At 32.5% G+C, this 72,089-nt stretch overlaps 3 protein-coding genes, 1 long non-coding RNA gene and 1 pseudogene across 6 annotated transcripts; all 5 read right to left on the bottom strand.

Moving 5' to 3' along the window:
• Positions 1–6,961: 6,961 nt before the first annotated feature.
• BHLH92 (basic helix-loop-helix (bHLH) DNA-binding superfamily protein) lies at positions 6,962–9,615 on the bottom strand. Its single transcript, XM_022041442.2, has 3 exons — positions 9,267–9,615; positions 8,720–9,013; positions 6,962–8,407 (listed from the first exon to the last, which is right to left on the bottom strand). Exons 1-3 carry the CDS (start codon positions 9,579–9,581, stop codon positions 8,249–8,251), a joined length of 768 nt encoding a protein of 255 aa, XP_021897134.1. The 5' UTR covers positions 9,582–9,615; the 3' UTR covers positions 6,962–8,248.
• Positions 9,616–11,699: 2,084 nt separating this feature from the next.
• On the bottom strand, positions 11,700–20,005 carry LOC110814037 (CRM-domain containing factor CFM3A, chloroplastic/mitochondrial). Of its 2 annotated transcripts, XM_022041353.2 has the most exons (10): positions 18,849–20,005; positions 16,910–17,378; positions 16,704–16,834; positions 15,280–15,339; positions 13,925–14,278; positions 13,548–13,704; positions 13,087–13,379; positions 12,582–12,641; positions 12,385–12,480; positions 11,700–12,294 (listed from the first exon to the last, which is right to left on the bottom strand). In XM_022041353.2, exons 1-10 carry the CDS (start codon positions 19,821–19,823, stop codon positions 12,148–12,150), a joined length of 2,742 nt encoding a protein of 913 aa, XP_021897045.2. In that variant the 5' UTR covers positions 19,824–20,005; the 3' UTR covers positions 11,700–12,147. The 2 variants fall into 2 exon arrangements, with proteins under 2 accessions (XP_021897045.2, XP_021897046.2); XM_022041354.2 differs by lacking the exon at positions 15,280–15,339 and having other exon boundaries at positions 18,849–20,004.
• Positions 20,006–22,129: 2,124 nt separating this feature from the next.
• On the bottom strand, positions 22,130–23,506 carry LOC110814043 (uncharacterized). Its single transcript, XM_088214684.1, has 3 exons — positions 23,129–23,506; positions 22,938–22,976; positions 22,130–22,851 (listed from the first exon to the last, which is right to left on the bottom strand). Exons 1-3 carry the CDS (start codon positions 23,322–23,324, stop codon positions 22,523–22,525), a joined length of 564 nt encoding a protein of 187 aa, XP_088070810.1. The 5' UTR covers positions 23,325–23,506; the 3' UTR covers positions 22,130–22,522.
• A 1,879-nt stretch (positions 23,507–25,385) lies between these two features.
• Positions 25,386–32,996, bottom strand: LOC148266617 (CRM-domain containing factor CFM3A, chloroplastic/mitochondrial-like; annotated as a pseudogene). Its single transcript, XR_015817600.1, has 5 exons — positions 31,836–32,996; positions 29,894–30,363; positions 29,688–29,818; positions 26,508–26,579; positions 25,386–26,446 (listed from the first exon to the last, which is right to left on the bottom strand). The product of XR_015817600.1 is annotated as a CRM-domain containing factor CFM3A, chloroplastic/mitochondrial-like (transcript).
• Positions 32,997–35,116: 2,120 nt separating this feature from the next.
• On the bottom strand, positions 35,117–36,625 carry LOC148266618 (uncharacterized). Its single transcript, XR_015817601.1, has 2 exons — positions 36,171–36,625; positions 35,117–35,963 (listed from the first exon to the last, which is right to left on the bottom strand). It is a non-coding gene; the product is annotated as an uncharacterized LOC148266618 (long non-coding RNA).
• Positions 36,626–72,089: the final 35,464 nt, after the last annotated feature.

Below are 72,089 nucleotides of genomic sequence, written 5' to 3' on the forward strand. Positions count from 1 at the left end.
ATGCATTTTAGGTCTATGTGATTATGATGTCATTACACTATATCTAGTATTTTTTTTTTGCGGATCCATTGGATCTATCTACTTAGTTAAAGTTCCATCTAGGAACCCTAACTTATTATGTATACTCAATGCACGTTGTATGAACCTTGCCCATTTATAGTAGTTACTGGGGTATTAAACTCTGCACTTGAGTTTAGGGTTTTCTCGATAAAGTATGAATTATCTAGGTTCAAAGGATCCAAATTTGTCTCGATTGATATAATAGATTCTTGGTTTATGGTTTAAGTTTAAGCTTTCCATTCCTAGAGTTGCTCAAATACTATGCAAGAAATCATACTTATTTTAACAAATCTTGACAATAACATTGTATATTGCTCTACAAATATATTCAACATCAAAGATCTTTCATAACTCCGCTACTATCGGTGAGGCATAACTCTAATCTAGAGGCAAGAGTTGCTAATCCTTTTAAGGTTTCTAATCCTTCAGAGAAAAAAAAATATGAAGAGTTAGGCTTTTCTGAGACGAAGCGATATACTTATGTCCTAATTCTCTGGCATACATACTCAATAGCTCTATACAATAATCTTCGCTCATATAAGTGAAATAGTGTGTTCCACATATCGGTTGTTGTTGTGTTTTTTGTTTTGAGTTTGTTTGGAAAACCAAATATGATAAAGAGTAAAGAAGCTGAAGTTTATAAGGCTAAAAAGAAAATGTAGAAATTTGATATTTTTCTATTGATAGAAGCACCCTTTTATATAAGAATTTGAGCAAATAACAGTCTAACAATCTGTAAAAAACAAAGACAAGTTTATAAAAAAAAAAGAGCTATTCTACTGCAGTTTTATTTGCAATAAAATCCTGATTTTGTGGAACTAAATTTTCCTTGAAATAAACAACTTCAGAGACCAAGTCTTCTGCAGTAAATGAGATAGCTTTCATCACTCCTCCTTGTATCTTTTTTTGCATATAACTATTCTGCTTCTCAAGATGTCAAACTTCATTTTAGAGAAAGGCTTGGTTAGTGTATCAGTAAGTTGATTTTCTATTTTGCAGTAGACAAGATGCACTTCTTCATTTTTCTGAACTTCCATTAGAAAATAATATTTGGTCTTGAAATTCTTGGTTCTCTCATAAAAAATTGTATTGTTGGATATGGCTATTACAACTTGATTATCAACATAAATCTCAATAGCTTTCCTTTTCTCCATGTGTAGGTCTACCAAGATCTTTCTAAGCCATAAAGCTTGATTTATAGTTGTAGTTGCTAATACGTACTTAGCTTCTATAGTTGATTGTGCAATAACCTCTTGTTTTTTAGAACGCCAAGAGAAAATTCTTGAACTAAAATTAAACAGTAGCTTGAAGTATTCTTCATGTCGTCAAAACAACCATCCCAATCACTATCCCATAACCTTGTAGCTCAAAATTTTAAGAATGAGTTAATTGAATACCATAATCAATTGTACCTTTGAGATATACCTTATCACTTCTTTAACAACTTTGAGGTGAATTTCACTTGCACAATGTGTAAATCTAGATAGCAAACTCAAATAATGCATAATATCTAGTCTTGTTACTGTGAGATACATTAAACAGTCAATGAGACTTTTATAGACTCCCTCATCTACTTTTTTAGCTCCATCTTCAATACAAAACTTCTCTTTTTGATTCATTGGTATATCCATTTATTTGCACTCTTCCATATTGAATTTCTTTAGAATCTCCTTAGCATATTTTTATTGAGTAATGAAGATTCCATATTGATTTTAGTGAACTTCTACACCAAGAAAGTAGGACATTTCTGCAAGGTCTATCATTTCAAAGACCTTCATCATTTCTACTTTGAATTGATTCACCGTTGTTGCATTACTTCTTGTTATAACCAAATCATCAACACACACTGAAACTTCAATCAAATAAGTGTTAGTGCTTCTGACATATAAAGTTGATTCACTTAGACTTTTCTTGAAGTCAAGACTGAATAAATGTTCATCAATCCAGCTATACCAAGCTCTTGGAGCTTATTTTAGGTTGTACAAGGCCTTTTTTAATAAATACACCTTGTCTTCTTCTCCATTGACAATAAATCCTTCAAGCTGTTCTACGAAAATCTCCTCCTACAAGTAGCCATTTAGAAAGGCTGATTTCACATCAAGTTAAAATATTTTCTAGCCCTTTTGTGCTACAATGGCAAATAACATTCTGATGGTTTGAAGTCTTTCTACTGGTGCAAAGGTTTATGAAAAGTCTACATTAAATACTTGAGCAAAACCTTTGACCACTAGTCTGGCTTTATGTTTGTTGATAGTACCATTTGCATTAAGTTTCGTCCTGTACACCCATTTTACATCAATGGGTTTTTTGTGGCTTGGTTTGTCAACTAGTTTCTATGTTTGATTCGTTTCGATCATCATAAGCTGCTTCTTTATTGAATCCATTCATCTTTGATCTTTTTTTGCTTCTTTAAATTCTCCTGGTTCTAAAATGGCCACATTGCATCTTTAGTAAATGTTAGTAAGTGATCTCGTTCCTCTTACTAGTGCTTCATCAATAAGATCACCAGAATTTTGTAGAATCAACTCACTCTGACTTTTTTTATAACTTTGAAATTCAACTTTTCAGCTTCAAGAAATTTGATGTCTCTACTAATTATTAGCTTTTCTGTTTAGGGCTAATAAACTCTATAAGCTTTTGTAACATTGTTGTAGCCTATAAAAATGTCAATCTCTATGTTCCTATCAAGTTTGTCTCTTTTTACCTAAGGAATATAAATGAAACATAAGCATCTAAAAATTTTTAAATTGTGCAATGAGGGTTTGTAACCATGTCAAACTTCATATGGAGTCTTGTTATCGAGTGCTTTTCTTGGTAGCCTATCTAATAGAAAGACTGCAGTATTCACAACTTCTGCCTAAAACTTTTTTGGTAAATTTTTGTCAAATAATAAACACATCAACATCTTCATGATTGTTCGATTTTTCCTTTCACTCACACCATTTTGTTGTGGAGTGTAACGTATAGTTTACTGATGTTCAATCCTTGCATTTTCACAAAACTCAACAAACTTATTAGAGGTATATTTAGAGTCATTATCTGATCTTAGCACCTGAATTTTCTGACCACTCTGATTCTCAATCTAGTTTTTGAACTTCTAAAAGACATTTACAACTTCATAGTTAAATTTTAAAAAATAAACCCAACACATTCTTGAGAAATCATCAACGAAAGCAATATAATACTTATTTCCATTTAAGGTTCTACTTTCATGGCCCAGCAACATCAGTATGAATAAGTTAGAGCTTTTGCTTTGTTCTCCAAGCTCTATCATGAGGAAAATAAAGCTTATTTTGCTTGTCACATTGACAAGAAGCACAGATTGAGATTTATTTTTCCAAATTTGGCATTCCCTGCACCATCTCCTTTTTTTACATATACACTAAAGCTGCTTAGTGAAAATGCCCAAGCCTTTTATGCCATAATTCTGTTTCATTTGTTGTGCAAAGAAATACAGTTGACTCTTCTTTTATCCAGTCTAATGAGAAGCTTTTTCCTTTCATTTTTATAGTGAACATTTCCACACCAATGTGATAAAAAATTAAGCAACATTTGTCTTTAAAAATTACAAAATATCCTTGCTCAAGAAGTTGTCCAACTCTCAGCAAATTTTGATCAATTTTAGGCACAAATAGAACATCTGAGATTAATTTTGTACCTGAATTTCCTTCAATGGCAACCGTACCCTTGCCTTCAACTGGAATATATTCTCCATCGTCAATTCTGATTTTTAATATGCTTGATTTTTCATATTGTTTGAACAAGCTTCTGTCATTAGTCATGTGGTTTGTACAACCACCATCAATGAGCTAGCAACCATTAGCATGTTTACTGGAATAGCAAGTAGCAACAAACAATTACTCCTCATGTTTTTGATCAGCAACTCGTATTTCTCCTTCTTGTTGGTGAGCCCCTTTCTTACAAATCTTTTCCACATGTCCCAACTAATTGCACCTCTTACATCTCACATCAGGTCTCCACTAGCAATTCTTTTTGTAAGTGATTTGTCTTCTTACAGTGTTGGCAAGGAGGAAAATCTCTAGTTTTCTTGTTGTTGTTGTTGCCATCACCTTTTTTTATTTTTCTAGTTCTTCTTCTGACCTTTGTCACCTTTCTAAATTTACATTTTGTCTTGGAAAGCTCCTTCTACTGAACCTTCTTTGTAACACCCACCAAAAATATATATATATATAAAATAAATAAAAAATTTGTGTAATTAAATAATTAATAAATATAATTTTTTATTAATTTATTTTATTTTATTTGGTGTAAAAATAAAGTAAAAATTGAATGAGGATGAAATTAGAAACAATTTTAGGGAAAAATGATAAAAATTTGGATTCTGGTAGTATTTTTGAAAGAAAAATCAGAAACTAAGGGTCAAAGTACAATTTGGAGAAGTTCTGCCACATGGGACACCTGGTCAACAACCCCGATGAATCAAGACGCGTCACGTGGCAACGGGCGTTGACGCAGTGCCATGCGGGCGATCTGCCCGCGATCGAACGGCCCAAGTTCGTTCCTGCGAGCACGGATGGCCTGGATGCACTCCTTCCCAAAAGCGATTGAACGACTAGATTTAAACGCGATCGGACAGCCCAGAGTGGATCGCGATGGACGGTCCAGATTGGATCGTTATGAACGGTACAAATTCACTCCCTATTTGATCGCGATTGGACGATCTAGATCAAACACGATGGACGGCCCAGATTAAAAGCGGACGGGTATAAATAATCCCTCATATATACCAAACCCTAACCCTAACCGCAAGACCCCTTCACCGAAGAAGACGACCCAGCTACCGGGGAGCAAACCCCCGCCAACTGCCGCCGCATCGAAACCCTTTCCGAATGCTAAAAAAGGTAAAAACTTCTTCTTTTGCACAGAATTCAATTTTAAGCCCATCCATGATCAAATCGAAGCAAAAAGACCAGCTAATTGGCTAGAAAATGCCAGCAAAGCCTGGCGGCACTGCCGCAGGAATTTTCACAAAATGCCTCCAATGAGGTCCTTTCCGATTTCTATTTTGTGTAATTTTTCCACCGTTGTGAGCACCGTGTCATTCTCTACAGGTTGACCGGAACAAAACACCTAACCGCAACATGAGCCAGAGGAGTCGCCGCACTAGAGAGCCCCGCCACCGGTGAGTTTCAATTTTTTATGTTTTTTTGGCCAACGAGGCCCTTTAACGAGTTTTCTCACATGAATCGATGCAAAATCGGTCGAATTCAGCCGAAAACATCCAAAACAGTCGACCTGAGGCAGACCGTCGCCGCCTGTGGCGGCACCGTCGCCAGAGCACGGTGAAGCCACTATGTCGAAATTTTGAAATTGGTTGAGTGGGCCCTGGGACTAATTTTGGATTTGTTTAGAATATTTGTAGGTACTATTACCACGTTTCGATTCCCGAAGAAAAATTTAGGAAACCTAGGGACCGCCCGTAAGCGCAGTAAACAACTTAGTTTTATGGACATCATATCAGTAAGAATCCTTCATCCTATTCCCTATCATAAAATTAAAGTGTAAATAAATAATAATATGGTATTGCAAATTAAATAAATGTGCATAATTAATTACGGATTGCTAATGGAGCCCGTACCAAAAATTGTTCTCTGTTAATTTCTGTTGATTTATTTTACAGTCTAAAAGCATGATGGTATCTGGTTTATCAATTTTATGATTTGAATACATGAATTGCTGTCTTATGTGACTATTGTTTGATTGAAAATTTGAGATATGATTGCATTCCCTTATGTATATTTGTTTGCTTATGTGATCTTAGTTGATTTGGAAAATGGAGACTAAAGGAAAACAGAAAAGTTGTGTAATTAAATAAACAGATGAAATGGCAGACTTACTGGATATTCTAAGAGATGGTGGACGGACCGGGTACATAGGGAACCCTACTGTGAACGTTGTCTTGTACCGAACGGGGTATGGAGACTTGATAATTTGGTGCTCATACCGGACGGGGTATGGGAATGGCCCGCTTCACCCTCATACCAGACGGAGTATTGAGATTTAATAATTTGGCGCTCATACTGGACGGGGTATGAGGACGGCCCGCAATTGAGATTGTTAAAGGAAATGAGTCACGTGTAGCAGGGACATGCCTATGAATCCCCATGAATACTAGTAGGCTGGTGAAAAGGTAACAATTATTGTTTGATTATTTGACGATGTGTATAAATTTATGATATGTGTTATGTTGCTGATCTTACATGAAATCATGATTTGTATGATATTATTGTCTGCATAGGTTATTTTCATAAATTTTACTGTAGTAAGTGAACGATAAATGATTTAATGATTGATAAATGGATTTGCTAAATTTAGTGCTACATTAGTTGTTTTTATTTTTATACCCACTTTTATTTCTTTGTTAGTAATATACTGTGATATCCTTATTGAGCTAGACCTCATTTCTTATTTAACCATTTCAGATAAAGAGGACTAGGTTTCAGAGTCTGGTCCGCAAGAAGATTGCGAGTAGATGCTAGATATTTTCTCTTTTCCGTTTATTTCCTTATTTCTTGTATTTCTTTTAAAAGGGTGAATTACGTAATGTTATATAGTAATTTTAAGTTATTGTGTAAGGAATGTAAACCTTAATCCTTTTATTTCGCTTCCGCACTTAAGTTATTATCTATTTTCTTTGGGTATTTCTGGGGTCGTTACATTCTTACCTCATTTGCCTTCTTTGTTCTTGAGCCTGTAGAGCATTTAACAATTCTACCAAGATAATTTTGACAGATCTCTTGAGTTTTCCAGATAGGTAATTGTAGCTTCAAATTTCTCAGAGATTGTAATAAGAATTTTTTGAATAATTCTAGAATTAGAAAAATCAATGCCAAATAGTCTTAATTTATTTGTGATACAGAGGAGTTTGTTTACATAATCTTTGAAAGTTTTTGACTCTTTCATCCTTTGCATTTCGAATTTTCGAATCAAATTTAGGAGTTGCATTCATTTGATCCTTTCACTTCCTTCATATTCTTTCTTTAAGAAATCTCAGATCTCTTTAGCAGTCTTCATTGTCATTATTCTATTGAAAATAACAGAAGAGACAGCTATAAATAAAGTTGATCTGGCTTTTGATTTTCCGAGCCTCTTTTCTTTTTGAATTTTGATTTACCCAAGAGTTGGATTGTTTGGTAACTTAGAAATTTCATATTCTTGCTCCGCAGCTTCCCAAAGATCATGAGCTTCGAGATAAGCTTCCATTTTAACAGCCCACATTTGATAATTTGTTCCATCAAACACTGGAGGTGCAATTGTAGTGAATGAAGCTTCTGAATCCATTTTCTGTTTGAAGTGAGGTAAGGGTTGGTGTTTGGGAAAAGTTTTTAAACTCTCTCAATCTCACATATCCCTCAAGAATATGGCTCTGATACCAATTTGTTTTTGTATTTTTGTTTTGTGTTTGTTTGGCAAACCAAATATGATAAAGAGCAAAGAAGATAGAGTTTATAAAGCTGAAAGGGGGAACTGCAGAAATCTTATATTCTTCTATTGACTGACCTTTTACACAAGAATTTGAGCAATTAACAATCTAAAAATCTGTAGCAAATAAAGACATATTTATCAAGAAAAAAGAGCTATTATACTGCAGTTTTATTTGCAACAAAATCCTTATTTTGTGGAACTGAATTTGCCTTGATGTAAACAACTCCAGAGACCAAGTCTTCTGCAGTAAATGAGACAACTTTCATCATGGGTCCTCCTTTATTCTCAGGCTCCCAGTCCATACTCTTCCGGCCCATGTTCAATTAACAATACTTGGCTAGGATTTCATGGACAAACTTTGATACTACTACATATCTACAATTACTTCAACGTGAAAACAGTCAACAAACTGTCCTATCATCGGCTCTGCTGTAATATTTACAGATTCAACAGTTTTTTACCTCTTCAGAGCCCAAGGGATCAACTAACTTCATTCATTCTCAAAATTAGAAGATCTAGAAAATTAATATTACACAGTACTTCATATGATATGCACATATCATCGTCGTGGTTTTAAACTGTTAATATATAGTCAAAAAACTAAGACCACAACTAACACATGCATAATAACATATATATATATATATAATTAATCGTTAGAGGCTATGAAACGTGAAAATAAAGAAAAAACCAAAATTGACCCACATTTTCGTCTTTACTGTTTTGGGTTATTGATAATTAATTAAGATGACCTGTAAATATTGAGTTCTGTATCAGCCGATTCCATAATATAACATGGTGGGTGATGATGATGATGATCTTCCGGGAATTGAAACTGGTGCTTCGCTTCAACTTCATGCAGTGTTGTATGCACGGCCTTTTCTACATCGCCAGCTATCATCTGTCAATATCCATGAAAATGACTACCACTATTAGCATCCAGTAAAATCCATTAAATAAGCACATGCTCCCATTATTTTAATATGAAATAATGAAGCATACATGTCTTGAGTTTCTTTGTTTTATTTATTAGATCTTCTCATGGTTTGCTGGTAAACATATAATATAATAATATTACTTTGTACCCATCCAAGAAGGGCAAAGCAAAAACGTGAACACGTGCTTCCCCAAAGAGAAAAAAGTCTCTCTTCAAGTAAACCAGACATTAATGGATCAATACCGTATATGTATAGATATATGCATGAGTAATTACCTGAGTTTCAATGTTTATAACAGCAGATAATTGGTGAGGAGAGAAGTTTGCTTGGATGGTGGTAAGTTTTGAGTTCATATTGTTGAGGCATTTAAGGACTTGCAGCATTGAATCAACCCCAGACGTTGGATTTCCTACTTTTATTTTAATCTGGGTTTCCCCTGTGTTTTCCGTTTTATTTCCAACCACCAAATTTCCCTCAAACTCACTCTTTCGCTTCTTCAATTCTTCTCTGAAGCGCTGCAGCTCCAAAATACTCTTGGATGCTGTTTGAACTATGGAGTTCTTGTCATTCTGCATTAATCATGACTACCCATATTATATATGTTTTGAAGACGTATATATATATATTAACAAAAATTCATACCCAGATATAGACTACTTAAACACAAAAAAAAAAACAACCTACAAAAGATTATATACCCAGATATAGACCAACTCGATTCCGCAACTTCTTGTAAACAAAATAAGTACTAACCATTCATCCAAATAATGCTTATATATATATATATATATGTATGATAGATATATGTATAAAAGGTGTCACCTTGGTGCCACGAGGCAAGAGAGCATGGAGGGCAAAGTAACTCTGCTTTTGTTTCTCTCTTCTGATTCTCTCATTCAACATGTGTCGATAACAGCGTTCCCGATCTGGGTTTTGAGTTTTGAGATTCATGTTGAGATGCCAATTGGACCTCAAGAAATCTATCATCTTCTTGTTCATGCTAGGGCAATGGACCAGAGAGGAGTAGGAAGAAGAAGAAATATTGGTGTAGGGAAGGAAGGCGGTGCGGTTCATGAAAGGGGAGTGGAAGGAGGTTTCTGCCTGTAACTTTAGCAGATCTTGAAGCAAGCCATCCATGTCTTTTTTTTTTTTTTTTTAAGGCTCTCCAAAAAATTTCGAATTTCAGTTACAAAAACGGTTGCTTATAACGGTATCTGGTGTTGATGATAATACCGCACGTGGGCCGCGTGGTCAATTTCGTTCATTGCGGTCAACGTAAATTTCTCGGTCAACGGGAGCGGGCACGTTATGACTTTCGAAAACGGTGTTGGTTTAGTTGCTGACGACTGCTCCTTGAAAGCTGGGACCCACCTTCCTATTCCCCTAAAAATAAGCTACTCATTTTCTACAACATCCACCTACCGTCATTGTTATTTTTTAAACAATTTAATAAAAGCATATTAATCACGTTCTATATATATATATATATATATATAAAGTTTAATTCATAACCAATGGTGAAAATGAGCTCTGGTTTTCAGGAACCACATATCTAAATTCATTTGAGGCATTTCAATATTTTCTAGTATTACCTTACTTATAATATATTAAAATGATATACTATCCACCACCTAATAATATATTTATCATAATCAACATAAAATTTTGTGACAAGCCTAATGCTATAATTCATGCTCTATATTGAAACTATTTTTTTTTTTAAGTATGTCTATTTATTTTAGACAGTTTAAATTATAAGTTTGAAAATTTTTTAGTTATCAATTGACTAAAATTTTACTTAAATTTTAAATATTTCTATTATTGTCAGTAATTTATATGTCAGTATTTCTCAATAAATTCAAATTCAATATCATCATAATTTATTAAAATTTGATTATTATCATTAGTTACCTAAATTTCTTTTGAAATATTATGATTAATCATATCAATGAGTTTTTATTATTATTACAAAAATATATTAAAATATTTTTTTTTTCTGTATAATTTTATGAATAATAATTTTTCTGTACAGTTTCAATTTATATCTCATATAAATATTACTAAGTGACTATAGAATCTTGCAATTCTAATTGAATCTAATCATAATAAGATTTTTTTTAAAAAAAAATTATTAATTCCATGGTCATAATATTCTATCAAACTTTTAAAAGTTTAAGTGGATATTTTATGACAAGTATGCAATTTTTTTTAATCACTAGTGGAGATGATGATGAAAGAAAATCATTGTCTTGGCACAATTTTTTACTAATACTTCATTTTTCTCTTTTATTATATCTTCAATGCACATAGTTTTTTAATCAATTTCAAAATCAAATGTCTATGAAAAAATTTTACTTACAATTTTTTGAATCTCTATTTTATATTTTATAAAATTTGATATAATAATATTTGTTACAAATTATATCAAACATATTAACAAAAATGTATAAGAGAATAAGATAATTAAAATAAATATATAAACACAATTTGATTAAATATAACTTAAAAAATCCAATTTATGTAGAGATATAAGAAATAGTATAATAAAAATAATATGAAATTGAAATAGTATGACAAATTAACTGAGGAAAAATATATATCTGAATAGAAAAATTAAAATTATCTTGTATAAAAAAAAAAAAAAGTTAGAATAACATCATTATATACTGATAAAACATTATTATATGACAAAAATATAATAAAACAAAGAGAAATAAAATTAATACAAGAGAATAGATAAGCTGTTTTTCTTCAAATTCATTATTTTAAGTCAAAACTTCTTACGACTTTTATTTATGGAGTCATATAAGACCATGAATTAAGTATTAAAACAAATTATAAAAAAAATATATATATGGAATGGAAAGAGATATGGACATTGTTAATATATAGAATTCTAAAATTTCATAATACTGTTTATTTTCTTAAGACGGTAAAAAGTACAACTACAGTTAAATTGCCAAAAGTAAATTAGAAGATTGAACAGCTAATTCAAATTCAGTTTCACATCTTTTTAGGGGTGAATTCTATCCTGTGCTTTGAAAATTTTCACCATGAAAGAAGAAAAGATGTATCAAATAACATCAGACTCAAAATTTATATGGAACTTAAAGACTGAAAATTTTACCGGATGAATCAGAATTCTCGACTACTCGGCAAACTAACCCAGTTGCCCGTTCAATATTTCTTGTACAGTTACATATATAAATATACATTTCTAAAGGGGCAGTCTATCAATATATTGAAGGGAAAGGGTAATTGGAAGATAATATCATAATCCTTCACGTTTAACATGTCCAGAATGCCTGCCACTTACATTATACAGATTTAATGCTACAACCTTCTGCACTAGCTACCTGTTTTGGCTTTTCAACACCATGTTTAGCGTCTTTCTCAACCCATGATAAATATTATCTGGCATACATCTTGTGTTAAAGAAACTCAATAATTAAACTGGTGGGACACCAAAAGATAATTTGTCTATACATCAACCTACCCAAATAAACTGTACATACAGTCCAGGAAACTCTGTGATCTTTTTGCCTCAATCCCCTGCCAAATGCAGCAGCCAATCGCAATGATGTTGGCAACTGATGTTTTTCTGTCCAATGAGCTCATTGACAAATCTTTCTATACTTTGTCAGGTCTATATATTACGAATTTCATCCACTGATGCTTCTCAAAAATAATATGTTGTTTCTGATTACTGCTGCTGGAGATGATAAGGAAAGTTTGTTTCAGCATAGAGATGCTGTATTGAGCCCTCATCTTCATCTTTATCTTCAACTTCATCTTCATCTTCATCATTCTCACTGTTGTATGTCTCAAGGTATGCTTCGTCGGTTTCCTCCTAAATTTTATGAATAGCACAAGAATGTATTATAATGTTAGAATAATCATTGCTACAAAACCACAAATCTATAGTAAAAAAATAATTCACCTCCCTCTCTGTCTCCTCATTATCAGTTGGATAAGCAGCATCAAGTTTGTTATATAACTCCTCATCTCCTTGGTCTTTTACAAGATCCATTTGTTCCTATCAGCGTAAAACATGAGATAATAATGATATGTTTATTTACCACACTCAAAACAGCTAAGGTAGAAAGGCAAAAGCCAAATCAAATTAAGAAAGCATACGATTTCAGATCTTATTTTCTCCACTCTTTTCTGCAGAATCGCCTCGTGATTTATGAGAGCCTGTCAAACCAAAGAAACAGGAAAACAAATCCATGTGACAAATGTATGTAAATATTTCCAGGATCAAATGAAGACTGATTTTGTATAGAGGAGATATCATGTGTAAAAATGCATATACAAATAACCTGAGACCCTCAGTTTCAAAATAATGGGGAAAGGAAGGAGGAAAGAGAAGTCTTCCTCTAAATAAATGCATGCATACTTGCATAAATCTTGGTTGGCAGGCACACAAGTCACAAGGAAAAATTTGTCAAGTCTCTCACAAGAGCGAGGCAATCAAAAATTACAGAAAGAACCAGCAATTGACACCAAATTATCTAGCAAATCAGGCTGCCACCTTGAAGCATGTGATAAACTAGCAAGACGCATAGGGAAGATGGTATTTAGCTCAGTGTATTGGAAGCGAGATCTGCCAATTAATGATAAATAAACTTCAAAAAGATACCTCGCGCCTCTGAAGCTCAATTGAACGAGCCAAAGCCTTCCTCTTTGTCAAAAGATTCTTTGGCCTTAAAGTGGAGGGTCGCTTATAGTCGTTTCCTCGGTATACTATGATTGCATATCCTTTTGACACCTTGTCGACTGAAACCAAGATGCCCCCACTTTCTGCCTCAAGTGCTAAGGCAATTTTTTTCACCTGGTCAAAAGTTTTCGCCTTCATAATGATTTTCACCAATTCTCGATATTTCCAATGCAAGTGCATGTTTTCCACTGTACCATCAAAAACTCCACGCCTACCTGAGCCAGGTAATCCACATTCACATAAGCATATCATAATTAAAAATAAATAAATAAAGTAATGAAGTCCATGATAAGTTCATAGATAGAGAAAATAAGTAAAAAGTCCTTGCTAAGTTCGATAGATAGAAAGATTATTTTTTTGATACACAGAAAGATTAGTTTTACCAAGAAGTAAGAAAGCTTTCATTCTTAAGCCAATCTTCCGGAACATAAATCTCTCCTCATCAGTTATGCTTTCTGGATCTGCTTGACGTTCTGCTGGCTTTAAAAACTCCTCTACCTTTGACAAAGCTCTTTCAGCTTTCAATAACTTTCTTTCAGTCTGAAATGGAAAAAAAAAAACAATGAGAGAATATTCAACTGCAGGAAAATCATCAACCTTTGACAAACTCCTAGCTATTCAATCCTCAGACCTTTTTTTAGCATGAAAGATTATGATAGTATGTCTCGGGAAACAACATGCACAGGCAATGGTAAGGGTACTCTTAATAATAAGAGTGCCCAAGAACTAAGCACGGGATTCAAAGTTCCAAGAAACTCACGAAAGCAAGTTTTCTTTCCAGCTTCCTAACAAGGTTGGCATGCCTCATTATTTCAACTTCTCTCATTACTTTTTCCTTGTGATGATGATCCAGCCTCTTTCCCCACCTAGCATTTGCATCCAGAGTTTCACCAAGGGTACCTGCAGTACCAGAATCCTCACGACCTTCAACACTTGTCAAAACAAGAGGAGTTGATGCCTTTAACCGTGCCTGCTCTTCTTCATCTTGCAGGAACTTAGCTAATCTCTCTCTCTCAAGTAATTCTTTTGCCACCTCTGAGGACAAAAAGTTCTTTCCTCTGTAGAAGACCAAGAAATCTTTGTTCCTAGAAAGCAGCATTCCCCCTGTCAATTTCTGCCACAAATGACCATGATTATATTATGAACTTTTCAATATTGCACTTCCAAATAGCAAATAGCTTGGACTTAAAACAGAGAATGGCAGCAGAAGCTATCTACCACATGAAGTGATTTATGATTAATATTCCTTAAATAGGGAACAGAAACAACCTTGAACCTTAATCAAATCAAAAACTATTCTAAATATCAATCTGATTGGTTTTTTCCCATATGATATATCTTCTCCACAAGAGGCTATTCGTTCTCCAAAAGCCTTATTATTCGAAATAGATTTTTTCCATATTGTATCAATTGAGCAATTCCAGAAGCAAACCTGTGGAAGTAAACTTAGGATTGTTCATGTCTAGAACTGATTGAATGATTCCTCTCAATACCTACTAGAAAAAATTATTATGCTCCACACAAAAGTGATGCTCAAATAACTTTTCAAGGGCTCTGCACCCAAGAATTCACTGAAGGAAGCATATATATAATTGAGTGATTGATGTGCTCTACTGAGACAAGCATTTTATTTAATGACAGAACATTAAGTCTTTTTTCTTGCAGGAGACAGATGCTTTTCGGAAAAAGTTAGTGGTTTCTTTTATACAGTTACATTTGAGCAGCACCTATTTTTACAGGGGATATTCTTATAATTTTACTTTTTCTCCTTAATCCACTATATAAAGGTAAAATCCTAGCCGTAAACAGAGTTCTTGATTCTGATTAATTACAGATTACAGGGCGTTGATGTGGAAAAATTGCCGAACCACTAAATTTCAGTGTGTTCTGTCTCTCCATCTCTCTCTCTAATCTGTGGGTGTGCTGTGTTAGTTGTTTTTCTATAAGAGAAGGCCCGAAGACATTTTTATAAGAATTAAATTTTTTCAAAAAAAAAGAGCACCTTCTGACCAAAGGATTTACACAATTGGTGATGCACATAATATATGCGCACAGCAATTGCTAATGTAGAACAGGAGGAGGACCTCCACGAAGATAATAATGGACAAGTCATACCAAATCCAAATTCCAAGAGTTTTCACCCAGAAGATGATTTTCCTTCTTCCCTGGACCAATCTGAGAAAGCACACACCCTCAGATAAAAGCGCATATTATTTATATACATGCATGTATATATATATAGGAAGAGACAGAAACAGAGACAGAAAACATTACACTCATAAGCAACAACGGTTGGCATCCACATACAAAAATCAAAAGCATTCATTTCATCCATGTCACCATTGTGTCCAGAGGAAAAAAGGAGAAGGTCCATAAATTCATCCACTTAATAAGAAAATAAACCTGAGATAAGATCTACTCACTGAAGCATGTAAGAAAGAGTAATAGGCCAACACTAGGTGATAAAGAACATTGATAGTAACAATTATAGTATTTAGGATAATGGTTTTACTTTCCCTTATGTCAGTACTACTATAATTTTTTTAAAAAATTAATACCTTTAAGTTTGATATAAGAATTCCTTAATTATAATCAAATTAATATTTTATACTAAAGCACCATAACTCTTTTGTAATCTCAATTCTGAGATCAATCCAGTTACTTAATGAAGTATTTTGAAAATTTTCCCAATACCTCTGGGTGTATAATGCAATCAAATCATAATTAAATTTTTTTACGTATGATAGGTATCCTTAAGGATGCTAATCAACTCTAATTTGCTTTACATCAATTAATATGAGTTGAAAGTTTCTACACCCAAAATCTCAAAATTCTTTATCTAACAGGTCTCACTCGACCAAAGAAGAGGAGAAAGAAAACAATTCCTAAACGCAGCCTACCTCCTATTAGCCACCAACCAGAATCACTAACTACCGTCGTGGTTGGCATAGCCACCACTAGCAACCTCCAAGTGAGTCGACCTGTCCATCCCTGGATCTCCAACCTCAAAAATCACTGGAACTGGTAACTTGCCGGGAAGAGCCCAAATATGTGCTGCCTCAACAAATCCCCATCTTTCCATCCGACGAGAAATGATAGAGAATGTTGGTAATAACAATTATAGCAGTATCGCGCGAATAGTTTGTCGTTTTTTTTTTATCATTTTACTACTATTAGGATTTTATTTACGTTTTTAAATATCTCTAAATTTTCCGTCAGGATTCCTTAATAAAATTAGATTAGGGTTTAAAAATTCAAACATGTATTTTGGAATCTCATTTTTGAAATTGGTCCAGTTATTTGATGAAGTATTTTGAGAACTTTCGCAATATTTTTGGTTTATGAGACAGACAAATCATTAGTGTGATGTTTAATAATTTTTAGGTGTAATATCTAAGAAATACTAGGTCTAATATTTAGGTTTATCCCAAATCCTAAGTAAACAAATTAACCTTAATTTGTCCTACATCGCTAGGTGAGGCTTGACAGGAAACTATGATTTGCTGATTCAGAAGGTTTTACCAGGTCAATCCCATTACCTTGACATCTTCCGCCATTCTCTCACTAGTTGTCAGCTGCACACCCCGTTTAAGGGCAATCTTTGCAATTGAACTTTTTTCCCATAACTTAATCATAGCCATAGCCAAACCTTGGAGTTGCCTGCTTCGACCTGTATGGAAAATTTGATGACCACTCCAAAACTATCTTGAGATTCATAACAAGCCATCTAAGAAATGTGGCATACCTAAGGCGAAGTGTGGGGGAAGAGCTCTGGCAATCCTTCGTAAAGATGTTGCCTCTTTTTGTCCAAGAGTAGATCTGACTCCATATGGAAGTACTCTAAATGGAGGTTGGTAACCAGGAACAATTCCAGGAAGCATATCTGCATCTACAGGCAATGGATTGCATCCCTGCCAATCTGTGTACCTTGGTCCAAGACTGTCTAGCAACTTATCTACTTCATCTTCATACTTTACTTCAGGTAGTGTTTCCACATCTTTCTTCTCCTCAATAGTAGTTTCCATGTTTGCTTGAGGTGCATGCACATCTTTCTCAGAAGTTTGAGTTGTCATTGCTGGGATGAAATTAGTTGATAACTCATTTCTCTTGTATATCTGTTTGTTTAATTTCACTGAAGGAACCTCATAGCTAACACCTCTGTACAAAGAAATGGAAGTACCAGATCTCCAAATCACCAAACCACCAGTTTTTCGCTGGATACAATATGGAAAAAAGAAAAAAACATTACCCAAGTAAGAGAAAACAGCTATAAATTCAGATTTAATAACATACATCAGGTTGAGAATGTGTCACTGCAAACGCAAAAAAGCACAGAGTGATAATGCATAATTTTCCAGAAAAAAAAAAGCAAACAAAGATCAATACCAAAACAATTGCCATATGTTTAAGCACAGAAACACAAAAGCTCCCAATTCTCTAGGAGTAAATGAATATTAGGTAAACTCTGGTTCAAATTTCAGCTCTATGAAATGGTAACAGAAATATAATACAAATATATTAAAATTTTGAATAAAAATAGTATCCTAATTCCAAGTAAATTCCATGTCGAATTCAAATTAAGTGTCAATTACAGATCTTACACCCACACCAGTGCCTTGCTGTTTCTAACATGGATGCAGATGCCAAAATTGATGAGTCTGGACAACACCTAGTTGCGTGAAAAAAGACAAAATGATCATTTTGACTATTGACATGAGACAATCCTAACTCTTTCACTTGTCTTTGAAATTAATCCAATTGGATTGATCATAGGTAAGCAGGATAGGTCAACCTGACCCAAGTTGAAAGACAACTGTCTAAGCACTTGGGTCTCTTGAATTTGCCTGTAAAGGCAAATTTAAAAACGTCCCATATGTGTTTCATAATAACAAAATTAGAGAAAAAGAAAAAAATGTTGCTTCTCCTATACCAAACTCTATGTTAATATCTCAATTTAAAGAACACTTAGAATGTGATTCATGGTATGTTTCCATACGTGATTAATGCACAAGACCGGTAAACACCAATGGAAAGATCTCGAGGAATATCTTCATAACAATCTAATTTTGTGTTTTTGTTGAGTTAAATTCATTTGATTCCTCCAGTTTGGGAGGGAGTAAATGCGGGGGAGTGGAGCGAATATGACTTATTTTGTCTTCACAACATACACTAATTGAATAGAATGTATTGAACACAAGTAATGAATGAGGGGATAATATACTGTGAGGACCATATTACCCAGTTTCTCTCCCCTCTCCTTCCCTTCATGTTCCTCCTTGAAAGAGGCAAAACTAGTACCATGCCATTTTCATTGGTGTGCACTTAAATATGTTCATTTTCAGTATTCAAGATTTGCTCAAGTTAACCTAGATTATAGTTGCAAGGTATTCAACGATCTGCAAAAATAAAAATTAAAAAGAAACATATTCATAATATACAGCATCTATATTGGGGAAAAAACAATAATAATAATAATAATAGTACACTCTTGGTATCATATACAGGGGAAAGATTAAGATGTCATAATAAGTTAGTCCTGAAGAATTAAAAGTAACTAAAGCTAGCACTTCTGAGGAAGGATCAGTCCTGTTACAAAAAGGGCTTTCAGGTTTTTAGCTATGATGCTGAATCATTTAATTATTATAAGTACATAAAAGTAATAACAAGGCTTATAAGAAGCAAACCTCCAATATCTCATGCATTCTCTTCATGTTAAGTGCAGGTGCTCCCTCAATCTTCACTCTCACGATCTCTGAGTTTTTCCATTTCTCATGAATGGCATCCACCACAGCCTGAGTGACACCAGCACCTCCTATTCTGGTCTTGCTCTTTATCTGAAATGTCAAGTTCCTCAACCTCCTTAGTTCTGACTCTGGAAGAGTCAATTCCGCCAGAGAAAGCCTACTCTTACTCCTTGCCGTCCACGTTCCTTCCTCCTCCTCCTCCTTTGGCTTCTCCCATGGAAACCTCCCTTCCCCATTGCTTCCAAACACATTTTCCACCCCTAATGGAGATTCCTTTGAAAATCCACCTCGTTCATTTGGCAACAACCCTTCTTCCACATAGAATATGTCCTCCACAGAACCCTTTTCAATCACTCTCCCTCGCTCAGACCCCTTATGTTTCCTCTCATTGCCATCATCCATATACCCGAACTTCTTCAACTTCTCCACTATCTTCTCCATTGTACTACCTCCGCTTCCATCACTATTTTCACTGCTTGAATACCCCAAAGTAGATAAATCCTCATCTTTTTTATAATTCACCACCACCCGTGGCGGCTTCGAAATATTCTGTTTCTGGGGTTTATTCCAATTACTCAACCAACTACTACCACTACGACTACTACCACCACTGTTACTACTACAACTAACACAAGATAAATTTGTCAACTCGGGGTCATGTGAAGAAACATGATTCTTTCTTGCTTCACTAAAATTGACTTTCCTTGATGGATTTCGCTTAGTGGTTGCGCGAGAGGTGATAGTTTTGCGAGCTTTGAGAGAAATGGAGCAAGTGTACCTGAAAAAATGGAGAGGATTGGCGCCATGACATTTGGAAAAGGAGCTTTGAAATGAATTAAAAAATGAGGCCGTCGTCGTCGTCGTCGCCATTGTAGCCGTTGCCGGGCAAATCTGGCGACTGGGTAACAAAGCCATTGCTAGCTACACATTAGACGCTGGAATTGGTTTCTTAGAACCCGAAACTATAAGACCCGGTAAATAAGCGCTGAAGCGGCTATGGCTACGAATTGCAGAGTCTTCTTTCTCCCTCCATCTCCCCACCCGGATCCACGTGGATGTTATCCATGGCGAGGGTAATAATATCCTAACTTGTGTTTGGCTGCACGGACACCATTTATATATATTTTTTTATACAATACAGTAACCTTTCATTCTTCCTACACCGATGTAGAATTGTATTATTATTTATTTATTTTAGAAATTAAATATATTGTTTTTGTTAAAGAATTCTCTGTAAAATTCGATCTACTATACAGTTTAAATCTAATTATAAATTATTTGTGGCAATTTTAATTTATCATATTTTTTAAATGCAAAAAATATTAAGCTTGTATATTTTAATATAATTTTTAACCTTTTATTGTATTTATTGAAATATTAATTTTATTATCATAAAATATTGTGATGGTGTCTAATTTGGATATTTGTATTATCAAAATTCTAATACTCCCGTCCGGAAACAACACTAGTTTATATAGCATCCTCATTTTGATAACGAATGTATTCTTTTTTTTTTTTTTAAAAGTACAATATTAAAAATTAGTTTGATATTTTTCTAGTAAAACCATTTTTGGTATTAAGAATTTGAAGAATATCTTTAATATTAAAATTAAAAAGTAAAAAATATAATATTTTTTTACACAAAAATTTTTTTTAAATAAACGTGTATTTCACATAAAATCATTTTTTTTAAAAAAAGAAAAAACTTAAGAGAAAATTTTAGAAAGTGAGATATTCTAATATTAAGACAAGTATCAAATAGTATATGATATTAATATATCGTCATAATTAAGTTAATAAAGCAAACATTTATAAAATTGAAACTAACATAAACTTAACCACTCAAAAATAAGATATCTAAGCAAATATAAAATAAGTACGGAAGCATAATTAACTATCCAAAATAACTAGGTAGTATAATTTCAATGCTTAAGAAATATTACAAGATACGAGATAATGTAAATTACAGATACTTTAATAAAACTTAATAAAAGAAGAATTTTTCTCTATTTAATACCAGTGTACTTTTAGATAGTACAAACATTAAAATTATTGCAATCAAATACTAATGGTTAAATCAAATAAAAATAAGACAACTTAAAAAAAAGTAGAATATGAACCAATTATTACAAGGTCATACTTTAGTTTTAAGAATATTAAGGCCTAATATCAAATAATGGTAACTACCTTACTCCATGATACGAAGCACAAGTTAAGATATACGTTGATGATATAATGACGACTATCTTATTCCATGACTTTTGTTTAATTTGTTGTTTGTTTCTTGTTTTCTTGGAGTGTGCTAGTTCAAGATGCCAAACTCAAGCAGTACAAGCTTGATGCTCGTTGCGAGCAATGGTTTGCTCAAGGTATACTAGTGATCACATTTATTCTTTTGCATTTAACTCTAATTTAAATATCTTGGGACGTTTGTGTTGATTTGCAATTCTGAATTTTATTTTTAGACGCAGTAAAAAAAAAATAGATTAATGAAAAAATTAATGGTAATGGTAATCGGTAATGTTCGAAGGAAAAGTATAAGGAAAGTCACACTTCATTAATGAATCTAAAGATTAGCCGAGAAGGTGAGGGAAACGATGGATCAATTCATCATGAGAGGGACATAGAATCTCCATCCAATAGTCTCATCATTAGCTTCTTTGAAAGCATCGATTCGAGTATGAATTTTATAGGGAGTAGCAGTAATAGCACTAGCAGCAGTGACTATTGTTCTAATAGCATGATGCATAAGGAGGAAGGCGGGAATGACAATTGCTTGGATGATTAAAATTTAAAATTCACTTTGAAACAAACAAGAGTGCAGAAAAACAACCAATATGAATTGTTATGGTGTGTGACAATGGCCAATAACCTTTATCACAAAATCATCATACCGTGTCATATCATATATGATATATAATCACTATTAACTTATAGGGGACCCTCAATAAATAAATCTTTCAAAGCCCACAAAACTTAATCAAATCAAATACCTTATAGTGCTTGCAATATTTTAAATATTTAAAGTTAGATTTTCTACCTCAAAGTATTCAACTTGTAATATTCACTACAAATAAGAATTAAAATATGAAAATTGAAAATTACTTGAAACAATATACTTTAAATTTTAATAAACTATTATATCAATTTCCCTTGCAAGAATTTATAAGATATTCTATAAATGAAATTCATCTATTTATGGTATGGCATAAGTACTCAAATTCTTATTTTAAAAATTTAGGTATTTTGTTCATGTAATGATATTATTCAATATAGATAAATATTATGTATCATTAGACTTTGAGGACACTCAACCAGGCACATAATATAACTACCAAACATCCTACCTGATGCTACAACATACTAGGTAACATCTTATGCTTTAAAGATACTGAACACCGAGTTACCTACCTATCCGTGCACCATAGCAATTCAATTAGATGATTCATAATGGCATTATCTCAACAAAGTCTCTTGGCAAAAATGCCGCTCCGAGGTTGGAAAACTAAGTTGCTTTGACAAAGCAGGCAAACTCTGCGGGCGATAAGCATTATCAGCCCGCCGCGCCTTGCAGTTCTCCGGTACCCTCGGCACCATTCTTGGGCATTCAGGCTTCACATTCCAACACCCACGCCAGGCCCAATGATTGACTCCTGGTTAGGATCCAAATAGACAATAGGCTCCTTCTCAGGGGGCAATTTAGAACAAGGATTTTCATTCTCGTGTTTCTCATAAGCGGCTAAGGCATCAACAACTGCCTCCCAATCAACCAAGCACCCGTCATCCCCATCTTCCTCCTCATCCGCCATGCTACCAGAACAACAGTGACCGCTGCTACTCCCAGTGAAATTCGTACCCGAATCGGTGCTTTCCAAGAAGCAACTGGTGAGACTATTGGAAAGAGATTCCATGTCGCTCTCGTGAAGAATTGATCCATCGTTACCTCACCTTCTCAGCTAATCTATAGATTCGTTAACGAAGTGTGACTCTCCCTGTGCTTTTGCCTCAGACATCACCGATCGCCATTACCGTTAATTTCCTCCTTAAATCCCTTCTTTTTCACTGCGACTGACAGAAAAAAGAAAATCCAGGATTCCAAATCAACACAAGCGTCCCAAAATATTTAAATCTCAGTTAAATACAAAAGAACAAACGAGAAAGGAAAACAAGAAACAAACAAAGAATTAAACAAAAGAAAAACAGAAACAAGAGACAGATACACGCATAGACATCACACACGACGGAATAGGAGAAGCAATAATTTTCAAATCTTACCCTCTTGTTCTTGCCGAAATCCCTGGAATTAGGAGCCGAAGGAGAGGAGGAAACGTTTGCGATCGAATCAGAAACCATGGCTTCCCAAATTTGAACAAAGGTAGAAGCACGGGGAGAGATTGACAAAAACCAGTACTTCATTTTCTTGAGAATATCTAGAGAGTTACTCTCTGTTTCCTAAAGAACAGAAAGATAATGGATAACGAAAACTCTTCTGCCCCTCTCGCCCTTTTCAGAGACTAGAAATATGAGACCCTGAATCGCAAGGTATTACATATATGTAGAGATAGATTAGGAAAGTGCCCCTGCTTTTAAGGCAATTTCCGAGGTTAGCCCGAATATATACGAAGAGCTTTGGTGACAATTTTAAGGTGGATTGTATTTACGTCAACCTCAAAATCTCAAGTGTGGAAGCTAGACGAAACGACGTCGGCCGACTTATTGTATTGGACAAGCCTATTTTATTACGATTGAATTTGGCCTAAATTTAATTATATATAATAAAATGGTAAGGTAACAAAAATAAATAAAAAATTATTTAAATGTTAAGATAATTTATTTTTAATTTAAATCAATAATTCTAAATTTTTATTTAATTAGAAAAATATAAAATTTGTCATTGTAAAATTAAAAATATAAATATAATTATGTTTATTATTTTGTAAATTTATAGTTATAATTAAATTCCACATGTATAATAATTAAAGCTTACAAATAAAAAGTATACACATAATAAATTTGAACTGAATAAAACTAAAACTTAATTATTAAAACAGCATTATTTTTCAAGAAAAGCATATTTCGATTTAAATCGAATTAATTTTTTAATTAATTATCAAAAGTTGTTTATCCCTCCTAATTGTAATTTTAATTTGATTTGATTTTTGATTTCGTTTTTGGAATCGAAAGAGACTGAAAGTAGAATTTTAAATTTTTAAAAATTTTAATTGTAAATATTTAATTCGAAAAAATCATAAATACTTAATTTCATTTAGTATATTTTTATTATATTAATACATACTCTATTTATTGTTTAATTAAATTGTTATATAGTATATTTAATTATATATAATACATATTAAAAATAATATATGCATTTAATATTTATCGATTTTATCAATCTTGACTTGTAATTCAATTTTTAGGTTCTCCAATTTAAAACCAAAAGTACTAAATGCACACCTCAACTATTTTCAATATTTTTTAATCTTGTTTTCTAGTTTTTACTTGAATTCTAGTGTGGTGTCTATTTAAATATTTTTAATTATTTTAAAAAATATAGTATATTTAATTTTTTAAAAAATAAAATATATTATTTATTGTTATTATTATTATTATATAGATAGTTGTTTATAAGAATTTGATTCTGAAATATTAATTTTATAATAAAAATATTATGTCACGTGAACTAAATCAATTATTTTTAAATAAATAAAAAGTTAAAAAAGAACAATTTTTTTATTTTGTCAAAGCAACGTGTTTTCCAACCTTGGAGCAACATCTATGACAAACAGGTTTTATGCCTCTTTCGATTTTGTAGGTATGGGTTCATGGTACTCTCTGACTCCTTGAGATAGATTATTGTCATTAGTTTTAAAGTTGTTAAAGCAGTTGTTTTATTAAAATTAATATTATTTTAAGCTTCACGTTGTTAAAATTTTTTAAAGTAATCAAGTATATGTAACTTCTTGTTGCAAATTAAGAATTTTTTTTTTAATTTTTTGTAATAAAAGAAAACAAATGCCACTAAGATATTTCTTGTAGCTTGTGTATAATGAATATTGTTACTATGTCAATATCTTTTCACATACTATAGACATTTTGTAAGTATTCAGAACTAAAAAAGAAGTAAATTCATAAATTTAATGCGGAACCGATTAATAGAATTAGGTTTACATTCCTTACACAATAATTTAGAATGCCGAATATAATTATGAGAATGTTATTTCTAAAAGATAAACTGAAATTAAAGAAATGAAACGAAAAACGAATAACTAAATATCGTAGGACAATCTTCACTAGCACTTGCAGGGAGTCTGGATAGTGAAATACTCTCAAATCTCTTATTGATCAAGATCTGAATTTTAGTCATCTTGATCTAAAATAGTTAATGAAATAGTAAGATACACTAAACTAGTAAAAATATCATGCTAACTACATATATAAAAAACTAAAAAGTGGTAAAAATCATAAAATAATTAATAGAGCACTTAATTTGAGTAAATTCATTTAATATAAAAAAAATCGGTTATTCCGAACTTACCATAGCGAATTTTTTAAAACAATCTATGAAGACCTATATCCATATTACTCTTCACTTTCACACATAAGAGAACAAGAAACAACAATTTTTTTTCCTTACTTGCTTACTGATACTCTAGGGGGTCTATAAAGGTGTCTTCCCTACTTGTGAACCCAATAACTAATTTTAACAATTAACTTGTCGTCCTCATACCCTGTCCGGTAATAGGTGACAAATATTTCATCACATCGATACCCAGTCTGGTATGAGAGTGAATTATATCTTCTAAACCTTTCCGGTTAGGAATTTTCAGCCCTATTCGACTAAGATAACGTTCATGGTAGGATTTCCTATGTACCGGACCAGTCCGCCTTTTCCTTGGGTACCTAGTAAGTTTTTAACATATAAATTTTTATGAATAAACAACCAACAACGCATACTAATATCTCATATCGTATTCACATATCAATCGAACTACATTCATGCTGATAATATATAACCAAACTAACCAGATAAGTCAATAAAACCATTGAAACTATAAATTAAAAACATGTACTATACGAAAATTAAGCAAGTATGACAGTATAGAAAAATAAATAGGAAATCAAAACAATTATGAACTAACCGGTTTTGGCTCTATTAGTGATTTGTAATTATTTTTAGAATTTTTCAAATTTTCACAAAATATAAAATTATAAATCGTTAAACTTTAATTTACCGTAACAGAGAATGGGGTGAGGAATCTTTACCCGGATTGACGTTTCAATATGTCGAGCTGTCTATTACGCCTCCGAACGGGTACCAGGTTTCTTAAATTTTTTATATAAAATTCAAAACACTCGTCACACACTTAAAAATACTCAAAAAATTTAAAATCGGTGTCCAAAACTCATTCCAGTAAATTTTTGGGATTTTGGCACGACATTGCTGTTGTGCTTCGGCGCTGGCTCTACCGCCCACGGTGGCAGTTCGTCCCGGTCTAACCAGTTTTTGGCCAGTTTTGGCCAATTTTGGTCGTATTCTGCAAAAAAATACGTTAGGGCCTCTGTTGGCCGAAAAATCTTAAAGAAAGCTGAACTTACCAGCATGGGGACCTTCAGGTGCGACAGCTCCGCCGGTCCTCCTTTGCAGTTGAGGTTCTTTCTTTCAACACCCTGCACAGAAAGGACGGTGAGCACAATGATTGAAAAATTACATGAAACAAGAATTGTGAAGGGGTTCATCGGAGTGGTTTTGGAGTTTTAGCCGCTGTGACTCCACCGGGTTTTACCCGCAGTTTTCGACTCACCCATCTTTTTTCTTACTCTAATTTGGCAACAGGGGTAATCGAAATTGAATTTCGAGCAAATAGGGGGAAATTTTACCTTTTTTAGCAGTTAGTGGTGGTTCCGGCGCGGCGGCGGTCGTTGGTCGGCCTCCTTATTCGGCGTCTGGTTCTTCTTCTCTGGAAGGGGTTGGCAGCTAAGGTTTAGGTTTCCGTGTGATGCAAAGTATTTATAACCATTTCGCGTTGATCTGGGCTATCCATCGCGATCGATCTCATATGTCTGATTGCGTCAAAAGAAAAAACGAATTTGAAACGTTCATCGCGATTAATCTCGACCATCTAATTGCGCTTAAGGTGGAAACGGATCCAGGTCATCGACGTGCAAAGAATCGATCCTGGAAAGTCCGATCGTGGGGCATACAGATTATCGTCGTGGTCTTCCGTGTGGCACCGACATCAGTGCACCTGGCCACACGGCGCGCTCTGATACGTCGAGACTGCTGACTGGACAGTCCTATGCGGCTGAACTTTTTCTATTTATACTTTAACTCTTTGTTTTCAAATTTTCTTTCAAAAATACCCCCCGAACTCAAATTTTTACCCATTATTCCCAAAATTATTTTCAATTTTATCCCTAATTCATTTTTTCTCAAAAATTCAATCAAATTAAAATAAAATAATTTTTTTTAATTATTTATATATATCCTATAATCTATAAAATTATCCTGGGCTAATTTTCAGCCCCAGGTATTACAACACTCCCCATTTTAAAAGAAATTTGGTTTCTCAAATTTGTTGTCTTTTTGTTAGTCAAATAGTTAAGAATAATGGGCTCTAAAGATTGATTCCAGTTTCTAAATGGCTTCTTCCTACGTATTGTTCTCCCATAGGACCTTAATGAATGAAATTTTTCGATTGCGGAGTACTCTAATCTTTCGGTTTATAATGGCTACCGGTACCTCCTCATAAGATAGATTATTTTAGAGTAAAAGAGACTCGTGGGATAGGATATGTGAGGATGTTAGGTTGTACTTGCGTAACATAGATACATGGAACACATTATGAACCCTAGATAGTTCTGGAGGTAGTGTAAGTTTGTAAGCAGTCATACTAATCCGGTTTAAGATATCAAATGGTCAAATTTACCGGAGATTTAATTTTTTTCTCTTACCAAATTTATTGATCCATTTGAAAAGAGTGACCTAAAAAAACACTCGGTCACACTTCTCAAATTCTAAATCCCTCTTCCGAGAGTCTGCATAACTTTTCTGCCTGCTCAGAGTTATTTGAATGTTCTTTATGATCTTAACTATTTTGGTTGTAGTCTCCTCTACAAGATCTAGACCGAATAATTTTCTATCACCTACCTCTTTCCAATAGATCGGTGATCTGCACGGACGGCCATATAATGCATTGTACGGAGCTATGCCGATACTTGCTTGATAGCTGTTATTGTAGACAAATTCTATCAGAGGTAGGTGTTCATTCCAATGGCCCCTGAAGTGTATAACACAATATAAGAGCACATATTCTAATGTGCGGATCGTTCTGTCTGATTGTCCATCGGTTTGAAGGTAGAATGCGGTACTAAAGTTCCAAGAGTTTTCACCCAGAAGATGATTTTCCTTCTTCCCTGGACCAATCTGAGAAAGCACACACCCTCAGATAAAAGCGCATATTTTTTTATATACACGCATGTATATATATATAGGAAGAGACAGAAAACATTACACTCATAAGCAACAAGGGTTGGAATCCACATACAAAAATCAAAAGCATTCATTTCATCCATGTCACCATTGTGTCCAGAGGAAAAAAGGAGAAGATCCATAAATTTATCCACTTAATAAGAAAATAAACCTGAGATAAGATTTACTCACTGAAGCATGTAAGAAAGAGTAATAGGCCAACACTAGGTGATAAAGAATATTGATAGTAACAATTACAGTATTTAAGATAATGGTTTTACTTTCCCTTATGTTAGTACTATTATAATTTTTTAAAAAAATTAATACCTTTAAGTTTGATATAAAAATTCCTTAATTATAATCAGATTAATATTTTATACTAAAGCACCATAACTCTTTTGTAATCTCAATTCTGAGATCAATCCAATTATTTAATGAAGTATTTTGAGAATTTTTCCAATACCTCTGGGTGTATAATGCAATCAAATCATGATTAAGAATTTTTACGTATGATAGGTATCCTTAAGAATGCTAATCAACTCTAATTTGCTTTACATCAATTAATATGAGTTGAAAGTTTCTACACCCAAAATCTCAAAATTCTTTATCTAACAGGTCTCACTCGACCAAAGAAGAGGAGAAAGAAAACAATTCCTAAACGCAGCCTACCTCCTATTAGCCACCAACCAGAATCACTAACTACCGTCGTGGTTGGCATAGCCACCACTAGCAACCTCCAAGTGAGTCGACCTGTCCATCCCTGGATCTCCAACCTCAAAAATCACTGGAACTGGTAACTTGCCGGGAAGAGCCCAAATATGTGCTGCCTCAACAAATCCCCATCTTTCCATCCGACGAGAAATGATAGAGAATGTTGGTAATAACAATTATAGCAGTATCGCGCGAATAGTTTGTCGTTTTTATTTATCATTTTACTACTATTAGGATTTTATTTACGTTTTTAAATATCTCTAAATTTTCCGTCAGGATTACTTAATAAAATTAGATTAGGGTTTAAAAATTCAAACATGTATTTTGGAATCTCATTTTTGAAATTGGTCCAGTTATTTGATGAAGTATTTTGAGAACTTTCGCAATATTTTTGGTTTATGAGACAGACAAATCATTAGTGTGATGTTTAATAATTTTTAGGTGTAATATCTAAGAAATACTAGGTCTAATATTTAGGTTTATCCCAAATCCTAAGTAAACAAATTAACCTTAATTTGTCCTACATCGCTAGGTGAGGCTTGACAGGAAACTATGATTTGCTGATTCAGAAGGTTTTACCAGGTCAATCCCATTACCTTGACATCTTCCGCCATTCTCTCACTAGTTGTCAGCTGCACACCCCGTTTAAGGGCAATCTTTGCAATTGAACTTTTTTCCCATAACTTAATCATAGCCATAGCCAAACCTTGGAGTTGCCTGCTTCGACCTGTATGGAAAATTTGATGACCACTCCAAAACTATCTTTAGATTCATAACAAGCCATCTAAGAAATGTGGCATACCTAAGGCGAAGTGTGGGGGAAGAGCTCTGGCAATCCTTCGTAAAGCTGTTGCCTCTTTTTGTCCAAGAGTAGATCTGACTCCATATGGAAGTACTCTAAATGGAGGTTGGTAACCAGGAACAATTCCAGGAAGCATATCTGCATCTACAGGCAATGGATTGCATCCCTGCCAATCTGTGTACCTTGGTCCAAGACTGTCTAGCAACTTATCTACTTCATCTTCATACTTAACTTCAGGTAGTGTTTCCACATCTTTCTTTCTCCTAAATAGTAGTTTCCATGTTTGCTTGAGGTGCATGCACATCTTTCTCAGAAGTTTGAGTTGTCATTGCTGGGATGAAATTAGTTGATAACTCATTTCTCTTGTATATCTGTTTGTTTAATTTCACTGAAGGAACCTCATAGCTAACACCTCTGTACATAGAAATGGAAGTACCAGATCTCCAAATCACCAAACCACCAGTTTTTCGCTGGATACAATATGGAAAAAAGAAAAAAACATTACCCAAGTAAGAGAAAACAGCTATAAATTCAGATTTAATAACATACATCAGGTTGAGAATGTGTCACTGCAAACGCAAAAAAGCACAGAGTGATAATGCACAATTTTCCAGAAAAAAAAAAAAGCAAACAAAGATCAATACCAAAACAATTGCCATATGTTTAAGCACAGAAACACAAAAGCTCCCAATTCTCTAGGAGTAAATGAATATTAGGTAAACTCTGGTTCAAATTTCAGCTCTATGAAATGGTAACAGAAATATAATACAAATATATTAAAATTTTGAATAAAAATAGTATCCTAATTCCAAGTAAATTCCATGTCGAATTCAAATTAAGTGTCAATTACAGATCTTACACCCACACCAGTGCCTTGCTGTTTCTAACATGGATGCAGATGCCAAAATTGATGAGTCTGGACAACACCTAGTTGCGTGAAAAAAGACAAAATGACCATTTTGACTATTGACATGAGACAATCCTAACTCTTTCACTTGTCTTTGAAATTAATCCAATTGGATTGATCATAGGTAAGCAGGATAGGTCAACCTGACCCAAGTTGAAAGACAACTGTCTAAGCACTTGGGTCTCTTGAATTTGCCTGTAAAGGCAAATTTAAAAACGTCCCATATGTGTTTCATAATAACAAAATTAGAGAAAAAGAAAAAAATGTTGCTTCTCCTATACCAAACTCTATGTTAATATCTCAATTTAAAGAACACTTAGAATGTGATTCATGGTATGTTTCCATACGTGATTAATGCACAAGACCGGTAAACACCAATGGAAAGATCTCGAGGAATATCTTCATAACAATCTAATTTTGTGTTTTTGTTGAGTTAAATTCATTTGATTCCTCCAGTTTGGGAGGGAGTAAATGCGGGGGAGTGGAGCGAATATGACTTATTTTGTCTTCACAACATACACTAATTGAATAGAATGTATTGAACACAAGTAATGAATGAGGGGATAATATACTGTGAGGACCATATTACCCAGTTTCTCTCCCCTCTCCTTCCCTTCATGTTCCTCCTTGAAAGAGGCAAAACTAGTACCATGCCATTTTCATTGGTGTGCACTTAAATATGTTCATTTTCAGTATTCAAGATTTGCTCAAGTTAACCTAGATTATAGTTGCAAGGTATTCAACGATCTGCAAAAATAAAAATTAAAAAGAAACATATTCATAATATACAGCATCTATATTGGGGAAAAAACAATAATAATAATAATAATAGTACACTCTTGGTATCATATACAGGGGAAAGATTAAGATGTCATAATAAGTTAGTCCTGAAGAATTAAAAGTAACTAAAGCTAGCACTTCTGAGGAAGGATCAGTCCTGTTACAAAAAGGGCTTTCAGGTTTTTAGCTATGATGCTGAATCATTTAATTATTATAAGTACATAAAAGTAATAACAAGGCTTATAAGAAGCAAACCTCCAATATCTCATGCATTCTCTTCATGTTAAGTGCAGGTGCTCCCTCAATCTTCACTCTCACGATCTCTGAGTTTTTCCATTTCTCATGAATGGCATCCACCACAGCCTGAGTGACACCAGCACCTCCTATTCTGGTCTTGCTCTTTATCTGAAATGTCAAGTTCCTCAACCTCCTTAGTTCTGACTCTGGAAGAGTCAATTCCGCCAGAGAAAGCCTACTCTTACTCCTTGCCGTCCACGTTCCTTCCTCCTCCTCCTCCTTTGGCTTCTCCCATGGAAACCTCCCTTCCCCATTGCTTCCAAACACATTTTCCACCCCTAATGGAGATTCCTTTGAAAATCCACCTCGTTCATTTGGCAACAACCCTTCTTCCACATAGAATATGTCCTCCACAGAACCCTTTTCAATCACTCTCCCTCGCTCAGACCCCTTATGTTTCCTCTCATTGCCATCATCCATATACCCGAACTTCTTCAACTTCTCCACTATCTTCTCCATTGTACTACCTCCGCTTCCATCACTATTTTCACTGCTTGAATACCCCAAAGTAGATAAATCCTCATCTTTTTTATAATTCACCACCACCCGTGGCGGCTTCGAAATATTCTGTTTCTGGGGTTTATTCCAATTACTCAACCAACTACTACCACTACGACTACTACCACCACTGTTACTACTACAACTAACACAAGATAAATTTGTCAACTCGGGGTCATGTGAAGAAACATGATTCTTTCTTGCTTCACTAAAATTGACTTTCCTTGATGGATTTCGCTTAGTGGTTGCGCGAGAGGTGATAGTTTTGCGAGCTTTGAGAGAAATGGAGCAAGTGTACCTGAAAAAATGGAGAGGATTGGCGCCATGACATTTGGAAAAGGAGCTTTGAAATGAATTAAAAAATGAGGCCGTCGTCGTCGTCGTCGCCATTGTAGCCGTTGCCGGGCAAATCTGGCGACTGGGTAACAAAGCCATTGCTAGCTACACATTAGACGCTGGAATTGGTTTCTTAGAACCCGAAACTATAAGACCCGGTAAATAAGCGCTGAAGCGGCTATGGCTACGAATTGCAGAGTCTTCTTTCTCCCTCCATCTCCCCACCCGGATCCACGTGGATGTTATCCATGGCGAGGGTAATAATATCCTAACTTGTGTTTGGCTGCACGGACACCATTTATATATATTTTTTTATACAATACAGTAACCTTTCATTCTTCCTACACCGATGTAGAATTGTATTATTATTTATTTATTTTAGAAATTAAATATATTGTTTTTGTTAAAGAATTCTCTGTAAAATTCGATCTACTATACAGTTTAAATCTAATTATAAATTATTTGTGGCAATTTTAATTTATCATATTTTTCAAATGCAAAAAATATTAAGCTTGTATATTTTAATATAATTTTTAACCTTTTATTGTATTTATTGAAATATTAATTTTATTATCATAAAATATTGTGATGGTGTCTAATTTGGATATTTGTATTATCAAAATTCTAATACTCCCGTCCGGAAACAACACTAGTTTATATAGCATCCTCATTTTGATAACGAATGTATTCTTTTTTTTTTTTTTAAAAGTACAATATTAAAAATTAGTTTGATATTTTTCTAGTAAAACCATTTTTGGTATTAAGAATTTGAAGAATATCTTTAATATTAAAATTAAAAAGTAAAAAATATAATATTTTTTTACACAAAATTTTTTTTTAAATAAACGTGTATTTCACATAAAATCATTTTTTTTAAAAAAAGAAAAAACTTAAGAGAAAATTTTAGAAAGTGAGATATTCTAATATTAAGACAAGTATCAAATAGTATATGATATTAATATATCGTCATAATTAAGTTAATAAAGCAAACATTTATAAAATTGAAACTAACATAAACTTAACCACTCAAAAATAAGATATCTAAGCAAATATAAAATAAGTACGGAAGCATAATTAACTATCCAAAATAACTAGGTAGTATAATTTCAATGCTTAAGAAATATTACAAGATACGAGATAATGTAAATTACAGATACTTTAATAAAACTTAATAAAAGAAGAATTTTTCTCTATTTAATACCAGTGTACTTTTAGATAGTACAAACATTAAAATTATTGCAATCAAATACTAATGGTTAAATCAAATAAAAATAAGACAACTTAAAAAAAAGTAGAATATGAACCAATTATTACAAGGTCATACTTTAGTTTTAAGAATATTAAGGCCTAATATCAAATAATGGTAACTACCTTACTCCATGATACGAAGCACAAGTTAAGATATACGTTGATGATATAATGACGACTATCTTATTCCATGACTTTTGTTTAATTTGTTGTTTGTTTCTTGTTTTCTTGGAGTGTGCTAGTTCAAGATGCCAAACTCAAGCAGTACAAGCTTGATGCTCGTTGCGAGCAATGGTTTGCTCAAGGTATACTAGTGATCACATTTATTCTTTTGCATTTAACTCTAATTTAAATATCTTGGGACGTTTGTGTTGATTTGCAATTCTGAATTTTATTTTTAGACGCAGTAAAAAAAAAATAGATTAATGAAAAAATTAATGGTAATGGTAATCGGTAATGTTCGAAGGAAAAGTATAAGGAAAGTCACACTTCATTAATGAATCTAAAGATTAGCCGAGAAGGTGAGGGAAACGATGGATCAATTCATCATGAGAGGGACATAGAATCTCCATCCAATAGTCTCATCATTAGCTTCTTTGAAAGCATCGATTCGAGTATGAATTTTATAGGGAGTAGCAGTAATAGCACTAGCAGCAGTGACTATTGTTCTAATAGCATGATGCATAAGGAGGAAGGCGGGAATGACAATTGCTTGGATGATTAAAATTTAAAATTCACTTTGAAACAAACAAGAGTGCAGAAAAACAACCAATATGAATTGTTATGGTGTGTGACAATGGCCAATAACCTTTATCACAAAATCATCATACCGTGTCATATCATATATGATATATAATCACTATTAACTTATAGGGGACCCTCAATAAATAAATCTTTCAAAGCCCACAAAACTTAATCAAATCAAATACCTTATAGTGCTTGCAATATTTTAAATATTTAAAGTTAGATTTTCTACCTCAAAGTATTCAACTTGTAATATTCACTACAAATAAGAATTAAAATATGAAAATTGAAAATTACTTGAAACAATATACTTTAAATTTTAATAAACTATTATATCAATTTCCCTTGCAAGAATTTATAAGATATTCTATAAATGAAATTCATCTATTTATGGTATGGCATAAGTACTCAAATTCTTATTTTAAAAATTTAGGTATTTTGTTCATGTAATGATATTATTCAATATAGATAAATATTATGTATCATTAGACTTTGAGGACACTCAACCAGGCACATAATATAACTACCAAACATCCTACCTGATGCTACAACATACTAGGTAACATCTTATGCTTTAAAGATACTGAACACCGAGTTACCTACCTATCCGTGCACCATAGCAATTCAATTAGATGATTCATAATGGCATTATCTCAACAAAGTCTCTTGGCAAAAATGCCGCTCCGAGGTTGGAAAACTAAGTTGCTTTGACAAAGCAGGCAAACTCTGCGGGCGATAAGCATTATCAGCCCGCCGCGCCTTGCAGTTCTCCGGTACCCTCGGCACCATTCTTGGGCATTCAGGCTTCACATTCCAACACCCACGCCAGGCCCAATGATTGACTCCTGGTTAGGATCCAAATAGACAATAGGCTCCTTCTCAGGGGGCAATTTAGAACAAGGATTTTCATTCTCGTGTTTCTCATAAGCGGCTAAGGCATCAACAACTGCCTCCCAATCAACCAAGCACCCGTCATCCCCATCTTCCTCCTCATCCGCCATGCTACCAGAACAACAGTGACCGCTGCTACTCCCAGTGAAATTCGTACCCGAATCGGTGCTTTCCAAGAAGCAACTGGTGAGACTATTGGAAAGAGATTCCATGTCGCTCTCGTGAAGAATTGATCCATCGTTACCTCACCTTCTCAGCTAATCTATAGATTCGTTAACGAAGTGTGACTCTCCCTGTGCTTTTGCCTCAGACATCACCGATCGCCATTACCGTTAATTTCCTCCTTAAATCCCTTCTTTTTCACTGCGACTGACAGAAAAAAGAAAATCCAGGATTCCAAATCAACACAAGCGTCCCAAAATATTTAAATCTCAGTTAAATACAAAAGAACAAACGAGAAAGGAAAACAAGAAACAAACAAAGAATTAAACAAAAGAAAAACAGAAACAAGAGACAGATACACGCATAGACATCACACACGACGGAATAGGAGAAGCAAGAATTTTCAAATCTTACCCTCTTGTTCTTGCCGAAATCCCTGGAATTAGGAGCCGAAGGAGAGGAGGAAACGTTTGCGATCGAATCAGAAACCATGGCTTCCCAAATTTGAACAAAGGTAGAAGCACGGGGAGAGATTGACAAAAACCAGTACTTCATTTTCTTGAGAATATCTAGAGAGTTACTCTCTGTTTCCTAAAGAACAGAAAGATAATGGATAACGAAAACTCTTCTGCCCCTCTCGCCCTTTTCAGAGACTAGAAATATGAGACCCTGAATCGCAAGGTATTACATATATGTAGAGATAGATTAGGAAAGTGCCCCTGCTTTTAAGGCAATTTCCGAGGTTAGCCCGAATATATACGAAGAGCTTTGGTGACAATTTTAAGGTGGATTGTATTTACGTCAACCTCAAAATCTCAAGTGTGGAAGCTAGACGAAACGACGTCGGCCGACTTATTGTATTGGACAAGCCTATTTTATTACGATTGAATTTGGCCTAAATTTAATTATATATAATAAAATGGTAAGGTAACAAAAATAAATAAAAAATTATTTAAATGTTAAGATAATTTATTTTTAATTTAAATCAATAATTCTAAATTTTTATTTAATTAGAAAAATATAAAATTTGTCATTGTAAAATTAAAAATATAAATATAATTATGTTTATTATTTTGTAAATTTATAGTTATAATTAAATTCCACATGTATAATAATTAAAGCTTACAAATAAAAAGTATACACATAATAAATTTGAACTGAATAAAACTAAAACTTAATTATTAAAACAGCATTATTTTTCAAGAAAAGCATATTTCGATTTAAATCGAATTAATTTTTTAATTAATTATCAAAAGTTGTTTATCCCTCCTAATTGTAATTTTAATTTGATTTGATTTTTGATTTCGTTTTTGGAATCGAAAGAGACTGAAAGTAGAATTTTAAATTTTTAAAAATTTTAATTGTAAATATTTAATTCGAAAAAATCATAAATACTTAATTTCATTTAGTATATTTTTATTATATTAATACATACTCTATTTATTGTTTAATTAAATTGTTATATAGTATATTTAATTATATATAATACATATTAAAAATAATATATGCATTTAATATTTATCGATTTTATCAATCTTGACTTGTAATTCAATTTTTAGGTTCTCCAATTTAAAACCAAAAGTACTAAATGCACACCTCAACTATTTTCAATATTTTTTAATCTTGTTTTCTAGTTTTTACTTGAATTCTAGTGTGGTGTCTATTTAAATATTTTTAATTATTTTAAAAAATATAGTATATTTAATTTTTTAAAAAATAAAATGTATTATTTATTGTTATTATTATTATTATATAGATAGTTGTTTATAAGAATTTGATTCTGAAATATTAATTTTATAATAAAAATATTATGTCACGTGAACTAAATCAATTATTTTTAAATAAATAAAAAGTTAAAAAAGAACAATTTTTTTATTTTGTCAAAGCAACGTGTTTTCCAACCTTGGAGCAACATCTATGACAAACAGGTTTTATGCCTCTTTCGATTTTGTAGGTATGGGTTCATGGTACTCTCTGACTCCTTGAGATAGATTATTGTCATTAGTTTTAAAGTTGTTAAAGCAGTTGTTTTATTAAAATTAATATTATTTTAAGCTTCACGTTGTTAAAATTTTTTAAAGTAATCAAGTATATGTAACTTCTTGTTGCAAATTAAGAATTTTTTTTTTAATTTTTTGTAATAAAAGAAAACAAATGCCACTAAGATATTTCTTGTAGCTTGTGTATAATGAATATTGTTACTATGTCAATATCTTTTCACATACTATAGACATTTTGTAAGTATTCAGAACTAAAAAAGAAGTAAATTCATAAATTTAATGCGGAACCGATTAATAGAATTAGGTTTACATTCCTTACACAATAATTTAGAATGCCGAATATAATTATGAGAATGTTATTTCTAAAAGATAAACTGAAATTAAAGAAATGAAACGAAAAACGAATAACTAAATATCGTAGGACAATCTTCACTAGCACTTGCAGGGAGTCTGGATAGTGAAATACTCTCAAATCTCTTATTGATCAAGATCTGAATTTTAGTCATCTTGATCTAAAATAGTTAATGAAATAGTAAGATACACTAAACTAGTAAAAATATCATGCTAACTACATATATAAAAAACTAAAAAGTGGTAAAAATCATAAAATAATTAATAGAGCACTTAATTTGAGTAAATTCATTTAATATAAAAAAAATCGGTTATTCCGAACTTACCATAGCGAATTTTTTAAAACAATCTATGAAGACCTATATCCATATTACTCTTCACTTTCACACATAAGAGAACAAGAAACAACAATTTTTTTTCCTTACTTGCTTACTGATACTCTAGGGGGTCTATAAAGGTGTCTTCCCTACTTGTGAACCCAATAACTAATTTTAACAATTAACTTGTCGTCCTCATACCCTGTCCGGTAATAGGTGACAAATATTTCATCACATCGATACCCAGTCTGGTATGAGAGTGAATTATATCTTCTAAACCTTTCCGGTTAGGAATTTTCAGCCCTATTCGACTAAGATAACGTTCATGGTAGGATTTCCTATGTACCGGACCAGTCCGCCTTTTCCTTGGGTACCTAGTAAGTTTTTAACATATAAATTTTTATGAATAAACAACCAACAACGCATACTAATATCTCATATCGTATTCACATATCAATCGAACTACATTCATGCTGATAATATATAACCAAACTAACCAGATAAGTCAATAAAACCATTGAAACTATAAATTAAAAACATGTACTATACGAAAATTAAGCAAGTATGACAGTATAGAAAAATAAATAGGAAATCAAAACAATTATGAACTAACCGGTTTTGGCTCTATTAGTGATTTGTAATTATTTTTAGAATTTTTCAAATTTTCACAAAATATAAAATTATAAATCGTTAAACTTTAATTTACCGTAACAGAGAATGGGGTGAGGAATCTTTACCTAGATCGACGTTTCAATATGTCGAGGTATCTACTACGCCTCCGGACAAGTATCAAACTTTTTTTTCTATAAAATTCAAAACACTCGTCACACACTTAAAAATATCCAAAAGATTCAAAATCGGTGTCCAAAACTCATTCTGGTAAATTTTTGGGATTTCGGCATGGCGGTGCTGTTGTGCTCCGGCGCTGGCTCTACCGTCCATGGTGGCAGTTTGTCTTGGCTTAGCCAGTTTTTGGCCAGTTTTGGCAAATTTTGGTCGTATTCCTGCAAAAAAATACGTTAGGGCCTCGGTTGGCCGAAAAATCTTAAAAAAATTGAACTTACCAGCGCGGGGACCTTCGGGTGCAGCAGCTCCGCCGGTCCTCCTTCGCAGTTGAGGTTCTTGCTTTCAACACCTTGCACAGAAAATGACGGTGAGCACAATAATTGAAAAATCACATGAAACGAGAATTGTGAAGGGTCTCATCGGAGGGGTTTTGGAGTTTTAGCCACGGTGGCTCAACCGGGCTTTACCTGCAGTTTTTGACTCACCCGCCATTTCTTTTACTCCAATTTGGAAACAAGGGTAATCAGAATTGAATTCCGACCAGATAGGGAGAAATTTGACCTTTTTTTAGCAGTCAGTGGTGGTTCCGGCGCCGCGGTGGTCGTTTGTTGGTCTTCTTATTTGATGTCTGGTTCTTCTTCTCTATAAGGGGTTGGCGGCTAGGGTTTAGATTTCTGTGTGATGCAAAGTATTTATAACCATTTCGCGTTGATCTGGGCTGTCAATCGCGATTGATCGCGTTTAAAGAAAAAACGAATTTGAAATGTTCATCGCGATTAATCTCGACCATCTAATTGCACCTAAGGTGGAAACGGATCCAGGTCATCGACGTGCACGGAATCGATCCTGGAAAGTCTGACTGTGGGGCACGCAGATTGCCGGCGTGCCCTCCCGTGTGGCATCGACGTTAGAGCGCCTGGCCACGCAACGCGCTCTGGTACGTCGAGACTGCTGACTGGGTGGTCCTATGTACCGAACTTTTTCTATTTATACTTTAACTATTTGTTTTCAATTTTTCTTTCAAAAAAACTCCCAAACTCAAATTTTTACTCATTTTTCCTAAAATTATTTTCAATTTCATCTCTAATTCATTTTTTCTCAAAAATTCAATCAAATTAAACTAAAATAAATTTTTTTAATTATTTATATATATATTCTATAATCTGTAAAATTATCCTGGGCTAATTTTCAGCCTCAGATATTACAACACTCCTATCTTAAAAGAAATTTAGTTTCTCAAATTTGTTGGCTTTTATTTAGTTAAACAGTTAAGAATACTGGGCTTTAAAAATTGATTCTAGTTTCTAAATGGCTTCTTCCTACATATGGTTTTACCATATGACCGTGATGAATGAAATTTTTTGATTGCGGAGTACTCTAATCTTTCGCTCTACAATGTCTACGGTACCTCCTCATAAGATATATCATTCTAGAGTAAAAGAGGCTCGTGGGACAAGATGTGTGAGGATGTTGGGTTGTACTTGTGTAGTATAGATACGTGGAACACATTATGAACCCTAGATAGCTCTGGAGGTAGTATAAGTCTGTAAGCAGTCGTACCAATCCGCTTTAAGATATCAAATGGTCAAATTTACTAGAGATTTAATTTTTTTCTCTTACTAAATTTATTGATCCATTTAAAAGGAGTGACATCAAGAAACACTTGGTCACCTTTCTCAAATTCTAAATTCATCTTCTGAGAGTCCACATAACTTTTATGTCTGCTCAGAGTTATCTGAATGTTCTTCATGATCTTAATTATCTTGTTTGTAGTCTCCTCTATAAGATTTAGGCCGAGTAATTTTCTATCACCTACCTCTTCCCAATAGATCGGTGATTTACACGGACGGCCATATAATGCATCATACGGAGCTATGCTGATGCTTGATAGTTGTTATTGTAGACAAATTATATCAAAGGTAGGTGCTCATTCCAATGGCCCCTGAAGTTTAGAACACAAGATCAAAGCATATCTTCCAGTGTGCAGATCGTTCTGTCTGATTATCCATCGGTTTAAGGGTGGAATGCGGTACTAAGGGACAGTTTTGTTCCCATGACTTACTAAAAACTAGAAAAAAATTGAGAAGTGAATCTAGGGTCTCTGTCGGATATTACTGACACTGGAACTACATGTAACTTAACTATATCTCTGATATACATTCTTACTAGTTTATACAAAAGATCGGTCATCTTGATAGCCAAGAAGTGAAAAGACTTGGTGAGCTGGTCGACAATTACTTAAATGACATCATGTCCTAAGCATGCCTTAGGAAACCCTGTTACAAAATCCATTGTGATATATTCTTATTTTCATATCGAGATCGGTAATGGCTGAAGTAACCCGCCTCAGCGTTGATGTTCTACCTTAACTTGTTGGCATATTAGACACTTGAAAATAAAGTTGGCTACTTTTATCTTCATCCCGCTCCACCAAAATCGGGGTCGCATACTTTGATACACTTTTGTATTTTCAGGATATATAACAAACTTAGAGCTGTAAGCCTCTGTCATGATGTTCTTTTTTAGTTCATTGTCATTTGGAGCACACACCCTATCCTGAAACTTGAGCAATCTATTGGCAGAGACTCAAAATTTTGGATGTACTCCCTGTTCTGTGTTCTTCTTGATGACAGCTATGGTGGAATCGGTTAATTGAGCTTCTCTTATTCTTTGGATCAATTCGAGTTGGACAGTCAGGTGGGCCAAGCATGCAACTCTCTTTAAGTCCTGAAGTCGTATATGTTGTGCGGCCCCTAGTATCCTGCATTCAGAAACCATAATGTGAGCTAACATACCTGCACTTTTTTACTGAGCGCGTCAGCTACTATATTTACCTTACCCGGATGATACAAAATATTACAATTATAATCCTTAAGGAGCTCTATCCAACATCTCTGACGCATGTTCAAATCATTCTGAATGAATAAAAGTCTCCCCATATAGGTAGTGGTGCCAGGTTTTTAAGGCGTGGATAATGGTAGCAAGTTCCTAGTCATGGGTGGGGTAATTTTTCTCATGACTCTTCAACTTCTTGGATCCATAGGTTATGACCTTACCATGCTGCAGTAGAACACAACCCAACCCCAGGTATGAGGCATCACTGTATATTGTATATCCACCTGTCCCATTCGGTAAAGCCAACACGGGTGCAGTGGTCAACTACTTCTTGAGTTCTATAAAGCTCCTTTCACAGTCCACGTTCTATTCAAACTTAACATTCTTCTTTGTGAGTTGGATCAAAGGAGCAATTATGTTGCAAAATCCTTCTACAAACCAACGGTAATAACTTGTCATTCTCAGAAAGCTACGAATCTCCTTAATCGATATCAATTTCTTCCATCCAAGTAATGTCTCAAATTTTTCGGAGTTCAATGATACTCTATTCTTTGATATAATGTGTCCTAAAAAGGTAGTTTACTCGAGTCAGAATCCACATTTACTCAATTTTGCATACAGTTTTTTTTTCTTGAGGACTTATAAAACCTGAGTTAGGTTGAGTCAGGTGGTGAGTGTGTTCCTCTCTACTCCTTAAATAGATCAAGATATTATCGATAAATACAATGACGAACTGATATAAAAATTGTCTGAAAATCCTATTCATCAAGTCCATAAAAATAGTTGGTGCGTTGGTTAGTCCAAATGGCATGAGTAGAAACTTATAATGTCCGTACTTGGTTCTGAAAGTTGTTTTAGGAGTGTCATCTACCCTGATATTTACCTGGTGGTAACCCGAATATAAACCTATTTTGGAGAAGACTTGAGCACCCTACAATTGGTCAAAAAGGTCATCAATTTTGGGAAGAGGGTACTTGTTCTTGATCGTAACTCGGTTCAATTCCTCTGTAGTCAATACACAATCGTAATGTCTCATCCCATTTTCTTATAAATGTGACTCCAACACCCCAAGGGAATACGTTATGTCAAATGAACCCATTATCTTACAATTCATTAATCTATTTTTTCAATTCTTTTATCTCAACACGGCTCATGCGGTAAGGGACAATAAAGATAGACTAGATGTTAGGTTAAAGATCTGTGGTGAACTCAACTTCCCTATCTACTGACAGTCCATGTAGTTCATCAGAAAATACATTTGAGAATTATCGGACTACCGAGATCTCTTGAATGCAAACTTCTTTCATAAGTTTGTTTAATGAAGAGAAGACAAGAGTTAAAGTACTATATAATGAGAAAATTACTATAGAAAAATAACATTTAAAATTTTCATTAACTTGTAAATAACTCTTCTTAGGAGTTGAATACAAGTTTTTTGTAAAAATAATCTACAGTGGCATTGTATGCCACTAATCAGTTCATTTCTAAGATTACATCAAAGTTTTTCGTGTCAATCTCTATCAGGTCCACACTCAATTTCCTACTTGCTATGTTTATGACACAAGTTTTATATATAACATTCCCTAGTAGTGTTTTACTTCAAGAGTAGATATAAACAACATAAAATCAAATCTTTCTGATGATATATTTAAGTTTTGTGTAAAAGTGTATGAGATAAAGGAATGTGAAACACCATTATCAATTAAAATATGTGTAATGTGATTATAGATAGTATATATCACGTCTGGGTTGGCTTCAACATCCTACTGAGTTAGGTTGTAAGCTCTGTCTTAGATAGGAGGTCTGACATAGTTCTGATTCCACGCGCACTCTCTCATGTAATGTTGGGTACTCCCACATATATGATAAGTATTATTAAGATGATAGCAAGGTTGATCTCTATGATCTTTGTCACAGTGCCGGAAAGTCCTATTGCGGCTTATTACCAAAGTCTAAGGAGGAGCCTTAGTCATTGGCCTAAGCCTCTTATTCTACTGAACCAGTGTAGTGGTTACTGATCTGCAGTATGAAACTAGGAGTCTGGGATTCCCCATTGCTGGAGGAAAGATGCGAAGTTTTCTCTCCACTAGTTGTGCCTTAGCTAGAACAGCTGAGAAGGTGCTAAGCTTAAATACGTACAGCTGCTGTCTGATATCAGGGCAGAGGCCCCACTCGAACTTCCTTACCTTCCTGCCCTCATCCATCATGCTCTCAAAAGAATATCAGCCCAACTCTAGGAACCTTCGATCATACTTCGACACAATTATCTCACCCTATATCAGGTGTGTAAACTCCATCTCCTTTAAATGCTGGAGGTGTTCTAGGAGATAGTCTGCATTGAAGGTAATTAGAAATTATTCTTAAGTGACTAAACCGAGCAGGGTGATTTGCTTGAGCTGCCACTAGCGGCCTGCCTCTTCTACAAGCATATAGGTGGCAAATACAATCTTCTGTTCAGGAACCATCCCAAGAGTTGCGAAGGCCTTCTCTGTCTCAGCCAATCAATACTTGGTCTCTTCAAACGAGGAAGCACCTGCAAAGATAGATGAGTTTAGTCTTTTGTACCTTTCAATTTAGGCTAGATCCATCATAGGTAGAATTGGGTCCCGTGGAAGAGGTACTGGATTGTGCTGGGGAAGGACCGAGTGGCCTTGTGGCAGTGCCGGATGATACGGTGGAGGCACCAAGTTGTACTATGGCAGTATTAGATGATACAGTGGAGGCACCAGATTGTACTATGGTGGTGCCAGATGGTACGGTGGAGGAGCAAGGTTGTACCGGGGTGGCTCCGGTTCTTCCTGTTACAAGGATGGCTCAAATTGTGGCAGCAGGAGAGGGTCAGGCAACCCCTTTATTTCCTTTTGAGTCTGTTGCACAAAGATGAGTCTCTACAGCATCTCAAAAAGTCGGTCAACATCCTCTCGAAGTGAGTCATCCCAGACTGCTCGAGTTAGTGGGGGTCTTCTTCTCATCATTACCTTGTACCTGCATTTCACAAGGAAATGTTGAGTGATAGTTTGTATTTGGTGTTTTTTTTAAGTCTTGTGTAAGGAATGGTTTCGAGAAATACGACTCTGATACCAACTATAAGGACCCGGAACTAGAAAAAAAATAAATTCATAAATTTAATGTGAAAATGATTAATAGAGTTAATATTTACAATCCTTATACAATAATTTAGAATACCCAATAGAACTACGAGAATATCCATTCTAAAAAATAAATAGAAATTAAAGAAATAAAACGAAAAGTGAATAACTAAATATTCTATAACAACCTTCACTAGTACTTGAAGGGAGTCTGGACAGTGAATTACTCTCAAACCTCTTACTAATTGGAATCTGAATCTTGGTTCTCTTGATCTGAAATAGTTAATGAAAGAGTGAGCTACATTAACCCAGTAAAAATATCACGCTAATTACAGATACAAAAACTGAAGATTGGTAAAAATAATAAAACAATTAATGAAGTACTTAATTTGAGTAAATTTATTTAATATAAAAAAATCGTTTATTCTGAACTTACCATAACGAGTTTTCTAGAACAACGTATGAAGACCCATATCCGTATCACTCTTCACTTTCACTCATAAGAGAATAAAAAATAATAACTTTTCTTCCTTACCTGCTTACTGATATCCCAAATGGTTTATAAGGGTGTCTCCCCTACTCGTGAACCCAATAACTAATTTTAACAATTAATCGGTCATCTCTATATCCCATTCGGTAATAGACGCCAAACATTCTATCACATCGATACCTCGTCCTGTATAAGGGTGAATCATATCTCCTAAACCTTTACAGTAAGAGACTTTCCAGCCCGGTTCGACTGAGATAACGTTCACGAGAGGTTCTCTATGTACCGGCCCCGTCTGTCTTTTTCCTAGGTACCCAGTAAGTCTTTAACATACAATTTTTTATCATAAACAACTAACAACGCATACTAATATCTCATATCATATTCACAGATCAATTGAACTACATTTATGCTGACGATATATAATCAAAATAACTAGATAAGTCGATAAAATTATTAAAACTATAAATTAAGAACATGTACTACACGAAAATCAAACAAGTAGGACAGTACATGAAAATAAATAGAAAATCAAGACGATTGTGAACTAACTGATTCCAACTCCACTAGTGACTTGTAATTATTTTTAAGATTTTTTAAATTTTTACAAAATATGAAATTATACATCGTTAAGTCTTAATTTACCATAACGGAGAATAGGATGAGAGATTTTTATTTGGATTGGTGTTTTGAGATGTTGATTGTTTACTACGCCTCATAACGGGTACCTAAGTTCCTGAATTTTTTCTGTGAAATTCAAAACACTCGTTATACACTTAAAAATACCTCAAAATCCAAAATTAGTGTCCAAAACTCATTCTAACCAATTTTTGGTGTTCCGGCACGACGGCGATTCGCCTTGGCCTAGCTGATTTTTGTCTGATTTTTGCCAATTTTGGCTGTATTCCTACGGAAAAATATGTTAGGGCTCTGGTTGGCAAGAAAATCTCAAAGAAAATCGAACTTACTGGCGGGGGGACCTCCGGGTACGGTAGCTTCGTTGATCCTTCTTTGCGGTTGAGATTCTTTCTTCGGCTACCCTATACAAGAAAGAACGGTGAGCATAATGATTAAAAAATCATATAAAACGAGAATCGAAAATAGGCTCATCGAAGGAGTTTTGGGGTTTTAGCTGCGGCAGCTCTACCGAACTTTGCCTGCGGTCTTCGACTCACTCGTCATTCCTCTTACTCTGATTTGGTCACAGGGTTACTTGAAATCGAATTTTGAGCGGGTGGGGGCAAAATTTTACCTTTTTTGGCAGTCAATCTCTTTCTCCAACGTCTGGTTCTTCTTCTCCGACGAGAGCTGGCGGCTAGGATTTAGGTTTTCGTGTAATGCGAAGTATTTATAACTATTCTGCATTGATCTGGATCGTTCATCACGATCGATCTCATCCATCTGATCGCTCCTAAGGAGGAAATGAATTTGGGATGTTCATCATGATTAATCTCAACTGTCTAATCGCGCCTAAGGTGAAAATGAATCCAGGTCGTCCACGTGCGCAGGATCGATCTTAGGCCATCTGATTGTGGGGCACGCGGATCGCCAGTATGGCCTCCCGCGTGGCACCGACATCACCACACTTGGCCATGCAACGTGCTTCGATTCGTCGAGACTGCTGACTGGATGGTCCTACGTGGCCGAACTTCCTCTATTTACACTTTGACCTCATGTTTTCAATTTTTCTTTTAAAAATATCATCTGAACTCAAATTTTCATCTATTTTTTCAAAAATTATTTTTAAATTTTGTCCCTAATTCATTTTTTCTTCAAAAATTCAATCAAATTAAAATAAAATAAATTTTTTAATTATTTATATATATATATACCATAATTTATAAAATTATCCCGAGCTAATTTTCGGTCCCTAGTGTCACATATTTAGTAGTGCTTTTACTTATGCTTCTAATAAAAACAATAACAACAAGGGAAAATAATTGAGGCTTGAGAAAACTACTTTTTATTTTTCACTCTTTATGATGCAAAATATCTGTATCTAGAGAAACACTAATTATATACTCTATTTGAGAACTATATTTTAATTGAGTGCCTCTTCATTGTTATTTTTCTTAGATATCAAAGGTAATTTTGTCATAAGATAGTACCCATATCATATTCACTTTCTATTTATGCAGGTTAGAAATTCAAGGTATAGAGTTAATCCATTAGATGTTGGAAATGTCTGTTGATTTTATCTATGTTTATATATTAAACTAATACTTTTATATTCTTTGTCTTTCACTATCTTACAAGTAATCTAATGACTTTCGTAAATAATATATCATGTCTGTATAAATGGGAGAAACAATAAAAAAAAAAAGAAAGTTGTTTTTCCTCAACATACACTCATTATCAAAAACTTTAATGTCTTAAAAATCACTAATTCATGAAATAATTACAAATAGAATTCTAATATTACTTGAAAGGATGATCTTTTCAATCATATAACAAAACCATGATGAAATTGTCATCAAGCTAATATAAATTAGAGTTATTTTCTCAATTATATAACTAAAAATTATTTCATAAATCAATTGCAAATACCATTCAAATATTACTTAAAATTATGTTCTTTTCAATCATATAATAAACCATCACAAAATCCTTACCAAAACTACTAAAAATTAGAGTTATTTTCTCCAAACTATGAAAATGAAAAACTTTCATGTCTCAACAGTCATTATTTCATGAAACAATTGTAGGCACCATTTGAGAATTACTTAAAAGGAGGGTCAGCCTTCCGACCATATGACAGAACCATCACAAAATCCTTGGCTGAGCTGCCAATAGATGTTTGTATAAAGCTTGTTGTACTTCTCTCAATCCACCACTTCAGTAACTGGTGCAGTTGCACTGAGGAATTTACTGGTTCACCTCTCAAAAAGATCTCAACCTGAAAATATTTTAAAATAAAATTCATTTGGTTAGTATCTATAGATATAATCTTTTTTTTATTTTATAATTTTACATAAATTTTTAATATTTTAGAGGATATTTGAAGATATATGGACTTGTTTGTATTTATAAGCAAAAATATATATAAGTCTAAGTTTAAATGAATCAATATTAAGAAAATAAAAGAAAACAAAATTTTATTAAAATAATAACTTCAAAAGCTTATAAAAAATGAGAAAGAAAAAAAATTAAAACATTTTGTATTAAATTCTCAAAAAAATTCACAAGATTTGAACTACAATTAAACCAAAATACACTAGGCAAAACCATAGTTTTCTCCATTGACATATTTTTATGCAGGATATAACTCCAAATTGGAAACTAAATAGAAAAATAGAAATAGTGAATGACTAAATATACCTCATCTTCACTAACAAGACCCAATTTTTTCACCAGGTATTTTTTGATATATGAAACATGTAAATTACTATCCCTGCATTAAAAAAAAACAAAAAGAAAGACAATTAGTCAGTAAACAATGGATATAAATATTGAAAGGCAAGCATTGATATCAATTTCTATAACATATCAATGTCTTATATCATTAGTACTCTTAAATTAGGTTCAAATAAGTTTTTTTCTTCTTCGTAATATATGTATTTTAACTTAATAGTCTATTAATGTCAGATGAATTATTATCATATTGTAAATGTCATGATCACAATCCTAAAAAGATAAATATACTCATTTAACATAGCATAAGATAAATTATCTATATATATGATAATACAATCACAATGTCTTAGTTAAAGAACACCTTACATTAACTATTTAATAAAAGATAAATCTATTTTTTAAATGGGTATCATAGAGTTAGTACCATCATATCAGCAAATAAATTGCATTTCACAAATGTAATTAAATGAGATAAATAGTCAAGTGAGAAAAAAAAAGAAATTATATCATATTGAGTTAGTACATTTGAAAAAAAAAAAATCAAATCAGACCCAAATATAATCAATTTGTTTTAATTTAAAAGAAAATGTTTTCTATAATTCTCTATTTTAAATTTATATCAGACTTAGTATCTCAAATATTTGTAAATAATATTAAATACACCAAATAAATATTTCTACTATAACTAAAGAATTACTTATCAATTTACTAATAAGATTCTCAAAATCTAAAATAGAAAGGAAATAAGTAAAGTTCATTGCTATATGTATAAAGATAGAAGGAAAATGTTGGAAAAATGTTACTTACTTAACCCTCAAGTAGGGCGATGGTATCTGAGGCAAGGGTGAAACGCTTTTCCTGAGACAAAATAATCAAGAATCACATTTTCAAGTTAATTAATGATGCAAGAACAATTAAACATTATATTACCAAACTGAATTTTATTTTACTGAGAAATTTTGCTTTTTTTTTCTTTTGAAAAAGGTCTTACTGATGTTCGGAAGCAACTAATGAAAACCATATTGGCTTATATCTTTGACTAGATTCACTGTCTGTAATAGCCATAGTTTGTACTGTTGGGACAATTGCTCTCTCAGCCTCAGTTGCTTTTCTTGCAGGAGCATCTTGTACAGTTGGAACAATTGCTCCACCAGACCCAGTTGCTTTCCTTGGAGGAAAATCTTGGCTTCTTTTCGCTCTCGCTGAATTACAAGAGATCCTAGTAGATTCTCTTTCTTTAACATGAACCATGAGTTTTTTCCCCTCAGCTTTAGCATTAACAGAAAGAAGATGTGTTTCACTCACAGGGGCCTCGCTGTAAGGTTTTTTTCCCTGGGCTTTAGCATTAACAGAAACAATATTTGCTTCACTTGGGTTCTCAGTGCAGGGTTTTTTTCCCTGGGCTTTAGCATTAAGAGAACCAAGATGTGTTTCACTCGCAGGGACCTCGGTGCAGTTATCCTTACTAAATGTTGTTTCTCTTGGAACTTCTGCTAAACAATCCAATGGTGTCAACTCATTAATATTTAGGTCAAGTGATGACGCATTGCCTTCCTCATTACTTTTCTTTGCCATGCTTTCTTCATTAGTTGATGGAATCTGCATGACAACAATAGCTTAGCTCTAAAGTTAGAGAAATAAAATCCAGAATACGATAACAATATTTACATATATCCAATCACAATATTATCTATTTTACCTGCATGCCTTTTGATCTTGCAACTTTGTCGTCTTTCTCATGTGGGCATACTAAAATCTTCGGATCAAAGGTCACCTTTTTAGCAGATTTCTCAGTTTGTTTAGTAATTTTTCCATGAGCATGGTTTTTTCTTGGAGCAGGAACAGACTTTAGTCTTCCTTCAGTAGGAGCAGATTGAATTGATTCATTAATTTTGTTGTTACCCCCTGAAGAAAGAGGTTTTTGTTTTCTCCTATATGGTTTCATGGCGTCTGAGAGCAGCTTTTCTTCTTTTCCTGGTTCCTTGTCCCTTTTTCTTTCACCAAGGAAGAGCTTCTGCCTCAAAGACTGCAAAAGATGGTCTGGCCTATAGAGAGGGAAAATCAAAGGATCATTTTCTATGTTGTAATTTCTGTTCCATAAAAAATATAAAAAAAAGAAGACATATATACATTCCAAGTCACAAGCAACATCATACTATCAAGGATGTAGTATGCAGCATGGTTGTATATATACACAAACTTTTTGTCAATGTAATGTATACATATATAAATACCGACAAAGATTTATGTTATCATGTTAAGATACTTCAAAGATCACATTAATGATACATGAACATGAATAATTCTTTTAATATCTTTTTCTTTTCATTTTTATATGTTTATCTTAGTCCTCCTTTTACAAGAAATTTATAGAAGTAGATTTATGAGTATTAACTTTCACATCTATTTAATAATAGAATATCATACAATTCATCTCATATGTTCTCCAAAGCAACAAGAATCTTGAGCTCTTTGGTTCATTTATAGACTTATATCATGGAAGTGTACTAACATTAAGAATCAAGATTAAGTTAGCTACATTAAGAATCAAGATATGTAAGCAAAAAAAATCCTTTCTATATCTAAAATAATGGACGATATTATGTAATAGTCAAAACGATTAGGAATTTAAGAATCAAGTACCTGAGATTTTTCATTGGATTAGAGTCAAACTCAATACCACATACTGGGCATGTCCTCTGATCCTCTTCCAAAAACCTTTTGTGTATGCATTTTTTACAAACTGATTCAGGAAACAAAAAAATTAATGTGTGTGTATCAATAATTATTCACTAATAATCTCAAATATAAAGATTTTCCTAAAGGAAAAACAAACATCTAATGTTTGTCTTTGGGTAATTTGACATTTGATGATGATGTTGGTTCAATACAACTTCAATATCTTAGAGAAGATGTGTGAAGGGGATGTCAAAAGCAATACATGGATGTATATTTATCTTCTCAAGGTCCTACTATTATTATTTTGATTAAGTATTCAAGAAAATAACTAAGTTGCTTTTAATATCACCATGTTATTAAATAAATAATTTTATATTCAAGGAAACAAAGACAACAAATTTATGATTACATGCATGAGTTCTTTGTTCACTAATAATTATAGACACATGAAAGAACTAATAAATTTTAAACTTTTCTCTAGCTTCTAATCCATTAATTGGCACTAAAAATACATATATACCATATAAGATAAGATGAAATGAAATTTTATAGAAACAAGAAAAATGTAAAACTACTTAATAGTTATATAAGAGAACAATTTGTAGGAATTCATACATTTTAATAATTAAATGATGCATACACACTTATAACAACACAATCAATAATATTATAATATCTTAACAAAAATTCGCATTGAATGTACAACATAACTTAAACTCATACTCTCATAGAAAAATGACTTACAAGTATGATTGCATTCATTTATGGTGGTGGCATCTTCATATAAGTTATTACAGATGCCACAAGTCATGTTTGCTATAACTTCATCTCTTTTATCTAACATTGGTAGCTTGCTCTTGCCTCCTGTCATTACCTTCTTCTCTCTTGGCATAATAAAAGCAAAAATCAAAATCTGAACCAAATTGATCAAAATCATTAACAATTGTTTGTTAAGTTTTTGCTCATGAACTTCAAAGATAATACTTAAGTCTAGTTTTTAACAGTAAAAAAATTGTCGCTAAAAACTCTCAAAATTTTTGAAAAATATATCTTCAGTCATGTACAAAAGAACAATAAGTTATTTGCCTATTCACTAGTGTGGAACCCCTAAATTACAAACCATGTGATTGCAAATACAAAATGATTTAAGCTTGTGAGAAAATCAAAATGGTAATTCTTGTTTTCTATGTGTGCTTTTGTTGAAATAATATTAGCATAAAACATAACGCATGCTGCAGGTCATTTATGGATCATGTGATGTTGATTACTGTCTGCCATCTACAATCAAAGTTACTGGTGCTTAAACTAAGATAGTAAAAATCTTTAAAAGATGGGTAAAATTGGATACAAAAAAGAAATTAAAAGGATACTAGCATAAAAATCTTACTTCTTGCATATAGCAATTGCTGCTGAGAAGAAAAAAGAGCTCGATGGGTACATGCAAAAAATTTATTCCACTAGATTTCATATTTACATTATTCTTTAAAAATCTTAAGTAAAACGCAATGAAGTAAATACATCTATGCTTTTTTCCAATTAACAAATCATACTATTTGTATTTCTTCATCTTCATGATTCTAACTAGATCTATTATCTGTGATATTTCTTTTGATGTCAGTCTCTATTTTTTGTGCATTTTAATTGTACACCAAATTTTCTGAGGATTTGATCAAGGAAAAAGTCCAAACACATATATACAACCAAATCAATTGAGAATTTTTTTTTTGTGATTTCTTGAGTTTATTGCAACAAGATTATGGAGAACATGGATATTGATTTGCTGGTTTTAATTTTGAACCTCTTTTTCTTTCAAGTACGAAAAATAAAAATAAGAGAAAGAGAGAGAGGGAGAGGGAGAGGGAGAGGGAGAGGGAGAGAGAGAGAGAGAGGGAGAAGGAGAGAGAGAGAGAGAGAGGGAGAAAGAAAGAGAGAGAGAGAGAGAGAGAGAGAGAGAGAAAGAGAGAGAGAGAGAGAGAGAGAGAGAGAGAGAGAGAGAGAGAGAGAGAGAGAGAGAGAGAGAGAAAGAGAGAGAGAGAGAGAGAGAGAGAGAGAATGCTCGTACCTAATTTGATGTCAAACTCTTGATCAGGAAGCAAGTCGAAGTCTTAATCAAAATGCAAATCTTCTTATACCCCTTTTCTGTCGATTTCGTTCGACTTCTCTCTTTTTCTTTAGAGCTTTTTTGAATTTTGGTCGCTTCGTCTGTTTTAGTATTTTCTTAAATAAATTCAATAAACTTATATGCAAGTGTCAATATTGTCAATCTTAATAGAATTAGTACGTTACGTGTACCATTTTAGTTTATATATTACTTAAAATATAGATTATTTACTTTTTAATAATATCACATTTATACCGTTGCTATTTTTATCAAATTAATTTAAATTTTAAATTTTGATTATTATTCCCTCTCACTTTTCCCTCTCTTTTCATATAAAAAATTTAAAATTAAATCTTAATATAAGAAAATTGAGATAAACAAAGTAATAATTCCATCGTACTTATTGAAATAATGAATAAAAAGTATTGTAAATATTCTTAAATAAAATAAAATATATATTTTTAAAAAAGACATATATATCCTAAGCATACAATGAAAATGGAGTAGTGTCCTATTTGGTGTTGTCATTTAGACCCTTGTTTAACCCTTCCTTTGTGCAAAATGACCGTCTTTTATGCTTACATTTAGCTTCAAATGATGTCATTTTATGCATTCTCAATTCATGTCTTCTGCATTCTGGCTTGTCTTATATTAATTTCTTAGTAAAATAAAGAAGCGTAACTTATTTCCTTTATTTCTCATAAGGGTGGAGTTCTTTTTAAAGTGGTCTTGGTTTTTTTTTAATGAGAATTAGTCTTATTTCTTGTTGTGTTTCTTCATTTTCATGATTCTGATAATATCAGTTACATGCATCATTTTCGTTTTATTTTCTGTTTTTGTCATATGATTTCAATTTAATCTAGGAAAAGACTCGTGTGTATATATATATATATATATATATCTTGAATTTACTGTAATAAAAATTATAGAAAACAGGACATATTTTTTGGTTTTTATTTTGAAATAAAAAAGAGAAAGTGAATGGCTATACCTATTTTGGTTGAAATCTTAATAAAAAAACAAGTCAAAATCTAGATCACGAAGCAATTCTTCTTGTGTAACTTAATGTATCTCCTTTTTTATGAATGATGGGTGTTGAATAAAGGGTTAAACACAAGATGTCAAGCATGAATGGGCTAAGGCAAAAAGCTTTTGATTTGCTTGCCATTCCTATAATAATAGGCAAGACAAGATTATCTCAATTTTGGTAAAATCATATATCAAGGAGTTAAGACATGGTTTTGACTTGACTGCTAATTGGAATGATTTTGATGTTGTTGCCAACTTATATTAGTAGATTAAGGCGAAATGATATGATTATAAAAAGATATCTCTAGAAGGATCGATTAATGATTGTTCATTTTTTCTTTATCGTTTTCTCTTTTTCTTTTTGTTCTCTATTATTTTTCCTTTGAGATCACAAGAATTCATTTGGAAAGATTTTCATGGGGGTTTGAAAAATTTAAATTCACAATTCAAGTCCAATTTTTGCTTGATTTTAAAACGTTATCAATGGGGATACTTTTGAAGTTTAGAAAAAGAGTGCAAATTCACTAAATCTTATCTTTCCCATAATGTTTATCTACTGTTTAAGGTTTGGAATTTTTTATAGACCATGCTCACATTAGAAAAAAGCTTGTTTTGTCTTAATTGTTAGGTTTTAAATTTACTATATGGACTTATATGTATAAATTACTGTGCATAAAAGACTATTAGATTAATTAGACCTGGTTAGAAGTGATCCGATACAGTTAAGGGTATGTTGAGTCTTAATGTATCAAATTAAAGTGTGAGTTTTATTTTATATATACGGATCAAATATATAATTTTTAATTTTGTAACCGGTCAAATTAAGAATATAAAAAATTTACAAGCAGGGTTTGCTTATAAATAATCGGTTATGGTCGCTAAAGTATACGTAAAATTTTTCTATACTGATATTTCATCACAAAAAATAGAGAAAGTAAGAATTCAAAAGGTTACGTGCTAATTTAAAAGATTTAACGTATGACATGTAAATTTCTTCTGCTACAGATTCATACAAACTTCCATTACAAATATAATCTCTTCGATTTAATATGAGTTTGGTTATTTAGATTTTAAATTTACTTTTGAAATCTCAACAAATGATATCAGAATCACCTCATATTAGATATTTGAGATTAAAATAATTTTTGGATTTAGTTTACAAATTTAAGATAGATACATATATATTTTTTTATTCAGATTATTATTTTTTAAATAAAACAAAATTAAGGATTCAAGAAATAAATTTTTTTTCTGGACTCAGTGTTTGGATTTGCGGTAAATTTTCCTTGTATTTTGGGATTATTTACACAACAAAACAAAGGATTATGTACATAAATATATAAATACATAATCATCCATGTATATATATGTGTAGATTAAAAATATATGTTCTATATATATATATATGTATATATATAAAGGAAAGGTGAAGAAAAGGAAAAGTTGATCGGTCTCCCGATCGCGGATTCACAACTACGACCACGACCGATGCAGTCACGGTGGTCAAGTAACTACAACCTTTTAGTCACGGCGTGCAGAGAAGAAGCGGCAGCCATGGCCGCCGCATTAAGGTAGAAAAAGAAGACCAGAAAGCAAAAAAAAAACAAAAAACAAAACAAAAAAAGTGTTTTATTCTTATTTAGGCTTTGAGCCATTTTTGGGGCTATGGGCTGCAGCTCAAAGCAAACAAAGGAAAGGAAGGAAAAAAAAAAGAAAAAGAGCGTATGCGTGGGGCCCAGGCCCATTAGGATTCGGACTAGGCCTGACCATCCAGACCTGACCTGGTCAACCAACCCGATCAACGGTCAAAAAGTTGACCGATCCATGGTTAACAGTCAACTACATTGACCGGTCAACGTTCAACCACGTTGACCAGATTAAAAAAATAATTTTGTTAAAAAATTATTAAAAAGTATTATTATTTTTTTAATTATTTTCTTTAGACATATTTTGGATCATTTCAAGTATCTTATGCATATTTTCTTTTCCTTATACAGTATAAATTTAATATAATTTTGAATTAAAATATTGGTGTATGTGTATGTGTATGTATTTTGAAATAAACCAATTTACACAATATATCGCAAAAGTGACATATCTTGTATTAAGTTGATTTATTGAACAATTGTATGAGTGTAATTTGTATCAACTTATGGTAATAAATGTGTGACAGTTATTTAGTTTTGCATGCGCACTATAGCTTGATCTAAATGAAAGTTTATTGTTCAGTCTGTTCTATTGTCAATATTTGATTATTGCGCCAAGATATCACTTACAAATTAATATTATATCCAAATATAGATTATTAATGGAGTACTTAGTATCTTAATATAGGATTCACCTTCATTGAATTCATTATTACTGTTTTTGGTTTAAAATTTGATATGAGTAATGGTTATTTTGCTTATTGGTTATTCTCTATTTAGTTTTCGGTTTTACTACAAATATCGATACGAGTGTTAATTCAATCCTAATATTAAATGACATAAATTTCAAGGCATGGAAATAGAATGTTTTTGTTGTTCTTAGAGTTATGGATTTGGACCTTACTTTACGGCTCGATCAACTCAATTTGCTGATTACTAAGAGTACCTTTGGAAATAAGAGGGAGTTTAACAGATGGGATCAATCAAACTGTATAAGTTTGATGATAATAAAACATGACATTGCAGAAGCTTTTCGAAGTACTATGTCTGATGATACCACTACGGCTAGGGGTTTCATTGAGGACCTAGAGAAACATTTTGCTAGGAATGAGAATGCTAAAACTAGTACACTCTTGGGGAACCCTATTTCCATGAGGAACAAAGGGGAAGAAAACATAAAGGAGTATATTATGGAAACAAAAAAGTGCTTACTTAGCCAGGGTTTTTAAGGACAAAATGAACAAGAAAAGAAAGAATAATAAAGATGACGCGGTTCAATCACAAAAGAAATAACAAAAGGAATAAACTAAGGATGGTTGTCTCTTATATGAAGTTATAGGCCATAAGAAGAAGCAATATACCCACTATCACACATAATGTACAAAGAAAGGGTTGCCTGAGTGTCAAAAGTCATGTGAAGATGCCATATTTATTTATGTTAGTGACGACAAACTAGTGGAAGTTGAAGCGATTGACACGTTTAAATTATTGTTAAGAACTGGTTATTATTTGTATTTGGAAAAGACTTATGTTATAATGTCATTTAAGTGAAATTTGATTTCTATGTTATACATTCATTTAGATGAAATTTGATTTCTATTTCTGTATTGGACAAATTTGGTTATTCTTGTTCTTTTGAAAATAAAATATTTAGTCTTTTTCATGATTCCAATGTAGTTGGTACTGGTTCTTTATAAGATTAGATAATCTTTATTTGCTAGATACAATTGCTTCTTATTTTGAATCTCTGCATGTGGATACAAGAGGTGCTAAACATAAATTAACCTATGAGAATTTTGCCTCATTATGGCACAAGAGATTAGGTCAAATCTCCAAAAGGAGAATAGAAAGACTTGTGTTAGATGAAATTCTTGATCCCCTTGATTTTATAAAATTTAACAGATATGTCAATTACATTAAGGAAAAACAGACAAACGTCAGGAGATTGGGTGCCAATAGGGCTATGGACATATTAAAGTTGATTCATATAAATATTTGTAGACATTCCCTATGGCTTTTTGGAATGATCAACAATATTTTATAACATTCATATATGACTATTCTAGATATGACTATCTTTATCTGATTCATGAGAAATTTCAGTCTTTAGATGTGTTCAAAAATTTAAAACAGAAGTTGAGAACAAACTCAATAAAAGTATTGAAACTGTTAGATCTGACTGTGGTAGTGAATACTATGGTAGATATGACAAATCAAGTAAACAATATTCAGAACCGTTTGTTAAATTCCTAGAGAAATGCAGTATCATCTCACAGAACACCATGTTAGGTTCTCTTAGCATGAATGATGCTGCTGAAAGACGAAAGAGAATACTTAAGAATATAGCAAGGAGTATGATTAGTCATTCTACTTTGCTTAAATCACCATGGAAAGAAGTATTAAAGACCGCCATATATTTACTCAATAGAGTTCTAACTAAAGTAACTACAAAGACCTCTTATAAGGTTTAGATAAACAAAAACTCTAATTTGAGACATTTGCACATTTAGAGATATCCAGTTAAGGTCAGACCTTATAGGCCACATAAAAAGAAATTAGATTTTAGAACTGTTAGTTGCTATTTTGTTGACTATTTTGAAAGATCTAAGGGTTACAATTTTTTAGACAGAAGATGCCTAGTTCTTTGATGATGTTGAGTTTGTAGGGGAAAAGAGAGTTCGAAACCTTGTCTTTGAAGAGAAATATATTAATATTTTCTTAGTTACTCTTGACAATGATCAGGATCAGGTTCTCATACCTTACATTATTCAAGAACCAAATCAAATTAAGATAATATCATAGTATCTCTCGTTCATACTCAAGAAGTTATTTTAGAAGAACAAACTTAACACCTTCAAGGACCAATAATATTAAGAAGATCCACTATAGAGAAGAAAAGTACAATTTCATACGATTATATTGTATTTTTTTAAAAACATGAGGATGACATTAGAATGGTGGAAGATGATCCAATCAACTTCCGTCAAGTCATGGATATTTCTAACTCTCAAAAGTGGATTGATGTCATGAATGAAGAGATTAAGTCCATAAAGAAAATGACATTTAGGATCTTGTCCCATTACTTGAAAGTATGAAACTTATTGGTTGCAAATAGATTTTTAAGAACAAGAGGGATTCAAAGAGCGATATAGAGAGATACAAAACCCATCTTATCTCTAAGAGTTTTACATAGAAAGAAGGTATTGATTGTAAAGAGACTTTCTTTCTAGTTTCATTAAAAGACTCTTTTAGGACTATAATGCCTTGAGTGACACATTTTGATCTTGAGTTAATTCAGATAAATGTTAAGACAACGTTTCTCAATGGTGACATTGATGAGTCAATTTATATGGTACTATCATAAAATTTTGTATTAGGCGATGCAAAACAAATAGTTTGCAAACTAAAGAAATCCATCTATGGACTTAAGTAGCCTTCCCGTCAATGGTATCATAAATTCCATTAGGTTATCATTTTGTTCAGTTTTGAAATGAATATAAAAGAAGATTGTGTATACTATAAATTCAGTAAGAGTAAATATATTTTTTTTGATTTTATATATCGATGACATACTATTTGTCAGTAATAATATAAGCTTATTGCACGAAATTATAAGATTTCTGACAAAAAAAATTGAGATTAAATATATTAGGGATGCCTCTTTTGTATTAGAAGTTCAGATATACCACGACCACTCTTGGAATATGCTTGAATTATTACAAAAAAGTTATATAAAAAAAGTTTTAAAGAGATTTGGCTTGCATAATTGTAAAATAGGTGACACTTTTGTATTTAAAGGAGATTAGTTTACTCTAAGTCGATGTCCCAAAAATGACTTCACGACTAAAGAGATGCAAAAAATTCCTTATACTTCTGCTGTAGGGAGTCTTATGTATGCACAAGTTTGTACACATTTGGATATTGCTTACATTATTAGAATGTTAGGGAGATATTTAAGCAATTCGGGTATAGATCATTGAAAAGCAGTCAAATGTGTTATGTGGTATCTTTAGAGAATAAAAAACTACATGCTCACATTCAGGAGATCAGATCAGTTGGAGATCATTGGTTATTCTGATTCTGATTTTGCCAAATGTCAAGATAGCAAAAAATTTACATTATACTATATCTACTTGCTTACTAGAGAGAGCTACTTCTTGGAAGAGTACTAAGCAAACACTCATAGCCTCTTCCACTATGGCAACATAGTTTATAGCTTGTTATGAGGCATTCAATCATAAAATATGGCTGCAAAATTTTGTCACTGGGCTAAACATTATTGATGGCTTAGAAAGACATTCAAGTTATTTTGTGATAATAGGTCTGCAGATATCTATTCCAACAACAACAGGAGCTTAACGAAATCAAAGCATATAGATCAAGTTCCTAGTTGTTAAAGAAAATGTTTAAAATAAACATATATTAATAGAGTATATCGTGACGAACTCCATGGTTATAGATTCACTCATAAGGGAATTACCACCTAAGTCTTTCATGAACACATTGCCTGTATGGGTGTAGTATCTCTTGATGATATATAGTTTCAGTAAGAGTTTTGTACTATAATTGATTTTATGATACAGACATGACATAACTTTTGTAATTTGGATTTAGTTTATGGATTTCATATTTTATTTCCATTATAATATTTTAGTTTATGTCTATATTTTATCTCCGAGTTTTCTTACAGTTGATCTCACTAAGGTTAATTAGGATTAGTTGAAAATAAATATGCTTGAGTCACATTGCATGTAATTTCTATGCTACACATCCATGTCTAATCCATATCATTCAGTTATATTGATATACATGACCATTGATAGGTTTAATTACAATAGATATAGCGAAAAGCACTTTGATCCTATGTTGATATGATTGATGGACGAGATTGTTTAGTGATGTATTCAGGTAATGATAACAAAATTCTGAGTACTCATAAAATTATTAAATGCACAATTATGACGTAACACATATAGCTCAAGTGAGAGATTATTGGGTTTTAAATTTACCACATGGGCTTATATGTGTAAATTACTGTGCATAAAAGGGTATCAGATTAATTTGTCCCGTTTAGAAATAATCTGATACAGTTAAGGGTATATTGGGCCTTAATGCATTATGTTAAAGTGTCGGGTTCATTTTATACGTAGAGACCAAATCTGTAATTTCTAATTTTGTAATGCGTTAAATTAGAAATATAAAAAATTTACAAACATAATTCTCCTATAAATAAGCGATTATAGTCCCCAAATTACACGTAAAATTTTTCTATTATAATATCCCACACCAGAAATAAAAAAAGTGTGAGAACTCAAAAGAGTATATGCTAATTCAAAAAATTTACCGCAGAATATGCAAATTTCTTTTGCTAAGGATTCAATTACATTGTTGTTATAGATATAATATCTTTGATTTGATATAAGTTTGGTTATTTAGATTTCAAATTTATTTTTGAAATCCCTACATTAATAACTCTTTTAGTCCTTTTTGACAATTTACATTTCTCCCTATTTTTTCCTTTATTTTTTTTTTTAAAAAATTATTCCTTATTCCTTATTTTATCCTTTCCTTTTTCTTTTCTTCTTATTTTCTCTTTTTTTTCATTCTCTTCTTTTTGCCTCATGTTCACCATAATAATGTTTCTAATTTTTGTTAAGGTTAGTGTTTGTTAATTAGGATGTCCAAAAGGTCTTTTACCATGGAGGCCAAAAGCTTTAGTTTTGACTATGAGTATGCGAGTCCCTTCTTATTTATCTTCAAGCAGGATGATTAAAATTTGTCTTTCTTGTGCAAATTATCCCAAATAATTAAACTCACAAGTATTTTCCAAACTCTTGCAATATCAATAATTATAAACTTACAAAAATGCATAATGTAAAAACATTATTAGAAAGGGGATAAATCAATAGATTGTGGTGGTATCAAGGCTTAATGGTGAATTCTTTTTCTTTTAGTGCTTTTTTTATTATTTTTTTTTGGAAATTCAAAACAAGAAAATGCAACGTTTCGATGCCAAACGGGCAACCAATGTCCAATAAAACAGACATAGAGATAATATAAACATAACAACAGAACTATATATCCCAATACAAAATACAAAAATTACACATTAAGACGTTAAGCTATCTACACTTAAATAAAAATAAAAAAAGAACTTATACAAAATATATTAGCCTTTAAAGATTTTAACGAAAATACACAAGTCTGCTCCCATAACTAATCCTTCTGTTAGGAATCTAAGCAGAACTCTTTAACAATCTCATCAGAATCTACATCTGTAGGGATTTGGATTTGGATGAATTATAATACTCAGTAAGATAAGTAATATTATATGTTTTAAAAACATTTCCTTAATGCAAATTTTTAAATAAATATAATGATATACCAATAAACCATAATTTAATGTTATACAGTTTTTACAGTAACAATACAACATTATTAGGTACTCAATACCGTATTCAATGTGTTTACGTAACTTATTCACTCATCAATGACGCTTAATATCGTATTTAATGAGTTTACATAACACGCACACACATGTCCTCTTCATTGTTACTTTGTTTAGGCATCAAAGTTAATTTTTATAAGACAGTGCCAATGTCATATTCATTTTTTATTCATGCAAGCAAAAAATTCAAGGTTTAAAGTAGCTCCTTACTTGATGTAGGAAATGTGTATTGATTCTAGCTATATTTATATATTAAACTAATACTTTTTTATTCTTTGTCTAATGTTTCATTTTCTTAAGTAACTCAATAACTTTCATAAATAGCATTTCATGTTTGTGAAAATGATAGAAACAAAAAGAAGAGTTGTTTTTCCCCTAAAATACATTAATTATGAAAAATTTAAGTGTCTTAAAAATCATTATTTCACAAAGTAATTGCAGATAGAGTTCGACTATTACTTAAAAGGATGATCCATTCTATCATACAATAAAATCATGATGAAATTACCAAAGCTATCATAAATTATAGTTGTCTTCTCAATTACATAACTAAAATTTATTTCATGAAGCATTTGCAAATACTATTCGAATATTACTTGAAATGATATTATTTTAAATCATATAACAAAACCATCACAAAATCTTTACTAAAGCTACTAAACATTAAAGTTGTCTTCTCCAAACATATGCTAGATATGAAAAATTTCCATGTCTCAAAGGTTATTATTTCATGAAGCAATCACATGCACCATATGAGTATTACTAAACAAGAGGGTAAACCTTCCGACTATATGATAGAACCATCACAAAATCCTTGGCTGAGCTACCAACAGATGTTTGTATAGTGCTTGTCGTGCTTGTCTCAATCCACCACTTCACTAACTGGTGTAGTTGCACTGAAGAAATCATTGGATGACCCTTCAAAAAGATCTCAACCTGAAAATATTTTAAATCAAAATTCATTTTGTTAGTATCTAAAAGTTTACACAAAAAATTTAATATTTTAGAAGATATTTGAGGATGTATGGACTTATTTGTAGTTAGAAGCACAAATATATACAAATCTAAGGTTAAATACATCAAGATTATGAAAATAAAGAAACAAAAATTTATAAAATAATAAATTTAAAAAACTTATACAAAACGAAAAGATAAAACTAAAGCATCTTTATATTAAATTGTCAAAAAAAGGTCATAAGATTTGAACAACAACAAAATCAAACTACAACAGGCAAAACCATAGCTTCTCTATTAAGAATGTTTTGCAATAATTAGTATCGGCAATATGTTTAAAAAAGTATCTCATTCCATAACCAAGAAGAGTGAATTCCGTTATTGATTTATCATATCTTGTAAGCTTTTAGAGATAAAACCTTATTGAATATTCTTGTGCAAGACATAACTCCGGTTTGAAAACTAAAATAGATAAATATAAATAGTGAGGGATCAAATATACCTCATCCTCACTAACAAGACCCAATTTTTTCACCAAGTACTTTTTGATATATGAAACAGGTAAATTACCATCCCTATAAAAAAAGAGAAATGGTCAGTAAAAAATATATATATAAGCTAAAAAGAAGCTATAAAAAGGATTGATATCAATTTCTATAATAGACCAATGTCTTAGATCATTAGTACTCTTTGACTAAGTTCAAATAAGTTTTTTTCTTCTTCATAATATTTTTATTTTAACTTGATGTTTTTTTTAATGTGAAAAGAGTTATTATTCTACTATGAGGTTATGATCATGATACTAGAAAAAAAAATCCACTCATATAACATAATATAAGATAAATTATCTACATATATGATAAAGTAATCAGTGTGTCTCATTTAAAAAAATACTTTCTTACATTAATTATTTCATAAAAGATGAATCTATTTATTTATATAGGTATAATGTAGTTATTACCATAATGTTTTTGAGTTGTGAGGCATATGAGCATACAAATTGCATTTCATAAAAGCAATTAAATGAGATCTATAGCTAAGTGAAAAAAGAAAAGCAATTATATCATACTGAGTTAGTACATTTAAAAAAAAAATCAAATGAGACCCTAATATAATCAATTTGTTTCAATTTAAAAGAGCATGTTTTATGTAATTTACTCTTTCATATTTACGTCGAATAAAGGTTTTAAAGTATCTGTAGATAATATTAAATAGACTAAAGAAATATTTTTAACATAATTAGAAAATTACATATCAATTTACTAATAAGATTCTCAAAATCTAACATCCAAAAGAAATGAGTAAGTAAAGTTCATTGCTATACGTATAAAGATAAAAGGAAAATGTTGGAAAAATGTTACTTACTTGACCCTTAAGTAGGGTGACGGTATCTGAGGCAAGGATGAAACGCTTTTCCTGAGACAAAATAATCAATAATTAGATTTTCAAGTTAATTAATGATGCAAGATCAATTAAACATTACAGTACCAAACCGAATTTATTTTTTACTGAGAAATTTTGCTTTTCTTTTTCTTTTGAAAAGGGTCTTACTGATTTTCAGAAGCAACTAATGAAAACCATATTGTCTTAAATCTTTGACTCGATTCACTGTTTGTAATTGCCATAGTTTGTATTGTTGGAATAATTCTTCTCTCAGAATCAATTGCTGTTCTTGGAGGAGAATCTTGTACATTTGGAACAATTGCTCTCTTAGGCTCAGTTGCTTTCCTTGAAGGAAAATCTTGACTTCTTCTGGTTCTCATCGAACTACAAGATATCATAGTAGATTCTTTTTCATTAACTATCGGTTTTTTTCCCTGAGCTTTAACATTTACAGAAACAAGATGTGTTTCGCTGGCAAGGACCTCAGTGCAGGGTTTTTTTCCCTGGGCTTTAGCATTAAGAGAAACAAGATGTGTTTCACTTGCCGGGACCTCAGCGGAGGGTTTTTTTCCCTGGGCTTTAGCATTAAGAGAAACAAGATGTGTTTCACTCGCAGGGACCTCGGTGCAGTCATCCTTACTAAGTGTTTCTCTTGCAACTTCTGCCAAACAATTTAGTGGTGTCCACATATTAATATTTAGGTCAAGTAATGATGCGATGCCTTCCTCACTACTTTTTTTTGCCATGTTTTCCTCAGTATTAGATTGAATCTGCATGACAACAATAATTAGGCACCAAAGTTAGAAAAATAAAATCAAGAATACTATAAGAACATTTACACATATCCGAGCACACTATTATCTATTTTACCTGCATACTTTTTGTTCTTGCACTTTTGATGTCTTTCTCATGTGGGCATACTAAAATCTTCGGATCAAAGGTCACCTTTTTAGCAGATTCCTCAGTTTGTTTAGTAATTTTTCCATGAGCATGATTTTTTCTAGTAGCAGGAACCGACTTTAGTCTTTCTTCAGTTGGAGCAGATTGAATTGATTCATTGATTTTGTTGTTCCCCACTGAAGAAAGAGGTTTTTGTTTTCTCTTATATGGTTTCATGGCGTCTGAGAGCAACTTTTCTACTTTTTCTGGTTCCTTGTCTCTTTTTCTTTCACCAAGGAAGAGCTTCTGCCTCAAAGCTTGCAAAAGATGGTCTGGCCTATAGGGAGGGAAAATCAAAGGATCATGTTCTATGTTGTAATTTATTTTCCATATAAAATATATAAAAAAGAAGGTATATACATTCCAAGTCGCAAGCAACATCATACTATCAAGGATGTAGTATGCAGGATGGTTGTATATATACACAAACTTTCTGTGAGTGTAATGTATACATATATAAATACCAACAAAAGATTTATGTTATCATGTGAAGATACTTAAAAGATCACATTAATGATATATGAACATGAATAATTCTTTTAATATCTTTTTCTTTTCATTTTTATATGTTTATCTTAGTCCTCATCTCATATGTTCTCCAAAGCAACAAGAATCTTGAGCTATTTGATTCATTTATAGACTTATATCATGGAAGTGTACTAACGTTAAGAATCAAGATATGTAAGCAAAAATAATCATTTCTATATCTAAAATAATGGATATTATTATATAATAGTAAAAAACCATTAAAAATTTAAGAATGAAGTACCTGAGATTTTTCATTGGATTAGAGTCTAATTCGATACCACATACTGGGCATTCCTTCTGGTCCTCTTCCAAAAACCTTTTGTGTATACACTTTTTACAAACTGATTTAGATAAAAAAAAAATTAATGTGTGTGCATCAGTAATTATTCACTAATAATCTCAAATATAAAGCTTTTTCTAAAGGAAAAGCAAACACCTAATATTTGTCTTTGGATAATTTGACATTTGATGATGCTGCTGGTTCAAGGCAAGTTCAATATATTATAGAAGATGCGTGAAAGGGATGTCAAAAGCAACACAAGGATGTATATTTATCTTCTCAAGTTCCTACTATTATTATTTTGATTAAGCATTCAAGAAAATAACTAAGTTACTTCTAATATCATCAGGTTGTTAAATAAATAATTTTATATTCAAGGAAACAAAGACAACAAATTTATGATTACATGCATGAGTTCTTTGTTCACTAGTAATTGAAGATAGATAAAAGCTTTAATAAATTTTCGACTTTTCTCTAGCTGTTAATCCATTAATTGAGACTAAGAATGCATATATACCATATAAGATATGATGAAATGAAATTTTAAAGAAACAAGAAAAATTTAAAACCACTTAATAGTTATATAAGAGAATAATTTACAAAAATTCATACATTTTAATAAATAAATGATATATGTGTACAAATAACAACATAATTAATAATATTATAATATTTTAACGAGAATTCACATTAAATGTACAACTTGATTTAAATTTACACTCTCATAAAGAGAAAGACTTACAAGTGTGGAGACATTCATTTATGGTGGTAGCATCTTCGAATAAGTTATTGCAGATACCACAAGTCATACGTTCTACAACTTTATCTCTAGTATCTAACATTGGTAGCTTGCTCTTGCCTCCTGTCATTATCATCTTCTCTCTTGTAATGACAAAAGCAAAAATCAAGATTTGAATCAAATTGATCAATCATATTTGTTCATAATTATTTGTTTAAGTTTTTTCTCAAAAAATTCAAAGGAATATTTGATTTTAGTTTTTAACCGTCGAAAAAGTAGCTGCTATAATCAAAAGATGATGTAAGCTTGTGAGAAAAAACAAAATGGTAACTTTTGTTTTTTATGTATGTGTTTGTTGAAATAATGTTAACATAAAACAAAACGTATGTTGCAGGTCATTTATGGATCACGTGATGTTGTTAACTATCTATCACCTATATTTAAAGTAACTGGTGCTCAACGTAGGATTGTAAAATTCTTTAAAATATGGGTAAAATTGGATATAAAAGAAAAAATAAAAGTACACTGGAATAAAAATCTTACTTCTTGTATATTGTATATGAATTATTACTGGGGAAAAAAAAAGAGTTCAATGGGTACAAGCAAAAAATTTGTTCCATTAGATTTCATACTTGCATTATTCTGTGAAAATCTTGAATAAAACGCAATGAAGTAAATACAATTGTTTTTTTCTAATTAAAAAATAATACCATTTACATTTCTTCGTCATTATGATTCAAACTAGATCTGTTATCTATGGTTTTTCTTTTGATTTCAGTATCTACTTTTTTGAGCATTCTAGTTGTATACCAAATTTATCGAGACTTGTCAAGGAAAAGATCTAAACAAATATGCAGAACCAAATTAATTGAGGATTTTTCCTATAATTTCTTGAGTTTGTTGCAATAAGAATGCGGAGAAGATGGACATTGATTTGCTGGTTTTGATTTTGAACCTCTTTTTTTTTCAAGTTTAAGAAAAGAAAAATAAGAGAGAGAGAGAGAGAGAGAGAGATCGTACCTAATTTTCGGTTGAAATCTTGATCAGGAAGCAAATCGAAGTCTTAATCAAAATGTAAACTTCTTGTATCCTCTTCTGTTAGTTTCTTTCGACTTCTCTCTCTTTTTTTGGGTAGAGCTTTTTTGAATTTGGTCTTTTCACCTACTTCAGTATTTTCTTAAATAAATTCAACACACCTATATACAAGTGTCGATATTATTGATTTTAATAGAGTATCAATATGCTACGTGTAACTTTTTAATTTATATATTATTTAAAAAATAAATTACTTACTTTTTAATGACATCACATTTAAACCGTTGCTGTTTTTATTAAATTAATTAAAATTTTAAATGTTTATTTTTATTCCCTCTCACTTTTTCCTCTCTTTTTATATAGAAAATTTAAAACTAAACCTTAATGAAAAAAAAATTAAGATAAATAGAGCAATTTCATTTTATTTACTAAAATAATGCTTAAAAATTATTGTAAATATTCTTAAATAAAATAGCATATATAAATTTTTTAAAAAGACATCTATATCTTTATTATGCAATGAAAATGGAGTTGTGTCCTATTTAGTATTAAGGTTTAGACCCTTATTTAACACTTTTTTTTTGTGCAAAATGACTTTATTTTTATGCTTATGTTTGACTTTAAATGATGTCATTCTATGCATTTTCAATTCTCGTCTTCTGTGTTTTGACTTGTCTTGTACTCATTTTTTAGTATAATAGAGACTTAGCTAAATGTCCTTCGTCTCTCATGTTGGTGGATCTCTACTTAATGTGGTCTTACACAATAATTTAAACGTACTAACAATATCGAAAATAAGTCATCTAAAGAAAAATACTAGAAATGAAAGACTATAAAAGAAACTAATAAACATCTAGGTATCCACTCGCCGTCTTCTTGTAAATCGGACTCGGGAATCAAGTCCTCCTGATCTGAAATGGTTAAGGAATGAGCTACACTAGCCCAGTAAAGACATCACACTATATCACTGTCACAGAAGTAAATGTTGGTAGAAAACCAAAAACAACCAATGGAGCACAAGTTTCAAGTAAATTCATTTATCAATAATTAAACCATTTACCGTCCACTTACCTCAGTGGGATTTATAAAAACGACCCATGGAAATAATAACATCATAGATATCATAAGTTCATACATAATCTATAACATAGTATATGTCATACTTTTATATTTCAATCATCAAACAACAGTTGCCCCCTTTTTATCAGCCTACTAGTATCCGTGGGGATCCATAGGGGTCCCCGCTACCCGTGAACCATTTCCTTGACAAACTTAATTTTCAGGACCGTCCCCATACCCCGTCTGGTATGGGTGCCAAGCAATAAACCTCAATACCCCGTCCTGTATAAGGGTGAAGAGGGCCGTCCCCATACCCCGTCCGGTATGAGCACCAAAATATTTAAGTCTCCATATCCTGTCCGGTATGAAACAGCGTTCCCGATAGGGTTCCCTATGGACCCGGTCCGTCCACCATCTCCCAAGATATCTAGTGAGACTGTCAACTTATTCATTTATCAATTCACATACCTTCTCTACTTTTTTCTTAGTTTTCCGTTTCTCACATAAACATGAATACTTAAACAAGTAACGAGCATCCAACAAAGCAAACATATAATCAGATTCACAAAATCAATGCCATAATGAAGTAACAGTGATTTATGCATTCAAAAGTATAGAATAAATAAATTACATATCATACTGCATTTAGACTGTAAAATAGATCAAACAGGAACTAACAGAAAAATATATTCGGTTCAGGCTCCATTAGCAATCGTAATAATTATGTATATCTATTTAATTCGCACAAATATAGTTTTATCCTTTATTAGACTTTAATCCCATGATAGAAAATAGGGTGAGGGGTCCTTACCTGATTCGAAGCCGAAAACTGGATTTTCACTGTACCTACGGGCAGTCTCTGGGTTCCCTGAATTTTTTTTCGGGAACTGAAACGCGCTTACGGTACCTACACATGTCCCAAATAACCCAAAAATCAGACTCAAGGCTTATTCGACCAATTTCAGAATTTCAGTACGGCGGCTCCGCCGCTCACGGCGGCGATCCGCCTCATATTGGTTGTTTACGGCCATTTTCGGCCGAATTTAGCCAAACTTGCATTGGTTCCTGTGAGAAAACACCTCTGGGACCTCAGTGCGCCGAAAAAATACCGAAAATTGAAACTTACCAGCAGTGGGGCTCTCCTGTACGGCGGCTCCTCCGGCTCGAGTTGCGATTTAGTGTTTTGCTCTGGTCAATTTGTAGAGGAAGGAACGGTGGTCACATTGGTGTAAAAATTATATCGAACAGGAATCGAAAAGGGCCTCATCGGAGGCAAAAACTGAGAAAACCCGCGGCAACGCTGCTGGGCTTCGGCGGCATATTTCAGCCAATTGCCTAGTGTTTTGGCTCCGATTTGGTCATAGGTGGGTTTAGAATCGAATTTTGAGCCAATTGGAGAATTTTTATCTCGTTTAGAGGCCGAAAAGTGCTCAGGTGCGGCGGCGAGTGGCGGCGGTCGGCTCCCCGGCGGCTGGGCTATCTTCTCCGGCGAGGGCTCTGGTGGCTAGGGTTAGGGTTTGGGTGTGGATGAAATTATTTATAACATTCTACTTTTAATATGAGCTGTCCATCGTGATTTAATCTGGACCGCCCAATCGCAATTAAAAAGAAAATGAATCTGGACCGTTCATCGCGATGCAATCTGGGCCGTCCCTGCGCGTTTTTGATCTGAGCCGTCCGTGCGCGTGGGAACGGATCTCAGCCGTTTAATCGCGCGCACGCGGATCACTCACGTGGCTCCTTTACACGTGGCCTCCCGTGTCAGCATCTCTGCCATGTGGTGCGTTCTGGTTGGTCGGGGCTGCTGACCATGCAGCTGACGTGGAGCAATTTTTTGAAATTATGTTTTGACCCCTGATTTTTCAATTTTCTTTCAAAAATACCTTTAGAACCCAAATTTTTACCAATTTTTCCTAAAATTATTTTCAATTAAATCTCTAAGAAATTTTTTCCTTTTTATTGTTTTTTTTTTATTTCTATTTAAAATAAATTAAAGTAATTTAAAGTAAATTAAATATTATTAATACTTAATTATATTTATTTAGAATTAATTAAAAATAATACAATAAAATAATAATAACAATAATATAAAAAAAAAAAAACTTAGGTGTTACACAGAGAGCATATACACTTTTTTATTTTTATTTTAAAACACTATTTCTTTTTTAGAGTCCAACAAAGAAGAATAAATAAAAAAAAAAAAGAAAAAGAAAATAGTCATACCAATTCTGTATCAAAGTCTTAATAGAAAGCAAGTCAAAGTCTCGGTCAACAAACAATTATTCTCGCATATT

The sequence above is a fragment of the Carica papaya genome, chromosome 3 (assembly GCF_054855325.1).
Source record: "Carica papaya isolate Zhongbai chromosome 3, ASM5485532v1, whole genome shotgun sequence".
NCBI classification, from domain to species: Eukaryota; Viridiplantae; Streptophyta; class Magnoliopsida; order Brassicales; family Caricaceae; genus Carica; species Carica papaya.

What these genes read in the sequence shown, in the direction of transcription:
- BHLH92 (XM_022041442.2), bottom strand. Translation starts at nt 9,581, where the DNA reads ATGGATGGCTTGCTTCAAGATCTGCTAAAGTTACAGGCAGAAACCTCC. An exon ending in TCTTGCCTCGTGGCACCAAG is followed by an intron (nt 9,014 to 9,266) that starts GTGACACCTTTT and finishes TGATTAATGCAG; the next exon opens with AATGACAAGAACTCCATAGT. An exon ending in TTATAAACATTGAAACTCAG is followed by an intron (nt 8,408 to 8,719) that starts GTAATTACTCAT and finishes GGATATTGACAG; the next exon opens with ATGATAGCTGGCGATGTAGA.
- LOC110814037 (XM_022041353.2), bottom strand. Translation starts at nt 19,823, where the DNA reads ATGGCTTTGTTACCCAGTCGCCAGATTTGCCCGGCAACGGCTACAATG. An exon ending in GAAAGCTTTCTTACTTCTTG is followed by an intron (nt 13,380 to 13,547) that starts GTAAAACTAATC and finishes TACCTGGCTCAG; the next exon opens with GTAGGCGTGGAGTTTTTGAT. An exon ending in AGAAAATAAGATCTGAAATC is followed by an intron (nt 12,481 to 12,581) that starts GTATGCTTTCTT and finishes TTACGCTGATAG; the next exon opens with GAACAAATGGATCTTGTAAA.
- LOC110814043 (XM_088214684.1), bottom strand. Translation starts at nt 23,324, where the DNA reads ATGAAGTACTGGTTTTTGTCAATCTCTCCCCGTGCTTCTACCTTTGTT. An exon ending in CGTGTGTGATGTCTATGCGT is followed by an intron (nt 22,977 to 23,128) that starts GTATCTGTCTCT and finishes TTTTTCTGTCAG; the next exon opens with TCGCAGTGAAAAAGAAGGGA. An exon ending in ATTTAAGGAGGAAATTAACG is followed by an intron (nt 22,852 to 22,937) that starts GTAATGGCGATC and finishes TGAGAAGGTGAG; the next exon opens with GTAACGATGGATCAATTCTT.